We start from the raw sequence: 71,542 nt of genomic DNA on the forward strand, positions 1-71,542 counted from the left end.
ACAGGGGGATTAATGGTGGCGGAGGAGAAAGGGCAGGATCTGATAAAAGGGACGTATTGAAGGAAAGCAGAAGGAAAGGGTTTGGGGAAGGTGGATCAGCAGGATTTTGGTCTAAAGGAAGATGGACCATATCTGATAGAAGGTCCATGCTTGGCATTGGTGAAGACGTACAGTCAAGGTCACATGACATGGTCATGTTGAGGTCAAGTGGAAAGGGTATATTTAGATGAACTGGTGGGAGAATACTGGGGGAAGGGGGTGAGCCAGGGTAGATTGTTGGTGAACAAGGATTGTTCGAGATGGGGGGAGAAGCAGCACTTGCTGAAGCCACACTGGGGCAAAGAGGAGACGTTAGCGGTAGTTTAGGGCTTTCAGAGACCAGCGGGAAAGGAGGTGGGGGTGATGGAGGTTCACATTGCAGCTCCAACATCATGCTCCCCATTGATTGGTCGATGGCAGTGCTCATGCATGATTGGTTGTCTGCCACGTGAGCCGTGTAAAGCTGAGGTACTGCGTGCATAGACCTGCCACCTGGGTAGGAGAGAGAGTGGAGAGAGAGCAAGGCCAGGATATCAGGATTAGGTAAGCGTGCGAAGCGTTTGCCAACTGAACATAGGCAGCATTTCCTATAAAGAACACTGCATGGTAATGGAGAGAAAATCAAAGTGAAAAACAGTTATTTTAGTGCACAGCATGGGCTGATATATTTTAAACTTAAAAGAAAACTTACATCATTAGTTCTTCGGTATTAAAAAATCCCTTCCCTGCCATGTTACTGTGGTCAGAATCAATACTGTCTACTCCATTGAGAGGATCTTTTTTCATCTAAAATACTCAGAGATGGCTGCATTGTTTATCTATCAATTGCAATGCCCTAGACTGCAACCCTGTGAATACCATCCTGGTTGTTAGCGTGAGAGTGTGCATGCACAGAGTGACTGTCCATACGCGACGATTGGTGCTGGAACACGGGGCTTGTGTGGAATTCAGTACAAAGATGTAAGTACGCCTTCACAGAGAATGCTTGAGGAACTCACTTATTTGCCACATGCATCAAACTGTGCTGCACTGGGCCATGGGCTGGGATTGGGCTGAGTGCGGAGGGGCTGAGGGGGCTTTGCATGCAGGGAAGGTGGGAGGGGTATGCTACTTGGGAAGAGACAGGCAGAGAGATGGAAGAAAAAAAGGAGCATAACTGATGAACAGGGGTATGGGGTCAAATCCCGCAGCAGGTTTTTACAGTTTTTGCTCAAACTGCGCAAATGCTGCTTGCCTGTGACTCTTGACTCAGTATGTTGACCTTCACGTCATGACCAGTAAGGAGACTGGCTGTGGGCTCAGAGGCGGCTTCACACAAAACCTCATCTGGTTCCTTCAGAGGCATTATGCCAAGCACAGGCTCTATGCGAATCCACCCCCCCCCCCTCCCCACACCACATTCACACACACACACACACAGCCCACACACAACCTACTGCTGAACATAACAGATGCATATATCTGTGTTTTTGTATGAGTGCTTTTGCCTCTGCATACGTTCATATATTATATTTCATTATAAGCACAGATATATTTATAATATACCTTTTGTATTATATTCCCTTTTGTCCAATTCGACTATATTAGGGTAAGCGCTCCAGATGGCAAGTGCGGTATTGATTTTCAAAAGCAAAAACACAAATCCTAAAGTCCTCAAGTTATTAGTTACGCAAGGGGCGATCAGATGCAATTAATGCCAGAATTATGCCCAAAATATCCAGAAAAAGAGACAAATACATAAGAATCGTTAGCCGTACCTATTGCTCCGACTCAAGCAAACGCAGGGAAGTTTAAATGTCCAAACAGTTCATGAAATACCAAAAACACCAGTGGGATTCGTGTGCTAGAGAGGACGGCCGATGACGATTGTGTGTGGGTGAGAAGAAACATGCGAAGGTGTGATCCAGACGAAGCCTGCGTGCACCTGATAGATACTGATCACGTGACTCACACTACTACGTGTTTTGATAGCCTGTGTGGATTCGTTTTTGAGTGGGATCCTTATTGACCCTTAAGAAAATACTCCCCCATTTACCACGCTTTCTTTAAGACTTCCCATGTTCTGTCCAATGCTGGTTGGGCTTTTTTTTTCTTCTCCTTAGCGACTCATCTGTTCCCTGGCATATATCTGTCTTCCCGTCATTACTAATAACAGCACTTTTAGTCCCATCACCGATGTGTCAGTCCTGATCAGAATCTGTAACGTTTAAAAATTTCCGCTCAGCGTGACAGAAATTATCGCACATCGCGCATTCAGAGGCGAACTCCGAAGTGAATGAATTGTGTTCAGTAAGCCCGTAAATTGCAAACGTAAATATGCTCTGATCCGCTCTACCCCACCTGATAAGTACTTGCAGGGCTCTTTGAGAATTGTGCATATGAATATACACGCTTCAACTTGTATCTCGGTAAGAGAAAATATCCAGCACAAAGAAACGTTCCCGTCATTTCAGTCAATAGCAATATCGTCACAAATGCGTCAGTTTTGCCGAGATCGTGGCACATGTAATACAGAATGATCTTGCGAGTTAGTTACGTATTTGAGATATTGTGGCTATTAAATGAATATTATATTTATATTATATTACTTGTAGCTCACGTAACATTATATTATAATTTTAAAAAATCATTTTTACACGAGCCTGTAATCTAACAACATAAATGTGTTTATCATTAGTGCATTTTACACAGAAAATCTCACACTACAAGAAACTAATATACGGTCAATCGAAGCTATCAAAGGCGATATTTTTCTGATACTTTATTCATTCCTGTGAGGAAATTGTTTTTCTCATATCATACCTTGCTCTCCTTCAGGCTCAGAGACATACAGAATATATGGAGGTGGGAGTAAGTTTTACATGTAGAGCGCAACATCAGCCAGTGACCAGCGCCCCTGGAGCAATTGGGGCGTGCTTAGGGGCGTAAGAGCGAGCTCCTCTGTCGGCCTTCTGAACAGGTATTTTTTCTTAAAAAGGAGCGAAAGGTAATTTATTGTTAAATTAGACATTGTGGAAATAAAAGGTATTATATATATTGCATGCTGACTAATTTAGAGTTTTTATTGAAGCTTTTTTTTCTTTGTGGTGACATTGGAAGTTAAATGAACTCATCAAATATTCCTGACATTTATTTGTTTTTGTAAACTATATATGTCTATGCCACTCTAATTTGTCTGCCATACTGCTGTGGTTTGTCATCTTAATTTGTGCATTTTTCATTCTATCAAAACAATTTGTGTTTGCAGATGCTTTGACTTTCATATGTTCCCTCTCTAGACTTGGGGTCACTTCAGTTTAAGCCTTGGTGTTCTCGAGTGTGTGAATGCACGCTTTTACCTGATTTGGTCTTAGCTACCCGATCCATCCAGCACTCTCACATTCTCCAGAAGTACAAATGAGCATCCGTAACCTTTCATAACATCTTTCTGATGTTCTTTGTTACATATTTATTCCCAATTGGCCATTTAACAGGCTTTCCACCGTGTTAGAGTGTGTAAGGCAGGGGTCTCCAACTCCGGCCCAGGAGAGCTACCATCCAGTAAGTTTTCTATCCTACCTGGCTTCTGATGAGCCACACCTGTTCTCTGGTAAATATCAGGAACAGGTGTGGCTCATCAGAAGCCAAGTGGGACAGAAAATCTACTGGATAGTAGCTCTCCATAACTCCCATTTTCAAAAAAGGGGATAGAAGTAATTTGTCTAACTATAGGCCAATCAGTCTAACTTGTATAACTGGTAAAGTTATGGAGGCTATAATCAAAGAGAAAATGGTAGATTACCTGGACTCCAATAACATTTTGCGGGATAGCCAGCATGGATTTAGAAGAGGTAGATCCTGTTTAACAAATCTGTTGGAGTTTTTTGAGGAAGCTACTCAGGAAGTTGATGATAAGAAGGCCTATGATGTCATCTACTTAGATTTCCAAAAGGCTTTTGATGTTGTCCCCCACAAGAGGCTCCTACTTAAACTCAAAGCGACTGGTATTTTAGGTACCGTAGCGACCTGGATTGATAACTGGTTAACAGATAGGAAACAGCGAGTAGTTATAAGAGGCACAATGTCACAGTGGGCTTGCGTTCATAGTGGGGTACCGCAGGGTTCGATTTTAGGACCACTATTGTTCCTAATTTACATAAATGATATGGATACCAATATATACAGTAAACTGGTGAAATTTGCAGATGACACCAAGGTGGGTGGTGTAGCAGATACTGAATTAGTGGCTCAGCAGCTACAGCGGGATCTTGATTTAATTAGTGACTGGGCCGATACCTGGCAGATGAAATTTAACGTCGATAAATGTAAGGTACTCCATCTAGGGAGCAGAAATATAAAGTACAGGTATTTCATGGGTGTCACTGAAATAAAGGTAGCTGATCATGAGAAAGACCTTGGTGTGTATGTTGATGCTTCCATGTCCCATTCTCGCCAGTGTGGGGAAGCAATAAAAAAGGCCAATAGGATGTTGGGGTATATCTCCAGGTGTGTGGAGTTTAAGTCAAGGGAGGTAATGCTAAGATTATACAATTCCTTGGTGAGACCTCACCTAGAATATTGTGTGCAGGTTTGGTCACCATATCTTAAAAAGGACATTGTGGCCTTAGAAAAGGTGCAGCGTAGGGCCACAAAAATGATTCCTGGTCTTAGAGGAATGTCATACGAGGAACGGTTACTTGAGCTAAATCTGTTCAGTCTCAAGCAAAGGAGACTGAGGGGGGACATGATCCAGGTATATAAGATTCTAACAGGTTTGGATGCTGTTCAACCAAATAGTTACTTCAGCATTAGTTTAAATACACGAACTCGTGGCCATAGGTGGAAATTAGTGGGAGAACATTTCAAGCTGGATTTAAGGAAGCACTTCTTTACACAGCGTGTAGCCAGAGTATGGAATAGCCTTCCTGATAATGTAGTGCAAGCTGAATCCTTGGGTTCCTTTAAATCAGAGCTAGATAAGATTTTAACGACTCTGAGCTATTAGTTTAGTTCTCCCCAAGCGAGCTTGATGGGCCGAATGGCCTCCTCTCATTTGTATAGTTCTTATGTTCTTATGTACTTATGTTCCAGGAGCGGAGTTGGAGACCCCTGGTGTAAGGTATAGTGTTCGGGAAGCTCCACCCCTATCTGGGTCCCGTTGGTAATACTTCTGCAGGTATACTATACAGGTGTGTTGCTTTGTTTATACTAGAAGTTTGGTTAATATTGTTGGCTAAAAGTTGTTTTAAAATTACTTTTAGCGGGGCATCTGAATGGGTTTAGTGGCAGTAGTGCTGGTAACTGTCGCTTTTCATAGTTCTGGTATGTGGCATTTCGCTGACTGGTACGTTGTAGCATGTCAGCATTCATGTTGCCTAATTAGCTTTTAGTGGTGAATGCTGCAGTTTTAGTGAGACCTCAAACTACGGGATTATCATAGCTGCAAGCGGGGCGGAGGTGGCTTAGCTTTTCTTTAAGTTTTCAGTTGCCTTTTAGTACATTTAGTGTTGATGTCGATTTTCCTGGGAAATTGTAGTCCCTGTGAAGTGTTCTTGGAGTGGCTAGGGTTAGCGCAGCTGTTTTTGCCTCTGTTGGTGTGGATTTATCTTCTGCTCCAGACGCCTCTTCACTCTGAGATTTTGTCATTCATCCTGGAGAATTGCCGTGCTGTCCTACAGTCTTAATTTTGTTGTTGGATCGGACTGTAGAAGCGTTCGAGACTGTAATTTAATATAGTGTCTCCTTAAATTGCCTGTTAAAGCGATCTGTAACGGGTCCGTGGTTATCTGTATTGTAACTTTTTTGAATTGACCTGCGGCTTTCTCTCTTACCAGGTACTGGGGGACAAATCGTGGGGAATCTGGCATCCTGGTGGTGGGATTCCGCACCTGTATGGTTGGGATTGCCGTGTGTGTGTGTGTATTTGCACCATGGGCTTCACCGCTATGTCCCCCTCACATTTCATAATTATTCCTTTGGACTCCCCACATTTAACATAAAATATTAGTTCAGCCAGCGCTGTTTTCCAGTGTGTCCCCCCCTCCCCACCCACGTTCAAAATGTTTCTGACGCCTCTGATTTGCACACTGGTGGTGGTATTTTGTTTTATTTTCGTAAGTACTCCCGCTGGTTCCTCTCATAAGTAAATGGTAACCTGGGTAATGCGTGTTGGGGCAGAACCTGGGGTTCTTCATACTCGGTGTACTGCTTTTATTTTTAAAAGCAATACACCGAGTATGAAGAACCCCAGGTTCTGCCCCAACATGTATTTATTTTTAAATACATTTTTGTAGTGGAAGCACGTCTTTGCTCCTGCCTGTTAGGCGGGTTGAACCTGTGTGCCTCTAGCTGTGGCTACTGTATGAATATCCCTGGGTGACAGCCCCAGGGTGGGGTAGTTTGCTATTTTAGTGGTTTATTCTACCTCTCCGCTATATTTGTATAGATTTTACATGGAGAAGTACTATTTTATCATCTGACATTGTTTAGTCAACATGAATAATCTACTTTACTGTGTGGTCTATTTTGATTGGCAGTCAGCCAGTTGGTGTATTGGTTGGTTAACTCTTTGAAGTCATGTGTTCATTTACATCTCTGCTTAGAACATCCCTTTCTCTCTTTCTCTCTCTAAAGATTGTACTTGTTAAATGAGACAAGTTTGTAAACCAACGTTTTCAAATCAGTTTTTCAGTCAGATTTTATATACCAGCTAACATGGTGCTCTTAAGTCCTGTTTTTGTCTGAATAATGTTTGAAACATCCTTTTGGTGTGACAGCATTCTATGGATTTACAGATGTATTCCTGTACTCTTCTCTCACAACTGGCTATCCATGGAGTTCAGAGTAATATATAGCCTAATACTACTTCATACCTTTAATGCTTTAAACTGACTTCCTCCAGTGTATCTTAGGGATGTACCTTTACATTCAATACACTCCATCCTGAATAATTCATTCACAAGATGCTCGTTATCTTGTCTTGTACAGAACTTCCTAAAAGATGGCAGAACATTCTTGTTCCAGGAACTTTTATAGAATAATCTTTCCACTCGTGTAGGATTTTACCACAACCTGTTTTTTTTCTACAATAAAAACCTCTTGTTTTCCTGTGTAGTGGAAGGAGTTGTTTAGAGGATTGATCCAAAATATAGAGCCACACAGTCATTGCATATTATTAGGCCTATTAGTCCATGCTTTGCTTTAGTATTGACTTTCTCAGGTTTCTCATGGTTCCTCAAGGTTGTGTACCTGTGTATAACCTCAATGGCAACTCAATACTTTTTCAAAATCCTTTTCACTGCTTTCCAGTCTGGTTAGGTCAGAGCTGGGTGGAAGACAATCAGATGCACCCGGACAGCCATCTTGCAGTAGTGTCTGCAAAAATGATGATTGTGTATTTATGATCAAGAGCTCCAAACACAGCTCGGTTGAGCTACTTCCAGCTCGGTCACTTGCCCATGGTCATTTTCTCCATCTTCTATCATGTGCAGTTGTTGTTTTTGCATTTCGTAGACTCTACATATAATCATAAATTGTACATGTATATTGTCTTGTAATTGTTATTTTTATTCTCTTTGACAACTGACTGCAAATCACCGCAAAGCCCATTCTGATAAACTAAGCCTTTTGATTGATTGATTAATTGATTGACGGATCAACCAACTTGTAAATTGACATGAAGATCCACTGTGTATAAATATTATTTTTATCAGGGGGCTAATGGAGTAATTACAGCCCAAAGGGGATTGGGAGCAGAGTATCATGGCCTTCCTGATAATCAGCACCGTATGCCACCTGTGCAGGGATCTGGCGGCTGCTCCGTATGGCACATGACCTAGGCAAAGCTACCAACTACCACCAGAGCTATGGGGATCTGCCATAAGGTCCGTGGCTTTAATGGGCTTTGAGAGGTGGTTATGACTGGGGGGGGGGGGGGGTCGGGGGGTCTAATAGTGAATATAGCCATCTGCACCTCAGCCTTGCACCTTGATTGGGGTGATCTTCTTGCTGGGGGGGACTTCCAGCTCTGCATCATGTGACCACAGAATACCCCTAATGGTTGCCCTGGAAATGTCTGTCATAGCCACTGGGCGTGGGTCTGTGCTGACGCATGGCCTGCTGGACATGCTACGCCAATGGTATGGCCCCTTGCTCTGTCTATAAATAGCACGGTTAACGGGTCTCTGGCACAGGCTTAGCGATCGGATCAACGGTGCAGCTGGCACCACCAGCGACATGGGCCTGGTCCCCGGCCTTCCACCTCGCTCCTTAGCGCCAACAAAAAGGGCAGCTTGCCGTCACTGCCGTTTGTACACCCTAAGGACTTCTGGCAGAGCTTTTCCCTCGGCAGATGAGGCACTGCGTTGGGAGGCGGAGCCATCCTATTCACACGTGCACGCCCAGCAGCCCCACTACGGACGACGTCAGGTGCTGGCAACTAACGTTATATATAAAAATCCGATAACCGGTGTTTTTCAGTTGCTCTGATGAGCATTGGGACCATTACCAGTAAGTCATAATTTGCAGGTGTGGACCAATATCAGCAGCCATCATCTGCCTACCATGCACTCCACACACACCAGCTACCTCTGGAACACTTCTGTTCCAGTCACAGGCTAAAGTTGCATTTTACAGTGAATCCAAATGCCAGATTATTAACTCCCATGATCCTTTGCATGGCGGGGGTTATTCACGGCCACTTTACGTTACGTTTTTAGTTATAAGGACCTCGTGGATATGCTAATCTTTGCAACACATAAGATTAATAAACTAAGTGTACCCGATCATTTAACCAGATGTTCCCTGTTCTCATCGGGCAGTCGTGCTTTGTTTTTTAATGGCTTTCAGTACATAGCCCATATTGATGAAAGTGTTTTTTCTTTTAAAAAATGTAATTAGAAACAAAAGGCTGTTTTTAAAACACACCTTTACCATATACAATGATTACTTAACAGCTATATAAATGTTGCAAACCCCTGAATAAATGTATGTTGTAGATTTGTTGTAGATTAGTCTTTACGGCGGTAACATCTGTGACATCTCTAATTAGTTAAATAAAGGCTAATTTAGAAAAAGCTGTTTAGTTAGAAAGCATTAGGGTGAGAAGGTCCCTGGAATGAGCATTAGAGAATTTCAATCTGGAGTGGTTTCCCCATTTTATAACACTATGAATTCATGGGAAAGTAGAACTATCTCCTTGATGTAGGTACAATGCTATGAGAGAGACTGAGAAAGCTGAAAATGTTCATTTATGTCTGCAATCTGTACCAAACAAATACCAGAAAATGTAGCATGCATATAATTTCCAAATCCCCTGGCCTCTAATGTACTAATGTGAGAGCACCCTGTTGTTATGATTGGCATAAAGGTGAATTTTCAGTTCATTTGAGCCAGAGACATGATCTGAGTTTAATGCTGTGGATTTGGGTCAAGTAACCTGCCATTTGACCTCAATATCAAAACAGAGAACGCGTTTGTTCATGCAGACAGCATCCTTTCACTGCTTTTGAAAGACCTCAAAGCTCAATTGTGGGTAATTCCTGGGTCATATTTTGTTGATCTGTCTGAAATAGCAGCTTCCCACTTCTCAAAAACACAGACACAATTATTATGGAGCCAGTGACTCTGATTGGCAAGGATGAGACATTTATCTGTCTCTCTGCTTTTATAACACTTACAGCAGAGTATGTGTTCTGTGTAACTGAGGCATGTGTTTTACTTTTGTTGCATGTACCTATGTGTGTTTACTATCATTGTGAAGACAAATTTCCAGGAAACACCCCCCCCCCCCCAATAGAATATGAAAAGCCAACATTTTGGGGCCATAGGCAGAAATGAACACCTTTTATTAAATTAGCCTGTTGTTGAAAGACATTTTATGAGCCGACATATTTAGTCTGCAATTAGTTTTGCTGAGGTGGGGTGGCTTTCATTTCTTTAAAACGAACAGGAAGCCGACTCTCCGAGCTGCATAGATATACATAATAATGGTATGATTAAAACACACCTACTCCATCGAGTAAAAAAAAATGCTGGCACTCTGTCTACCTGCTATCACCACAGTCACTCAAGTATTATTCTGTCCCTTGGCAGCACTTAATATAATTTTCTTGTACATGTATCAGTAGGTGCCTTTAAGATTAGAATATCAATGATGTATCAGTATTTATAAAATTTCCATCTTACTGACTTGGTGGTTGGTTATAGCCTTGAGAACAGACACTGAGCCGCAAAGCCCAAACATTTTATTCAATTGACATTGTCTGTATAAGGACAGAAGCCAGCCTAGCAAACACTTCCACCCAAAAGGAAGTTACCCCTTTATTCTGGTAAAACATCTGTAAATGTCTGTAATCTTCAGTATCAATGAAAAATTCAGACATGTCTGCTTTTAATTCATGTCTCTATTTTAGCTGTTATTTACCTTATAGTAAAAGCTCTAGAGGGAATGAAGTAATAAATATCAAATATTGCAATGACCAAGAGATGTGTTGAACATATCAAATTTTATACTTTTTGGATTTGATAACAGCATTGCAGACTCTTGACATTCTTTCAACCAGGTTCCTGATGTAGCCACCTGGAATTCTTCTCCAACAACCCTGAAGGAATTTCCATAAGTTCTGTGCACAAATTGGCTACTTTGCTCTTACTCTTCAATCCAACTCATCCCAAAGCAGCTCTATAGGGTTTAGGTGTGGAGACTGGGAGCCAGATCATCTATCACAGCATTCCATCTCTTGCCTTGTTCATAAAATAACACTTACTATATAACCTTGAGGTGTGCTAAGAGTCACTATCTTGTGTTTCCAGATTTTGCCTGGTACTGTAGGTATGTGCTCAAGAGCAGCCATAAGAAAACGTGTCCATAACGTTACCCTCTAAGCCATCCTGTCACTACTGTAGAACTTAACAATTGCTTGTTCTTGGTCTTTCTACCCCTCTGACAGGACTTGGATGGTACTCGACTTGACCTTTTGAAAGGAATGAGATAAAACTATTAGTTATCCTACTTCCAGCTTCTAGAAAAGAATTCACCATGTTTGGCCAATTATAACATTCCCTGGGACTCAGCTTACTCATGTTCAGAACAGCTGCATCAGACCTGCCAAAGAAATTTCTGATCCCTTTTTCACTTTTTGCCTTCAATTGCTTACTTCACAGATAAAGTCCCATGGCAGTACAATATGTTGGCAGTGTTCCACAACACGCATCAAGGCCAATCATGATATATATATATATATATATATATATATATATATATATATATATATATATATATATATATATATATATATATATATATATATATAAAGAACCAAACACGGCTTAACTGATAAATCTTCTGATGGCAGAGCTATGGTGGTGCAGTTTTTGAATTCTGTTAACAAATGTGGCGACATTTATGTTCTGCATCATTTCCGATATTAAACTCAGCAGTAACAGGCTCCTTCAACATCGACTTTCAAATGTACATCCTATGGTCATGCTCATGACATGCTCTGTTTCTTATAGTTCATTTTGTGTCTTGAGACTTTTGCCCAGTAGTTCAGTATATTCTGTTCTGAATAAGCCACAAATTGCAGTGCATGTCATTCGTAAATAAATGTAACTGTCTCGTACAACAAAATCTCAAAGAAGCAGTACAAAGAAATGCACTGGAGATAAGCACAGATTGAGTGGAAAACGCAGCCCATTGACCAATGAGTCATGCTGAAAGCATGTGGAGGAGTCATAAAATAGACCCTTTGATGAACTTTAATTACTATGGTTAAGCAAGAAAGGGAATGATAAGTGAAGCACAGCAACAAAATAGCAATGAGCAGCAGAACTACCCTTCAAAGCTACAGTGTGTATGTGCACGGTGTACAAGCGAGTCTTTGCAAGGGTCATACAGGCCAAGTAGGAGGAAACACATATCCTGTTCAGGAACATCGACAGCAGAGTTTCAGAAGATCAGCGTTAATCACAAAATAACTTTATTATCTGACTCTGGTCACAGCAGTCATACTATTTCATAGATACAGTCGAAAAATGGGGATATGGCATGGTCATGCACATTATAGCTTTAGCCAAGAGCATCACAATACAGCATTGCACAGGAATCTTCAGTTTTTTGTATAATTTTCAGAAGGGGAGTGTTCTTGTTTTTAGCAGAGCTTGAACAGGCCATCATCTCTCCAAACCCCTTTCCATTCCATTAAGCTGATTTGTATAATATTAATGTTCAAAGCAGAGCCCAGAAACCTCAGCTGTGGACACGTGTCAGATATTTAGACTAAAATGTTACATAGCCACTTCCATCACATTCATTGTTGACTCTTTTAAAGTCCTGCTTGATGCCAGAGAATGCATGGTATTGTGTCTTGGGGAGGCCCTTGACATGGCCAGTATCTACTGCCCCTCTACTACAGATAACAAATTCTGATACTTTTCTTGACCTGCGTAGAACAGCTGGCATGATGTGGTTGGCATGGTTCAGGGAACCCAGTGGCAATTTCAGCTGCAGGTCACTTGTCAGACTAATGCATAAACACAAAGTCACATGGGTATTTTGCTGAGGATTTATTCTAAACACCACTGCCTGCCTTTCATATCTCTGCAGCGTTCCACACAAGAAACAGATTGATTGATATCTGGGTGTCAGAAAGGTGGAGGGAGGCAGAGCTGTCATCCATCTCTGGGGGAGGGGGGCAGATGACCATTTCTGTTTGTGATAATTCACTCCCACCATTTTTCATTCCGGTGTCTCTATAATTTAGTTTCTTCCGCTTTCTTTTTGACAGCGACCCTGAACCGCAGCCTCCCCTCACATCCGAGCTGTGAGCTGCTCATTCTGGCCTGCTTTTCTTCCTTCCCCACTAAAATGCCACTTTCACAATTGTTTATTTATGAGAATATTTGTTGTCTGGTTTCTTTCCTATCCCATCTGTCCCCGAAAGAGGAATCCCCAGATGAAGCCCCAGGCCGCACTCCAAACTCGCTGTGTCATGTGGTTCTGTTCACGGTGCTGCCAAGGTTTGGCAAGTAGTCCTCAGCCAGCTACTGGAAAAAACAAGGACTTTACACACCCAGCAAAGGAGGCCCATCCAGAAAACCCAGTGTACAGGGTATATTCACCGCAATTCGCTCATTTAGGCTCGAGTCATAGTGCCATGCTATATAACCTCATCAGGATCATGAGCTCTTCACTTCAATGATGCTTTACAGTGTTTCCTCAAAGATTTGGTCAAAACACACAAATAAACAGATCCCTCTCAATAAAGTGGATTCTCTGCACAGTATAACTTCAAACCATGATATGCCACAGTTGTACTTCCTTTGACAACCTGAACTTCAACACAAACATTTTGATTCATGACAGAGTGCATCCTGTCAAAGCATATTTAAATACATCATGTAAATGAAATGTGAATTTTCCTGCTGCTCAGTCTGTCAGGGTTAGCTTTCTAGTTTAGATCTCCAGAGGTTGCTACATTGCCATGGATTAAGCCATCAGTTCTCCACTTTGCTTAATAAATAAGACCTTCTATGAAAAAATGAGGGATTTCAACACAAATCAATCTAAATCTTTAGCAGCGATCAGGACTTTCAGCTTGTACCGGATTGTCAGCAGCTCACACTTGGAATTTCAGAGGCTTCCATACCCATGTATGCCCATATTAACAACTTGTGTTACATCTCAAACATATGCAATTCCACAGGACAACAGATACACGACAGTTATAATATTTTTTGACGAATCTTTGAATAACAACCTCAATTTCAGTCCTAGAATTAGGCATTTTAAACTCCCAACCAATTACCTACATTAGTCTCAGCAATACAGAAGTATCAAATGTGCATTGACAAATGCAATGAACCGATACTCATTTTTTTCTAGATCTGCTCTTCTAGGCCTCCTTAAGACCAATTGCCGCAGGAAAAAAAGAAGCTTGTTCTCTGAACAATGGGTGTAGACAGTCAGGATAAACCCAGTCAATAAATTAATTTGCTGCCCAACTATTCACTCCAAAACATCTCACCCCCAAACATCTCCAAGGCCAACAAAGGCATCGATCACTAGCAAATGTCCAGCTCAGTGTGATGGACGGATAGAGTGGTGGACCAAATTGCAATGTCCCAGAATACAGAGTGTAATGTTCCAGTTCACAGCCTGAAAATCCACTTTGGCTAAGTAAAAGGCATGATTAAAACTATTCCATCCAGAGAAGGAGCCTTACAATAATGAAATGGCTGAACGCTTGCTCACATAGCATTATGAAAACAATAATCATGCAAGCTTCATTGTTTAGCCTCTTTTAGACTTCTATTATATTGCTTTTTACTAAATAGAAAAATGATTTGACATGAATTAATTTTTATGCCCATACAATTTCAGAACAGTGGAAAAAAAAACAAAGTTCGTATTTATAGCAAAATTAATATGCTGCCTTTGGGCAGTCTTTCTGTTTTCAGAATTGACAGGTAGGTGCCAGCCCAACTGGCCATTTAAGTGTCACATGTGGCAGCAGATAAACCTAATCAGCTTGTGACTATACCACAAAGGGTGATAACTATCCATTATGCCCTGTACATAAAGCCAGAAGGGGTTAATGTGTTTAATGTTATGACACATATGGCCACGACATCACTGCTACCTCCAGATAAAGCGTGTTTTAATTTTCTCCATCCCTTACATTCAAATGTTCTCCAGGATATTAAGAAACTCCAGAAATGGCATATTGATGTGTTCTCAAGTCATGCATCATTTTTTAATAGCCACAGGATCTTAATTTTAAACCTTAAGAATGTATAATGAAGTCACTTAGGTGCTTCAGGAATATGTAAACAGCTTGTACTAATAACATTTAGTTTTATTTTTGTCTATGTGCTTATGGTGAATGCTGTTTAGCAAAGAGGACACCCCTTTGAAATGTGTTTTTTCTGCATGAGACCACCTCTATAATCATAAATTAATTTATGCCTGCCTCAGTGAGATGTTTAATATTAATAATAAACATTCTGACTTATGTGGTGTTTTTTTGAGGTAAGTAATACTGTGCTTCTAGTGAGTACCAATGTCCCGAGGGTACACCTGAAAAACACCTGTTAGATACACCCTGCATCCTCCTCTGTTGTCATAAGAAGATTACATATAGTATTCTCACAGCCTTGCTGTAATATGATGTAATGTGTTGGCCATGTCATTGGGCTGTAATGTGACATTGAGAGGGGGCGACCATCTGATAGAGAAGCCATTTTCTAACCACACATAAAAATACACTGAAGTAGGTTGGGAAGGTGTACATATTTAAGACAATCTATTAGCTAATGCAATATCCCAAAATAAACATAGATATGCTACAACTAAATAACTAGATTTAATACTCCTCTTGAATCCTAGCTTGAAATTGATCCCATTCTATCAGTGTCTGGACTGCTGTCTTTACAGTGTGCTTTACAATACCGTGCAAAACAACCGTAGCTCCCCTACCCCCATCCACCCTTACACAGTAAATGGGGATTAACCTGTGAGATTAAGAACCACATACAAAAAGTGCAGACATTTAAATCAAAGTACAACAGTTATGAAATAAAAAGAACATGTATGCAATCACAGTTACCATTTCCTGCTATTTTTATGTGTCGAATACAAATCATGGTCTGATGCAAAGAAAACACTCTCGGTTAAGACACCCCTAATATTACCCCTTACCTGGCCTAATTCCTATCCCAACCAGATTTTCAAAGCATGTCTTGTGACCCAGAATAGCTTGTTTTGGCATTAACAGCTCAGTTGGGCCAAACAAAGATGTGCCCTGGGTTCAAAGCAGCCTGTGTATGAACAAATGTGAGTTTGCCTCTGTCCAGAGTATCAAACCTACTGGAAGAGCCCTGTGACCTCATTCATTGGCCCTCAATCTAGGAGCTCTTATTGCTGTCTTGAGTTTGCTAGCAATATGTCTCAGTATAATCGATGTACTGGAGAAATGTTCACCATCAAACCTGCAAACCACTCTTAAACTACAGTCACAGACATACATCAAAGTGTAGTTCACAGAGAGCTTAAGATCAGGTGTTAAAGCTTCTCGTCTCTTTTGTGGTGCAGATATTCCATAAGGGTGAAGGACTTTCGCAGTGTTTGGTGGGAGGCTGTGTAGTTATTGAGATCTTCATGAAGCCCAGGTCTCCAGAACTACCGTTACACAAGGCATGATGTGGAACATCACAGAACGAGCATTTAAATCACCACATTGTAGTTTTTATAGACGGGAAGAGCATAAGAAAAGGAGGACTACAAGAGGAGGTGTTTTGTTTTTTTTCCAGCTGGGAGGAGGAAGGTGTGATTGACAGGCAATGGCGGGGATACTTTTGAAGATGGGACTACTGACTCAGAGGTAACAAACGTCTGACACTAGAGAGGGTGCTGTTTGGAGAAAGTGGCTGGGTAGAGATGGGAGGTGGAACAGGGAGCGTCTATATAACTACAACAAGGGAGCCATCACAGGGAGCAGCAGAACGCCGGGGGAGGCGCAGGGAGGGAGGGAGGTCTGAGCTCACTCACGGTAGAACACATATTCTGTGTAGCTTGTCCAGATCTTGTCATCCGTCTGTTCGTGGGCAAAGGCGCAGGTCCCAGTGGAGTTACAGGCCACCATATGGAAGCCAGCATCGGCAAGCTTGTCAAAGGCCTGCTCCAGGAAGGTAAACTTGAGGTAGTAGCGGGATGTGTAGCGCTCAGGGGGGCGGTCAGGATCCCGACTCTCGTTCAGGGTGTCCCCAAAAACTTCTTTGGCCAGGGAAGTCTTCCCACACACCATGATCCGTGCCACCCGCCGAAATTTGGCATCAGTCTGGCTGTCCCGGCCCAACGTGTAGGAGCCCCGGTAGCCGATGGTGATGAATCCTGAACGCTTACCATCCCCGGCTCCCCCCAGAACAGCACAGGCGGCCGCTGCCCCCAGCGTGGCCAAGTTGCGAGTGCTGTCGGTGTTGGGCGAGGACTCCTCTGGATCACTTTGACAGCCTTCGTCGCCCAGAGAGTTCTGCTTACTGAGCCTGGGAGTCAGCAATTTGACTAGCTCAGGCAGGTTGAAGAACTCAGCCTCCCGCTGTAGCCTACCGCGCTCCGGGAAGTGGTCAGGGAGCACCAACTGCTGGTCACGCATGTAATCCAGGATGTAGCGGAACAGGAAGCCATCGCGGTCCACGAAGAAGCGGCCCTTGTTGTCGCGCGCTAGCCCCTTTGCACTTTTCTGGCTGAACATCTCCCACAGGAGAGAGTCTGGTACACTAATGAGAGTGGTGTAGCGAGTGATGTATACTTGCCCACCCACATTCAACTCCACAATCTCTGGAAATGGCTGCTCTTCTCCAAGAATGCCACTAAGGTTATCCGGCAAAGCCATGGCACTCCACAGGGGCTGAAACTCTTAACCCGCTTTGACTTAATATCCCTGATGTGCTGAACACTTAATCTCTTTTAATGCACCTCACAGTTATGTTTATTGTCTGCATATATATATATGCAGTTCATTAATGCAGTTCTGATCTTGATTTGCCCTGTCGCGAGTCTGGACTGAAAAAATACTTAGGTGCAGAAAGACAATCAAAAAGTGTCAATGAAAGGTTATCACAAAAGTTACGCTTAAGTTACGTGCTTGCCTTCTCTTCTTCATCATCCGAGGGAGACCTCTGGTTTCATTTCTGCCCTTTAAACGTAATATTTCAGTGTAATGTGTGAAGAAAAGTAAAGAGCTAGTCTGTTAGTCGACGCAGGAAAAATATGCCTGAACGAGCAGTCCGACTCACCGCTGGTTCAGCCAAGCTTTTAAAATACTACAGCACCAGTTCGGTGGGAAAACGCTGAGGCGCACTGTATCCGCGCTGGTCGATCCCCACTATGCCAGTGACGACGGGGAAAAAAATAAATTTGTTAAGATTGTGCTAATAATACACGATTTGCTTTCTCGGTAAATTAAAATATAGGTAACAAGCCGCCTTGCACTTTGGTCACGAGTGGTTTTCGAAACGTCCGAAAACAAATGACATTTCCCGTTGTATTAGGATACTATAATAATCCCAAATAAGTGTTTTGGGAGAATACATGCATTGCCAAGCCAAAGAACCACGAGAAAATAATACAAGAAAAATTAACGGACAATGCGATGTAGTTAAAAAAAAAAAAACATCCGTTAACGAGAGAAACGTTTTCGCGAAACTGAAACTGATACCCTACCTCATTACATGGATCTCTCCCTTCCCCTCTTCTCTGAGCGGAGCCCGCACCAGTACTATAATATTCTCTTCATTAACCCCACCTACACTCCGGTGACGTTGCCTTGGCTTACATCCAACTAGTTGGCCCATGTACTGTAGCACTTACAAAACCCAAAGCAGCATCTCATGTAAATACCACTCGCCGGTCTAGAATGTGCTGAATTTTGTGATGGGAATCTTTTACCATTAGTAATATAAAACTCCTTATTGCGCGAAATAACTGATAACTTTGCTCATAAAAAGTGACGTTTTAAAACTGTCTTATACTGCAGATTGCATCCGTTTGTCTTTCTTTGTTGGTTCATTTTTTTCGATCGTTCATTGAGTTTTTAAACAGAATATTTTGGGAATTTTTAGTAGCGTCATCTTCATCATTACAATGCCACAGAAACTATTGATTATACTGGTGGAGAAGGAGTATAATTTGAAATACATACTTTTATTTCAATGCTGCATATTTTAAATTTATCATTTGTAATCGTAAAAGAAACGATTAAATAGTAATATACATTTTAAATAAACAGTCATTCTTTGTAATACAAGAAATAGCTTTAAAATAGTTCGGCTGCATTATGAATGGTTAATACGTTCGTATTTTCAGCAAGAGATTAATAAACACAAATGTGTGTGCCCATAAACAAAAATATGGTTTTTGTATATGACCAATTACAAAAATCCTTCGGTCATTTATAAACTGTAAAATATACATACAAATACCATGCCATTTTAGTGGGGGGTTATTTCTCGTGAAATACTGACATCTGGCGACCACAGAAAGCAGTTATACACTTCGGACGTTAAATCCATTGACAAGTTCTTTCGCAGGAATCGGTTGACGTACTGGTACTGAAATTCCGTTACTGTCTTATATGTGGCTTACGTACTAGCAATTCTGAAATAATTAATTCCTTGTTTTCATGGATGCTCCAATGCAACTAAAAAGAGGGAACATGTATGGCATTGCAAGTATGTTCATTTTTAATACAGGCGTGCGAGAGCTTTCAAAGTTTTCTTTTGTTTTGCTTTTTTGTTATACATTAGCAACACGAGAAAACAACTAAGCAGCAGAGCATCGTAGATACCAAAGACAGCTGATAAAAGTCACCCTACAGTACCCATAACATTCCTCGCAGTTAAACCATTTGACGCTCAATTTCCTAACTTTTAAAGACACAAGAAAGAACAGCACGACGCAAAACGATTCCTGTTTCTATATATCTCGCCTACATCCTCTTGATGAATGCAAAGAAACCAACCAGAAGTTCTAACCACATCCGGAGGTGCTTCGGCTTATTTTAGCAATCGTCTGTAAAAGTATCAGTAAGTGTGAGCAGTTGGAGAGCGCTGCCGGCCGGACTGTCCACCTGTCCGGTAAGGCGGAGAGCATAAAAATCCTGCTGGATATTATACAGCACGTAAGCCGGACATGCCGATAAGTACCTATAACACCGCATTTAACCTTTTTCTGTTTGAGCGATTCGGTTTTCTAAATGTGACGTTTCATCTTCCTGCCTATGTTTTTTGAAGATATAAGGGAAAGTTGGATGGCCGGTGGTATTGTTTCATGATTAAATGTATGTGTTTAATAGTGTATGAAGGCGAGGCATTCACTGTGAACTGTGTTGGCGTAATATTATCCAAAAAGAAAGCGAAACGGTGCCCTGAGAGCAGGCAGCTGCAGCTTTCGTCCCCAGAATGGCTGTGAGCCCCCTGCGACACACTCTGCAGAGAGAGATCTTCACACCTCGGGAGCAGAGGCTGCTGGCTGTATCCTTTGTGTGGAAGGCCAGCAGGAAAAGAAAAAGTGCCATTTTGTGTGCTGCAGGTAATAATAATCAGAGGTGGGACGTTCGGTTCCAAATAGTACAAATGCAGACCGAGATTTTTTTTCTCCAACCAACTAGTTTACTCCGTCACTGTGACTCATTATATTCAACTTGTTAGTTGAGACAAAATTTTGGTCTGAATTTGTACTTTCTAGACCTGATCTTACAACCTTTGAAAATAATAATATTAATTAAGAGACAAAATAACAAACAAAAGCCCAGGTGCGCATGCACATACACACACACACACACACACACACACACACACACACACACACACACACACACACACACACACACACACAAGCACCCACTTATTAAAAGTGTATCTGACCTAAACATACACTTTTATGACTCTTACAGCTAATAGCTTTGGTATTAAGTGATAAAAAATATCCCTTTTGTAGCTGATGCAGTGGTACTACAGCCTCCATTTGCTGTGGCTGTGCCAGGGTAATGAGCATTACACGTCTCAGTGCCCGTGTGGATTAGTGCTACCCTGGCCTGTTCATTTTATTAGGAGCAGCCCAAGAGGGGCGTCCAAAAGGCATAAACTTGGCACGTGGCACCTTTCCCTTAAGGTTTCCCTTGCTGTGTAGAAGCCGGCTGAATTCGCTTGTGCTAGGCCAGCCAACAAAATGGTGTTGTCATCTCACCAAGTGTGTGGGTGTCTGGCATGCATGATGTGATTGGGAGCCTGAAACAAGCTTTTTTCTTCTTGAAATGTTTACACAGACAGTATTTTCCATCACAACAGCTGTCCAGATTCTACGCTTTTTTTGTTACTTTTGCTGTAGTACGCAAACTGCAATAAAAGCAGAAAAATAGATTTTTGTTTTCCAAATAAGGAAAAAAAAATTGCATTTTTTGTGAAGTGTGGATCTCATTCAGCGGTTGCATACAATTCACAGTGAGCATATTTCAATAATTTAGACTGCTTCTGACATTTTTACAGCATTAAGTGAATGGTCAACTGTGTATCAGGATCCTGAAAAATGACTTTGGTGTCCCTTCATTTCTAATATAAACACAATATATATATTACATATCACAATATGGTAATATTGTTTTAAAACACAAATGGCATCACTGGATGAGACAGTCGGGTAGGTGGTGATTCTGAGATGAGAAAAATAGCCATGATTTTCTGGGCTCGTGTATTTTTCCCTCTACAGCCGTCTAACACAAAACGGGTGCAGGGATGCCTGATATTGACATCTAAGGGTGACATTTTTGAAGCTGGCTGTTCGTAGTGCAATTTCTTTGAGATGTTGAGGGCTCTATCTTTTGAGAAGTGGGGTCAGCATCTTGCTGCTTACCCACGAATCTCCCCTTCATTGAATCACCAGCAGAGCTTTTCTCTCTGCTTTGCGCAATTATGGGCTTGTCTGTCAGTGACACGCTTATTGCATGTAGATGTAAAGCGCGCATTACATGCGTCGTGTATCGTGTCCGATAACAGCATTGTGGCCGTGGAGATATGTGAAGGACTTTGTGACGCTGTAATTAAAAACCTGATTTGCACGGCATTTAAAATCGCAGCTCTTCAAATCACTATGTGTCATTAATTGCAACACAGCCACACAAATTTCCTGATCCAATCAACAGTTCACAAGCATAAATGCCCATTAGGGGCGACTTCCTGATTCTCAGACACAAGGAGCTATGTGAAGATGGTAACACATCTGACCTCCAGGGGAAACAGTGACATTTATAACCCTTCACATTAATATTAATTGAAAATGATTTCCATCTGTATTATTTTAGCAACACTTTTTTTGATTTTCTTTTCTGTCCTCTCACTCTCTCTCCTTTCTCTGTATCACTCTGCCCTTCCTCCTGTGTCTCTCCAAAGTGAGCTCAGAGCAGAAGGCATCTGGGGAGGTGGTGCTGATGACAGTGAAGGCCGCAAAGAGCCACTACAAGCTGAATGACTGCTGGCCAGCGAGTGAGCTCACACTCGTAGATGGAATAGACGCCGTCAAGGTCAGAGCGGCGCTAAATCAAAGAACATTTTTGACCACGTTCCAGAATAAAGGGGCTTTGTCTAACTAAAATAATCTGGGCATGAGTCTTTGAGACTAGCCTCATGTAATTTAAATTTAAATTCACACGAAGATGTTTTTAAGGCCATGGTGGTGCAGTGGTTAGTACTGTTGCCTCACACCTCTGGGACCCGGGTTTGAGTCTCCGCCTGGGTCACATGTGTGCGGAGTTTGCATGTTCTCCCCATGTCGTCGTGGGGTTTCCTCCGGGTACTCCGGTTTCCCCCCACTGTCCAAAAACATGCTGAGGCTAATTGGACTTGCTAAATTGCCCGTAGGAATGCATGTGAGAGTGAATGGTGTGTGAGTGTGCCCTGCGATGGGCTGGCCCCCCATCCTGGGTTGTTCCCTGCCTCGTGCCCATTGCTTCCGGGATAGGCTCCAGACCCCCGCGGCCCAGTAGGATAAGTGGTTTGGAAAATGGATGGATGGATGGAGGTTTTTAAGGCATGTTAAAATCACTCGAGGATTCAGGGATCTGTGTATGTTGCTTATGGTCTCCCTGCTCCACCCATAGCCACCTATTTACTTATTTTTTATGGTCCAGAAGGAGGATCAGCATCTAGCTTCTCCGACAGGTGTGATCCCTCTAGAAGACTCCTAGCCAAGAAGAGTAAGCGCCAAGCAATGCCCACACAACCACTTAATACTTGGTCTGATAATTTACTATCGACTCATGCAATCCAGTAGCTTAGCTAATATGTTTTTGAACATATTGGTAATTGGTGCTGTCCAAGTATTAGACTTTCTGGTTTTCCTTAATTTAAAAAATGTGTTTCGGTCACTACCCACAGCTCATGACCATAGGTGAGGGTAGGAACTTAGATCGACTGGTAAATCGAGAGCTTTGCCTTTTGGCTCAGCTCCTTCTTCACCATGACAGACCGATGCAGTGCACTGCTGATGCCACACCTATCCACCTGTTGATCTCCCGCTCCATCCTTCCCTCACTCATGAGCAAGATCCCAAGATACTTAAACTCCTCCGCCCGGAGAGAGCAATTCCATTTATTTATTTATTCAATTTTATTTATATAGCGCTTTTAACAACGGTCATTGTGACAAAGCACTTTACATTTAAACGCCAGAACCCCACCAAGCAAGTGGCAAGAAAAACTCCCTCTAGCAGGAAGAAACCTTGAGAGGAACCTAGACTTGGAAGGGGACCCCAGCCTCCTCTGGGCGACCGGGGAGCATGAAACTGCATTTATATTGACATTCATTAGAGTTCATATAGTTATAAAGCACTCCACCATTTTCTGGCTGAGGATCATGGTGTTGGATTTGGAGGTGCTGATTTTCATCCCAGCCGTTTCATGCTTGGCTGCGAACTGCGCCAGTGAGAGCCGAAGTTCACGGTTTGATGAGGCGAACAGAACCACATCATCTGCAAAGAGCAGCGATCTAATCCTGAGGTCACCAAACCGGACACCCTCAACCCTCTGGCTGTGCCTAGAAATTCTGTCCATAAAAGTTATGAACAGAATCGGTGAAAAAGGGCAGCCCTGGCGGAGTCCAACCCTTACCAGAAACCAGTCTGACTTATTGCTGACAATGCGGACCCAGCTCTGACACCGGTTGTACACGGTACCGAACAACCCTTATAAAGAAGCGGCACCCTATACTCCTGGAGCACTCCCCACAGGACTCCCAGAGGAACGCGGTCAAATGCCTTCTCCAAGTTCAAAAAGCACATGTCGACTGGTTGGGCAAACTCCCAGGATCCCCCAGGACTCTGCTGAGTATCAAGCTGTTCCACGGCCAGGGCGAAAACCACACTGCTCCTCCTAAATCCGAGGTTCAACTATCCAACGGATCCTCCTTTTCAGGACCCCTGAATAGACCTTACCAGGGAGGCTGAGGAGTGTGATCCCCAGTCACAGGAGTGTGATGCCAATCCAGAGGCACCGCCTCCAATGTCCACGCGATGCCGCAGATACGTGTCAACCAAGACAGCCCTGCAACATCCAGAGCCTTGAGGAACTCTGGGCAGATGTCATCCACCCCTGGAGCCCGGTCGCCAAGGAGCTTTTTAACCACCTCAGCGACCTCCGCCCCAGAGATAAGTGAGTCCACGCCCAAGTCCCCAGACTCTGCTTCCTTATTGGAAGGCATGTTGGTGGGATTGAGGAGGTCTTCAAAGTATTCCTTCCACCGACTCACAATGTCCTGAGCTGAGTTCAGCAGCGCCCCATCCCCAGCATAAACAGTGTTGATGCTACAACGCTTTCCCACTCGGAGCCGCCGGATAGTGGACCAGAATCTCTTCAAAGCCGTCCGGAAGTCATTCTCCATGGCCTTGCCAAACTCCTCCCATTTTCAAGTTTTTGCCTCAGTGACCGCTGAAGCCTGCATGGGCTGCTCTGCGAGCATCATGGAACACTGAGATCCAGAGAATAGACGGTGCTAGGTGGGCCCAGCAGATGATCTCTCTGGAGAATGCTCTTAAATCCCGTTTTCCTACAGTGGTTGACTGGTTCTGCCTGTATGCAGCTCGGCAAGGTGATAAAGAAGATGCGTATGACTGGAAGCTCTGGTTGCAGAGCCTAGTGGAGTAGCACTCAGGCGCAGGAGCAGAACAGCAGGGACCTCTGAGCCACTCTGAACTGCCGGATGGTGGACCAGAGACACTGGCTGGCGAGATGTCCCTGCTGTTGGCAAACATAACACATCACAGGCTTTGGTCTCACTTCTCCCCCTCCTCCTGCACAGCCTGAGGCAGAGGGCAGTCCCTGTGGCTGATGCTGAGAGGAGGAAAAAGCCTAATGCAGATCTCCTGTATCTGCATTACCTATCAGCTGCCTCCGGAGTCCCACAGACCAAAAAGGCCTGATAGGACTCCTTCAGCTTGACAGCATCCCTCACTGCTGGTGTCCACCAGCGGGTTCGTGGATTGCCACCGAAACAGGCACCGACCACCTTAAAGCCACAATTCCGGTCAGCCGCCTCCACAATGGAGGCGCGGAACATAGCCCATTCGGACTCAATGTCCCCCACGTTCCCAACAAGCCCGCACTATATGCTTGGGTCTGCAAGGTCTGACTGGCTTCCTCCCCCACCAGCGGAGCCAACCCACCACCAGGTGGTGATCAGTTGACAGCTCTGCCCCAATCCTCACCCAAGTGTCCAATACATGCGGTCTTAAGTCCGATGACACGACCACAAAGTCAATTATTGAACTGCAGCCTAGGGTGTCCTGGTGCCGAATGGACACCCTTATGCTTGAACACGATGTTCATTATGGACGATCCGTGACAATCACAGATGTCCAATAACAAAACACCTCTCGGGTTCAGATCAGGGGGGTCATTCCTCACAATCACACCCCTCCAGGTCTCACTGTCATTGCCCATGTGAGCATTGAAGTCCCCCAGCAGAACAAGAGAGTCCCCGGGAGGAGCGCTCTCCAACACCCGTTCCAAGGACTCCAAAAAGGGTGGGTATTTTGAACTGCCATTTGGCACATAAGCGCAAACAACAGTCAGGACCCATCTTCCCACCCGAAGGCGAAGGGGGGCTACCCTCTCATCCACCACGGTAAACCCCAATGTACAGGCACCCAGCCAGTGGGCAATAAGTATGCCCACCTCTGCTCGGCGCCTCTCCCCGTAAAGGGGGTCCAACCCCCCTCAAGGGGACTGGTTACAAAGCCCAAGCCGTGCATCGAGGTGAGCCCGACTATATCTAGTCAAAACCTCACAACCTTGCGCACTAGCTCAGGCTCCTTCCTCACCAGAGAGGTGACATTTCATGTCCTTAGAGCTAGCTTCTGCAGCCAAGGATCGGACCACTAAGGTCCCCACCTTCCACCAGTGCCCAACTCGCACTGCACCCGACCCCTTTGGCCCCTTGTACAGATGGTGAGCCCATTGGAGGGGGGACTTACATGCCTTTTTCAGGCTATGCCCAACCAGGCCCCATGGGTGCAGGCGCTCCTGGGATCATTGGAACATGCAAACCCCTCCACCACAATAAAATGTCAGCTCCAGGAGATGAGCATACGCCTGTTCAGCAAAATCATTGATGAATATACCTTGCACAGCATTCAAGGAAGGAGAAGATTATTATACAATGCAATGCAATATAGTAGAGTATAGTACAATATAGTATCATGTAGTGCAGTGTATGTATAGTATAGTACAGTAATATAATAATCTCATAAACCGGCCTACATATATCCATCCATCCATTTTCCAAACTGCTTATCCTACTGGGTCGCGGGGGGTCCGGAGCCTATCCCGGAAACAATGGGCACGAGGCAGGGAATAACCCAGGATGGGGGGACAGCCCATCGCAGGGCAGCCTACATATATACTAAAGGTAATTTTATTAGCTTTTTTATGCGTGCAACAGCTTTGCTTTCCTTGGTTTATGCATTTCCTTTTGCTCGTCATTCCAAAGGTGGCTTTACGAAGATCTGTTGCTGTGAGAATTCAGCATTAAGCATTCTCAGTACATTTGGGTGGGCAGTGGCCAGTGCCCCCCCTCCCCCCTCGCAAAAGCAGCACCTGGTACATCTAAGCCACAGCAACACCCACACAGCAGAGGGCGCAATCATAACTGAAAAGCCTAGCTTTGTAACAGTAAAGTGCACAGTCAATGCTCCACCACAGAATACTGTATATACAAAGTGTAGGCAGGTCAGGTACACTGAAGAAGCCAAAGGTTCATTATTACTTTATTATTACTATTGATTTTTTTCTGCACATAATTTATTGTATTAATTGTCTTTATCATTCTTAATTGTTTTGCGTGACACTACAAAGTATGAGTTAATGCTACATTTATATAGCGATTTTGAAGACCTTCAAAGAACTTTACAGAACCAATTCATTTCAGTTCATGCAGCCATTTCAACCACCACCACTGTGTAGCCCCCACCTGAATAATGCAAAGGCAGCCATTATGCACCAGTATGTTCACCACAGGGTAGCTAAGGTGGTGAAAGAGCAGAAGAGAATTCACCATTTAGATATAGAGGGATGATTAGGAGGTCAGATTTGAAAATGCCTTGTATGATTCTATTGTTATAATTAAAACAAGGTGTAACTTTCTGTACCTGCTTATGTGAAATGGCCTTGTTATGGCGTTTAAACAGATCTGCTTGACCAGCGCTGTTACCTGGCATCACATATGCTCACACATGCACTTCTCTGGCCATACAGGAAACTGCAGAGTTTCATCTGCACCTGGACAAGGTGTACAAGTGGGTTTCCAGCAGCTCTGCAGAAAAGAAAGCCTTCGTTACCTGTCTTTGGAAGATAAACCAGCGATACCTCCAAGACAAAGTGCAATTCCTTAACATCAGCCCTGCTATCTTGGAAGGTACGCTTACTGTCCTATGAGTTTGTGTGCTTAGCCAATGAAATTTTCTTCAAGGTAAATTTGGCAAATATTACATTGTGTAATAATCAACAACACTCACTGAAGACTTACTACAACAGTGCTTGGTTCTGGGGGATGACAGTGAGTAATGTTTCAGTTATATACGTCTATTTGCCTACTATGGTGTTATTTTCTGTTATTTATTTATTTTTTTGTTATTTACTATTGACTAAACTATACATGTCTGCTGTCTATTTGGTTCTGAAAACAGGTAAGAATTTTTATGCAGTGTGTATAAAAAAAGCCCTTGAAATTAATTGATTTTCATCTGAGTACTCTTTAAAAAGAAAAATCACAATTTTGGTCTTGGTGCCTATTTTGAGTTTACATGGATTTACAGTACAGGACCAGTCAAAAGTCTGAATGCACCTACTGAAACTCATTTGTTTTTCAACAAGATAACAACCCGAAACACACCTTGAGGTTATGTGGTAAGTATTATCCAGTGAACAAGGAAAGAGGGACTGCTGTGACAGATGACCTGGCCCCCACAATTCCCACCTAAATATTATAGAGCTGCTTTGGGATGAGTTGGTTGAATAAGAGCAAGGAGGCCAACTTTTGCTCAAAACTTGTGGAAATTGCTTCAAGACTGTTGGAGAAGCATTCCAGGTGGCTACATGTAGAGGGTGGTTGGAAAAATGCCAAGAGTCTGAAATGCTGTCATTGAAGCAATAAGGGGCTATTTTGAAGTGTCTACAATTTGAGATGTTGAACACTTCTGTTAATCGTTGCAGTATTTAAAATATATTACTTCATTGCCTCGAGGCCATTTACTATAAGGTGAATAACAACTAAAATGCATTACAAGCAGCTGTGTCCAGACTTTTGACTGGTACTGTACATAACAACCAGACAGCATCACACAGCTTTGAGAGATTTGCCTGCATTCTTCATTTTTTGTAACTCAGTCTGAAATCTGTTGATAATAATGGGAGTGATAGAGGGTTACAGGGGCAGGTACAACACAAAGCTGTAGAGATGGCATGATTTGGAGCCGTCCCCAGTGGTGTAGTTTTATTCACTGAGCCCATATGAGCCCATCCTCCATGAGAATGTCACCCCAGATATTGCTTGTGGGAGTTTTACTTAGGGGGTGGGACCAATCATTTTTCATTCTGCCCTCAGTCCTTTTTTGTGTAAGTAAAACTCCCACAAGCCCTAATTCCAGCCAAATTTAATTAGTTTTATAGCAAGTTAATGCTATACCTTCACCAGGTATTAAATTCCAGGTCAGGTCTATTAGGTCTAACCTGTTGCCATAGCAATCACATCTAACTTGCTGTCATGTATTGCAGGTTTAACCTGTTGCTCTGGCTATTGGTTCTATTCTTTACCATGGCTGTCCGGTCTAATCTGTTACCTGGGTTGTTGTTACTATTCTGTTACCATGGTTATCAGGTCTATCCTTTTGCTCTGGCTATCGGTTCTATTCTGTTACCATGGTTATCCAGTTTAACCTGTTGCTCAGGCTATTGGTTCTATTCTGTTACCATGGTTATCAGGTCTAACCAGTTGCCTTGTTTGTCAGTACAATTTTATTACCTTGGCTATCAGGTTTAACCCGTTGCCTGTCACCTGTCACTTCCACCATCAATAACACTCTACAAAGAAGCAAAATTTAGCATCTGGGTTTAACGGCTCTCAGTATTGTATGCTGTAAAGATGCAGGTTTCTGTTCTCTGCCTTGCCCTTAGGCGTAGCTCATACATAAACAAACAGGGTACAGCACTGCACTCATTACCATTTTCAAGCATTTGTGGTCCTTCAATACTGACCTTCGTTGCCATTTCAGCGTCATCCCATGAACAGATGTTTTAAATGGCAGCTTTATTGGCCTGGTGCGGCTAAAACTGACAGGGAGAAATGTTGCAAATCAGAAAATGTGTCAGCTTACCAGTGCCAAGTCCCTCATTTACAGCAGCACGAGGAGACTGAAAACCTGCACTGAATTTAAAAAAAAAAGACCAAAGAACTGGATCGTGTTTATGGGTGAGGTTCATCAAAAAATATTGGCGTAAATGCCCGAAACTGAAGGGTTTTCCTCTTGTGTGGTGTCAGTTTTACAAGTTGTACACTGACTGGCAGAAGACTGTTCATTGAGCAGGTCCTGCGGGATTCAAGTAGGAATTTAGACAGGACATTGCCTTTCGTTTTGAAAGCTTTGCTACTGACGTTCAACTGTGCTGCCAGCTGGGAATACTTTGCTAAAAAAGGCTTAGAGAAAGTACTTTACTTTGCAAGTGCAGGCGGGTGTTTGTAATGGAGGGTGAGAGAAATCCTTTCTGTATTTCAGTTCAAAGAGATATGGTCACACTGTGTGGACACACATTTACATTTGAGCTGTAACATGTATCTGCTTCTTAACACCTCCAGATGGTCGTGATCATCAAAACTGAGTAAATCAGTGTCTCCTCCTCACCATCTGCTAATCTTTCATATTAAATTATCCGACATTCATTCTTATATATGTACAGTGTAGAGTATACACTTGTGTAACCTTGTCTTTCAGGCATATGGACTGTACAGGGCAAGTATGGGGGAAATAAGATTAGGAGTAAGTATAGGGAAAATAAGCCCATAAAACTGTACATCAGTTACCCTGGTGATTATTCTTCTCAATATTATTATTATTATTATTATTATTATTATTAATAATAATAATAATAATAATAATATTGTTGGTGCAGTGGTTAGCACTGTTGCCTCACACCTCTGGGGCCCAGGTTCGAGTCTCCGCCTGGGTCACATGTGTGCGGAGTTTGCATGTTCTCCCCATGTCGTCGTGGGGTTTCCTCCGGGTACTCCGGTTTCCCCCCACCAGTCCAAAAAACATGCCGAGGCTAATTATCTTACTAAAGCAAGCTGAAGTGTGGTTTCCCATCCTATGAGGGCCCAGAACTATCATGAAAATGCCTGAAAATGTCATACTTTTCTAACCCTAACCCTAGACTCAGTTTGTTAACTAATTTGAGGCCTTAGGGTGAAACAACAGGGTGTTGGAAAGTTTGAAATATGCCATTAATTCAAAATAAACTGTGGTTTCCCATTATACAAAAGCACTGCCTGAGGATAAAACACATTTTAATCCCTGAAAATGCTACATTGTGTCTAACTGTAAGCCTAATTCCTAATTATTCTTCTTCTTATTGTTTGTGTTATTATTGTCATTGTTATTATCATTAGTATTTATATGAAAGAAACAATGATAAATGTATAACCTAATACCTGTTTATCAGTGTGACAGTGTCCCTGCAGCTTCATTGTTTTAGGAAAGCATTGCACCTTGCATAATAGAAACCCCTTCAAATTAGCATAATAATGATGATTAGCAAAATAAAATAGATACAAGATGATGTTGATTTTTTGTTCATATCTATTACTCCCACAAATAACTGCTTGCAGAGGTATTACCATGGCAGCATGGGAGGGAAGCAGCAACGCCAGAGTCAAAAGGGGCGGAAGAGGAGGTGGAAGAGGAGGACTTCCAGGAGCTGACGCTACGGGAGGCGGCCGACGTGCAGAGGCTCATGGAGGAGAGCGACGGAGCCATGCAGGACGCCCAGGCCTTTGCCCAGACCCTGCACGCCAATCTGGCCAGCATGGATCAGGTGACCACCAAATACTCTTAGGCTCCATTAACCTCTATTCACAGTTACACATACTAATGGAGATGGAAGACCTCCAAAAGCAGAAACCAGGAAGCATTTTATTCGAAGGCTTTTGCTTTATGCTGGGTACAGATTTAGACTAGATTAGTCCTCAGCATTATTAAGAAGTAAATCCAGAACTTAGTCTAATGCATCTGTGGTAGATCACCTTGGTTTGACTTCTGGGACTGGCAGACTGATGTAACTGTTGTGCCCCTGCACAAGGGTCAAGCCTACAGGGGTGTTGCATGCTGGCTGACCCTGTGCTTTGACCCCAAAACTTGCTCTAACCTATATATCTTTCTGTGTACCTCATGGAGATCTATAGAGTAGTGCTGGGGAACTAAATGCGTGAATTTTTGTGATAATTTGGACATTTTGACCCGTAAAAAAATTGACGTGACTGACGCATTATCCTGTGACGTGCCAAGAATTTGTTCACTTATCCAATTTTGCTAGCATTTGCTTTCACTAGTTTGGAGGCAAGGAAACTTTTAGTTAAAATGTTACCAGATGGCATTTTAGAAAAAACGAAAGTAGTATGTTCAATTTGCAAAGCTGAATTTAGTAATTCATCACTGGCCTATCTTCTGAGAGCGAAACACCCGAGTAACGTTTCCGAGATATCAGGTACTCTTCATCAGTCCACTTTGTTTGAGTGTGCTACTCGAAGCGGACCTTTGGCAAAAGAAACTAATGATAAAGTCACAGGGGCTTTAGCTAAATGAATAGCTAGAAACTGTCATTCTGTTAACACAGTAGGACAAGGGACTGAAAGAAGTCATTTGAGTTGCATCAGAAGATTCATTTTTATAATCTGCTACCCAGAAGAACTATTAGAGTAAAATCTTGTTATAGTGGACTCGTTTATAATGGAATATCGTCTATAACGGACGAGGTCCGCTGGTCCTGGCCATACACCTTTAAGAACATGCAGAAAAAGCATTGTATATAGCAGACTCTCATATAATGGAATTTCGCTTATAATGGACAAACAATTTGGTCCCCAGGGCTGCATTTAGCTATAGTTTTGTTCGGCTATAACGGACATGCAGGCTCCACCTACAAGGCGTGTGGCGTGCCGGTGATATCCAGCACAGATACCTAGTCGGGATTATTAACAGTCACGCAGGTAAAGCTGGATTACTACATGTACAGCATAATAATCTATACCACAAGTGTGTCTGCTGGGATGTGGCATGAGTAAATGGTGTCCTGTAGTTCTGGGCACAGAGCAACTCTGGATATAACAGATGTTGGATATAAAGGACTGTTTTGCCAGGTCCCTTGAAGTCCGTTATAACTGGATTTTACTGTATGTCTAGAATAGTCACTCTAAATGTGCACTGAAAATGAGTGGGGATTATTGCACATCTGTAAGTAATGACAACTACCTTGGTGTCACCATATTGATGAACAGTGGAATCTATTCTCATTTGCATTGTGAGCAACTGTGAGCAAAACTACAGAACGTAAAAGTAAAATGGTGACTGTTCAGAATTTCAATAGCTGATCTGATAAGAGATGAGTAGTTTTAAGTTTCAGCTGCTTTGTTTATGGAAACTAATTTAATTGTGTGTTTTGATGGGTAATACAATGGCATCTCTTCTCAGTGAAGTCTGTTTATCTAGTTATAACTCAGCTTGATACTTGTTTGCAAGAAGTGTAAGTAAAGAATTTTAGTTTTTTCACAGGTTAATTCATTAAAATGTAAAATCTAAAATATTATGCTCCTGGGTTTATGTTACAGAAAATGTATATATTATTCAATTGTTATTGTGTAAGTTTACATTTTTAAATGTTAAGAATTTCATGCGATTAATCACAATTAAATACGGAAAACTCTGTGATTAATTAGTTAAAAATTTTTAATTGACGCACAGCCCTACTATACAGTATAACTACTCTATTCTATATAAGGCCTGCTGGGGTCTGTGCTTCTGAGAATACCTGGGTTGTCCCTGTTAGATCTGTGCTGGTGAAATGAATACAAAGGCAGCATGATCAGCCTACTGGGAAGATGGCATCTCCATCCTCCAGCAGCAGTGCATCCAGTCATACCTCAGACTGGGAATCAGTGCCGTAGCCTGTCATTCCAGCAGAAGGCTGCCTTTGGGCTGAAACTGCTCTCCATCTGGAGTCCCTTCAAGACCACTGGGTTTTGAATGCTTCCCTTGTTTTGGAGCTTGTTCCCTCTTTCAGGATCTGTGCATGCTCTACACAGGGGAAATTGCATGCTTTCTCATTACTTTGCAATAATAAGGTACAATAATTCAATCCATGTCCCCAGTTAATAATATTATCCATATTCAATATATTAGCAAAAGCATTCAGATTACAATAAACTCATATTTGGAAATATTCTCACTTTATTAAACCATTTACCAAAATTATGACTGATGTACACAATTAAATTGCTCAACACAATTATTCTTATTGCCACTAATACACATAATATAAATAACTAAATTACATTGAACCTTTCCTTCTAATCCTATTGCTGAGTTAGGGTAAAAACAGTTTGAATATGACTGAGGCTGTCATCATGCTAAATTACAGTGATGGACTAAAGGATACTGCATGCACCTTATAGACTAAAGGATGCTTTATGTATTTTTTCACCCCACCAGTGCTCTCTGTTCAAAAATGGACACAAAGCATGCCCCAGAGCAAACCAAGAGCACCATCTAGTGGCGTAAAAAAAATACAGCATGGTTCATAAGGCATCATTTTGTTCATCACTACTAAATTCCATCTTGATGAACTGGCACTCTCAGTGGGTAGCATTTTGCATGCAGGGCATATCTTCTCCTGTATTTGTTCTGGGAGTGCCAGTTTCCTCCTGCTGTACAAGGACATGCCATTTACTTGTACTGGAATCTCTAAGCTGACAGTATAATGTACTTGTGTGCTTGTCCTGTGATGGACTGGCATCCCATCCAAGGTGCTCCATGCTTACTGGGAGAAGCTTCCTGCTTCCTCTGTATTAGATCAGCAGTTATGGAAGGCGGAATGACATTTGAATGCAGTGAAACTAATGTTGTCCAATCACCAAACACTGTGTCATCTTTACTCACCCCCAGGAAAACTTCCAATCCCTGATGGAGACCGAGCGTCAGGGAGAGCAGCTGCTTAGCCTGCTCGACGAGGCCCTGCTGGAGGTGACACACATCGAGGAGGTGTTGTCCCATTATGACGAGCTACTGCATGGCGTCCAAAAGCAGATAAACATCCTCCACACCAGCAGTGCTTGGCTACAGCGCATCGACCGTAACCACAGCCAGCTTTGTTCGGAGCTCTGCCAACTAGTGGTAAGGAGGACATATGCAGTAACAGTGAAAAGTTTGGACACACCTGTTTTTAAATCTCTATTTTACTCATCTTATACTCTTATAGTAAAAGGCCTTGAGGCAATTAAGTAATATATACCAAGTACTGCAACAACCAACAGAAGTGTTCAATATCTAAATTTTTTCTCAAATTTTACATGCCCGTTTTGCTTTGATGACAGCATTGAAGATTCTTGACATTCTTTCAACGAACTTCCAGTTGTAGCCTCCTGGAATGCTTCTCCAATCATCCTCAAGGAGTTTCCACAAGTTCTGGGCACAAGTTTGCTACCATATTCTTACTCCTCAATCCAACTCACCCCGAAGCAGCTCTGTAGAGTTTTGGTGGGGGGATTGTGAGGGCCAGGTCATCTGTCACAGCACTCCATCTCTTTCCTTATTCACAATACTAACTAGATACATAACCTTGAGGTGTGCTTAAGGTCAGTATCATGTTGAAAAACAAATGATTTTCAGTAGGTGTGCCCAGACTTTTGACTGTACTGCAGATTTTGTATAACTCTCGCTCTGCTCATACCTGTACCGGCGCATTCATTGGAAGTATAGTCTAGTCACACTTTTGCTAGTCAACTCTTCAGCATACGTACATTTGTAATGTGCTGTTTGCCTTACTTGTTTGTTGCTTTGAAAAACAGTATCTACTAAAAACAGTAAAGTAAATAATGTTTAAGTAGTTAGTCAGTATGAATTAACATTTATTATGGCAAATCCAGTCAACTTATATGATTAGTAATATTTTTATAATGCATGTAATATTACAGAAGCTGAGAATGGTTGTGCTTGCAATTATTTTTTTAATGCCGTTATCGCAAGATAAAAAACCTTGATTTCTCATGATAACGAGTGCTTAATTGCCCTGCTAAACACAAAACACCTGTACACAATGTCACTTTTCAGTACCAAAGGATGAAAGATAATGATAGCATCCATGCTGTACCCCTTTACAGCACTGTTTAGTGGACTAAGTATAGCTTTAATCGGAGTTTTATGATACAGGCTTTCACTATAACACGCATGGGAGAATATTGTATTTTGATAATTAGATTCAATTGACATTGACTTTCAAATGGAATCGATAAAATGTGGCTTTATACGACTTACCAAAAAGTTAATGAGGCAAAATAAAGCTATTAGAGTAAATCAGTTGCTACAGTTGTCAAGATACCTGTAGATTTTCTCGAGAAAATGAGCTTCGTTATCTCAGGATAACGAGATAATTATCTCGAGATAACGATAAAAAAAAAAATTATTGCAAGCACAGCAGTTCTCAGCTTCTGTATAATATAATATAATATAAAGTAATATAATATAATACCTACTGTATGGTTTGTTCAGGAAAGAGCTGGTAGTTAGTAGCTGGTAAGCAGGTTTCTGTGTGAAGTAGACAGGCAGCACTAGCTCAGCTCCCTTCCTGTCAGTGCTCTCCACTTTCATCTCTGTGGAAGCAGATGTCACCCTGCAGTCTGTGTGTTGTCAGGACTGGCTGTCAGTGCGCGAGGAACACTTGCAGGTCTTGACCAAAGGGGACCTGGAGAATGAGGAGCAGATGAAGGGCTGTGTCGAGGCGGTCTGGGCGCTGTCCCAGGGCCTCTACCCGCCACTCAGCACAGGTGCCTTACGCTCTAACGCTCTGGCTGCTGATCTTACCACCAGCGAATCGTAGAATGTGCAGTGTGTCATTTTTTGTCCAGTTTCTGTCACAAACATGAATGAAGGTAAAAGGATGAATCCAGAGTCATTTGATTTTTCTGTTGATCATAATATATTTATCCATCAGGTAAAACCATTAGATAAATAAGTTGAATGTATCATTGATACAAGGTACAACAGCCCAACAAAGGACCCAACACACATGTACTAGGGTCGGTTATTGAATTGCTAACATGGGGAAGAATTCTAAATATGAAAAGTAAAAATGAATTCAAAATAGGATTTCTAAAAACATACTGTAGTGGGAATTTTGCAGTGTCTTGGAATACAGTGAAAGGCCATTATGTTGATGTTAGGCATTATTGGTTGTGTGTCAGGACAGCGCAGACTGCAGGGGGTAGCGGAGCAGCTTATCCGGTTCGAGAGTGTCCGTCAGACCTTTGAGCTCCGTCTCTGCCGACACATCACGAACGCCGTGATCCTGCAGGTGGGTGGGGTCACCGCAGCTGCTTCGAATTGATGCAGAAGGCCAAGACAGGCAGCGGAGGCAGGAGCATAGGGTCCAGGCCCTGAGAGTGTGACGAGTTTCATGGCCCCCATTGACAGGGCCTGAGAGAGGGAGAGAATGGGGCCAGCACCGAGCCCTGGAAGCCCAACGTCTTCCACGTGTCACTAATGCGCTATAAGCCCTTGATGGAGTGGCTGAAGGAGAGTAACCCAGTCATCTTGCAGCAGCTAAGCAAGGTTAGAACGAAGTGACTGACACTCAAAGGCATGTGGAGCTGGGCTGTAGGCATTCGGGATTCATGCCGTGGCAAAGGCAATTCTATATATAGCTTCTCTGTTGTGTGCTCTAATGATAGCATCCCAGCCATTAGCCAGAGACATACTGCACAAATTACCAAAGTTGGGAAAATGTAATGCAATCTGCAGCTGCAAAATTATAATTAGCATATCTCAGTTCTTATTGGCATGTTTCCGAGAGGCATTTTTGTGTTTACCTTGTCGATTGGGGCTGTTAAATTTAAACCTGTGTAATAAATGTCTCTCTTGTAGCTAAAAAGGTCAATAAAATTCTCTCTAATTTATTTGTATTGACACAAGAAAATATCCACTAGACACATTTAGCTATAAAATACTAATACTGATAAACAACACCAACAGGGAATACAATGCAGAGTAGCTTCCCTGGAGCTACAAATTCCATTATTATATTTTCCATTCATGTAGCATTCAGGCATCTTCACTCATGGAAAGTATCAAATGCATTGTGTTATCAAAACTGTGTTTTGTTCTGTTGGATTGGCTTCAATTGAATACTGACACTGGAATCAATATGAAGGTAAGTAGCATTTTATTTCTTGAATGGAAAGCATTGGTAGCTCATTAACCATGCTCAGTAAAGACTATGTCAGGGGTGGTATGAAAATTAATTTGTTGACTTGTACAGTGAAATTGAAGGGAATTTGAAATGCATTTCTGAGAATGGAATGGAATCAATTTGACTGATGTTTACTTTTAGTGCACGGTTTCTCCTTGATCTCATGGGCTACAGCCATATTGTGGAAGTCTCTGATTGCCATCTAGTGGCTGATTGGGCTTGCTTCATTCAAATCAGTTTAACTAGATCCATTTAAGAGTAAATTCTTAGAAAGTATGTCTTGGTGTCATGCAGGTTTATGCTGAAAACATTTGCAAGCTTTACGAGAGACAAATGAAAGACCTTTTCGATGCAGCCAGACTCCAGTTCTGTGTACCGAAAGATTCAAAAAAAATTGGTGAGTTTCCGGTTATTGGTCGCAGTCCTATCAGAATGATAGCCAGAAGCTCAGAGTGGAAACTGTATTCCCCTAACCCTCTTTTAGTTTGTGGTGTCACACTGACATGGCTGAAATGGGCCTGTGGAGAGCTCTGGTTGTTCCTTGGTATCATCGTTATTCAGCCTGACCATGTGGCATTGGTGTAGGTGTGATCTCAGCGCTCCCGGACTCGGTGACCAGTGCCGCCGGCTGTATGGCCAGCGTGTCCAGGAGCACGCCAGTGTCATCATACTCGGAGGGGCAAGCCAGCATGGTAAGCCACATGGCGCCAGCTCAGTAAGCCTTTTGGTGAGGCGTTTTAGACAGTCGATAATTCATGCAACCTTTCCCTTTCCCCTAGCTATGAGCTTATTTAAACAGTGCGGATTGAGTATTGTGTAATGACATTCCCTCAATAACCAAGAACCAAGTTCTGGAAATAAACTTCTGCTGAAGCAACTTTTTGTAGAGTTCCAAAGAACACAGCAGGCAAACCTGGAGGAGTGATTATAGGTTAGATTTGATTAGGTCAGCGTATCGCTTCGGTCTGTGTGTAGCTGCATGCTCCTTGTTTGCTCCAGGTGATCCAGCAGGTCCTGAACCAGCTAGGAGCAGTGTGCATCAAGGAGCAAGAGTTCCTCACATCCTTCTTTGGCCTGAACAGCAGCTCCAGTACCGTGGCGGTGAGCAGATGATCTTTCAACATCTTTTCTGCCACCTCATTTCCACAACTATTTAAAAAAAAGTCCCAATTTTCCGGCTCTTGTCTTTTTCTTTTCTTTGCTTTTCCTGGAAGATCCTTCATAAAAAAGAAAAAAAAACAGGGGGCACCAAAGTCAATAAATGGCAAAGTAGCAGCGATCCAGCCCACTGGTAGTTGTCCTTGTTTATGGGAAGCAGTTTTAAATGTGATTTCAAGGTGCAAATAAACTCCTCAGTCATCCTACGGAACCTGCACAACTGTAAACTAAAAACTCTGTTGATTGAATTTGCTCAAACCTATGTGTGTGCTGCCTATAATTATATCTTTGTGCACCCCCCCCCGCCTCCAGTTCCATGCTGGTAGGAGAAGCAGTGTTGTTGACCAGACCCAGAACTCAGTGTGAGTGCCCTGCTGCGGAGTAGCGTGAGAGATGTGGCACCTGAAAAGCACTCAGCCCATTTGTGTCTCATTCTGACTGTAGTGGCCGCTGAGTTTACGTGTTACATGTCCTGCTACAGTACCCGGGAGCAGAAAAAGAGGCCTCACAGCTGGATCCGAATGTCAGCCAGCTTCGAGCCCCTAGAGCCCTGCATGGAAGGCTGGGACTGCATCCAGGCCGTGCTGGGGTCAGCGGAGCCCCGCCTCTGTGCCCTGCTCAGCTCATGCGAAAAGGTTGATCCCCTGAGCTGCCTGGTGGTGCTGAGGTGTGTGGGACGCGGCCTGTCCCAGTACCAGCTGCAGCTGACGGCCTCCTTCTACTGCTCTCTGTTGCAGTGCGCCCAGCAGCACAGCCAGCACAGCCTGTGCACTTATGCGGTGAGTTATGTGAACGCAGCCTGTCCCCTTATGTGGTGAGGCATGCGAGCACAGACTGTCCACCTGTATTTAATGTTACAGGTGGACAGCACGGCGCCCCTACTGCACTCTACACTGTCAGGGAAAAGGGTACAGCCCTGGTACAGTTTGTACCTCAAGGTACAAACAACAATAAAGTACCCGCAGTGTTACAAAAATATTCCTCAGATTCTATTTCTGTACTTTAAAGGGTACATTTACCTAAGATTGATTTGGCAGACCCATGAGGGTACAACCCTAGTGACATGTTATTGTACCCTGAAAGGTACAGATTGGTACTTTTTTCTGACATTGTATGGCACCTATGAGTCATGAGTTGAACAGAAAATAAAAATTGTCCTTGCTGAGCAAACATCTGCCGGTGGGGCCCCTGCTTACGTTTTGTCTGCTATTGTCTGCATAGGAATCTCTGTGCAGGGAGGTGGAGAGTCCGCAGGTTTTGAAACGGACCCGTGGGGGCATTCTGCCCTTCATTTCCCGCCTGGAGGACTTTATGTACCACGGCAAGGCCATATTAATGGGGGAAGAAGAGCGATGGGGCCTGGACAGCTTATACGCCAAGCTGCTCAAGGCGGCCGTCCACACCTGTGAGTGCGGGAGAGCGTCTCCGAAACAAAGCTGCCACTCATTATAGCTGTAAAAGGAGTTTCTCATTCTGAGTCTAGCAGCACCTGATCTAATTTCCATAAAAATGCACAGGTGCAGACAGAATTTTGCTTGGAGTTACGGATGCATCCATCCATTTTCCAGCTTGTTCTAGACAGGGTCACAAGAGGGCCTCTTGCCCCTCCTGTGTAGGAGTACACTCTGGATGGGATGCCAGCCCATTACAGGGCACAAACACTCATACCCAGCTGGCAGGGTAGAGATGCCAGTTGGCCTAACTTGGCACAGAAACAGTGCAAGTGAATAAAACCATAATAAATAACCGATTATGTGACTATATGTATGGATGAACGCAATCTTCATATGATTTATTTGTTTATGTTATCTTCCCACAGTGGAAAAGCTTTCTGGGTCAAATGCACGCTCAGGCCCCCTGGTGGTGAGGCTGCTGAATTACCACCGGCTGGTAGACTTTCTGGAGCAGCTTGGGCTGTCAGGACTCGACAAGGTGCATGAGGAGGCCAAAGAGAGGATGATGCTGCACCTCCGGCACTACATGGCCATGCAGATGGGCCAGCCACTTGGCTTGCTGAGTGTGAGTCATGTGCCCGCGAAATGCAATGAAATTCAGTGGCTTTGATTTGGGGAGCTACAGTTTGTTTATATATTACTGTATTTTGCAATATGGATGCAACTGATAATGATAATATTGTACCAGAATTTTGACCGCTTATATTTTTTATATTTAAGCAGTGCTTCTCAGTATCCCTAAATTGAATGAAGTTATTAATAAATACCCTTTTCATATAAAGATTCTCAGTTTTAATATTTTCCTTTTTTCCTACTCATTATTTTTTAGTTTTGGTCATAATATATTACTTTAAAAGTTGGGAGATGCTATAGAGGATAGATATTATACAGTACGTTAGGGAAAGTGGGTACAGAAGAATGCTGACTCTCTGAACAATGACAGACACAATATAAAAATAATATGACATAGTCCATCCTTCCATTCATCATTCTTAACCGCTATGAGCCTGCAAGCTATGAAATAGAAATAAAACAAATATTCGTAAGGCAAGGGAGAGAGACAGACAGACAATAAAACCAGGACTAGATTTTGAGCCTGATGAGACTCCTCACATGTAGACTAATATGGTTAGAGAAGGTAATCTGGCTCCTTTGTTGCTGAACTGTGATTTCCACCCATGATCCAGTGCCGTCAGGCTGTTCATTTTTGCCCATGATCAAGTGCTGTCACGCTGTCCATTTTCCACCCATGATTGAGTGGCAAATGGACTGCATTTATATAGCGCTTTTCTACTCCTACGAGTACTCAAAGCGCTTTACATTTCATGCCTCACATTCACCCATCCACACACTCATTCACACACCGGTGGCGGAGGCTGCCATGCAAGGTGCCAACCTGCTCACCGGGAGCAATTTGGGGTTCAGTGTCTTGCTCAAGGACACTTTGATGGGGTTAGAAGGAACCAGGGCTCGAACCTGCAACCCTCCAGTTGCCGAACGAGAGCACTACCTCCTGTGCCACCATCTTCCCCAGGACTTCCTGGACGGGGTGCAGGGCCACCTGGCACATGGCGTGCAGGAGGAGGAGGTGGGCTTCCAGCTGGCCTACAGCAAGCAGGAGCTGCGCCGTGTCGCAGAGCGCTACACCAGTCGAGAGGTGCAGCGCACCCTGGAGGCCTCACATAGACGGCTGAATCGCGAGCTGGCGGACTGCCCCCGCCTGCTGCAGGTAACTCACTGGCACTGACCGTGCCAGGAATGGGGGAATTGTTTTACCTGCTGTGCCATTCAAATGATATGTGGTATATAGAGTAATATACCACTCAGCCCAGTCCTTGGGACCCACCAGACAGTCCACATTTTTGCTCCCACAGATCTCAGCACACTTGAAACAATCAATCAAGAATATGAATACATGGTAGAGGTGTACTGGGATGGGGCAAAAATGTGGACTGACTGGCAGTCCCTGAGGACCAGATTGAGAAACACTGCTATATACCAGTAAGCCATGGATAGATAGAAAGACAGACAAACTTTATTATCAAGGGGAAATTACTTCTAGACATTTCTTCTATAACTTGCATTTTTCAGTTGAGAGTGAGAGTCTTTATGTATTGGTTACACTTGAAATAATTAATCACCTAAGAAAAGCAGCTTCATTCTCTCAGTACCACTGCAGAAACACAGTGACAATGTAGCTTCTCTTCTTAAAATATGAATGTGAATAATGGACACAGATGTGGCAGATCCTATATTCTCCTTGTGCTTTAAGTGGTTTCAGTAAAACTGAAGCCTTTTGCAAAAGCTTCACAATCAGTCACCCCACTTGTTCTAATAAAATAACTCATTATTTGGTGGCCCCTTCTGATAGATTCTGGTGGGGGGCAGGTTCGTTAAATTTTAAGGAGCCGGCGTCATGTGCAGGAACATGAATGATTCTGTAAGGACTGCTGTTTGCTTGGCTAACCTCAGGAGGTGTGGAATGCCATGAAGACAGCTTTCCTGGAGCAGTACCGGGAGGCAGAGAACCTCATAAAGAAGTGCTACCCTGGAGCAGGCATCTCACTGGACTTTACTGAGCAGGACTTGCTGGAGTACTTCAGCACAATCAGCAAGGACTCCCCAGCATGAATGTCATGTTGTCATTGGAGATGAAAGTTACTAGTGTATCAGAGCTCATTGGAATCTTTTTGAAAGTTATTTTTCAACAAAAAAAATCTCCCAGATAAGTAGCTTGCTTTTTATGGATCAGTGCTTATTAATTATGGTTATAACATTTAAAAAATATGCCATAATTAAAATATTTCACCATTGCTTTTATGTTTTTGATTATGTACTTCACAAAGCTGTGCACTGTGACAGTTCTTTCATGTATATTAATTGGATCTTTGAACATACTGCATTTTCGTGAACCTTCAAGTCAGTGCAGGTCAAAGCTGGAACTGTGTAATCCAAAATGTATGCTGGAAAGGTTTCGCAATCAGCAAAACACCGGTATGATCTTCAATTTTCTCTTTAACAGGTGGCTATGATGGTGTTTTGGTTATGTATCATAGAGCAGTGCAAAAAATATAAATATAAATGGCAAATATAAAGAGAATTATAAGCATTGGCCTCATAACATTCTTGAGGGTACAAAAAAATAACAAGGCATCAAATTATTTTTATAAACTGTGAGACTTTTGAAAAATGCAATAAAATACAAAGCATTATGGGTTTTCTATTTATCAGATGTGTGTCTGAATGTCATGAGAAATTATGAAAAGGTATCGAGAAGTATAAAAGGCATGTCATATTTCCTGAGAAGAAAATATGGGTGAACATACACTTGCAGCTGAGTAAATACTGAGGTACTGATGTGCATTTGAGCTGCTGGAAATACAGTATACTGACTTCACTCTGCATTAGCAGCAACATAGTGCTGGTATCTTAATGATCACAACAGAATACAAAATGATTTAAGACAATACTTCTTATCCTGGGACATGGCTCTTCAAATGTGTTATCCTCCCAGATCTGGAGAATTTGTATTGCTCTCATCAATCACTGCTTTTGTGTTTTCTTATTACTGAAATACTTTACCTGTCACTTCACTTTTTCATTGGCACAAGCTGTTGCTGTCACCTTAGTGTTTGCTTTGCTTAGTGTATTTGCTTTTGAAAAAGATCATGCCATTTTGAGAAATTACACATTCTCTTGGAAACTTCCACGGCTCATTATACGGATGATATGATTGGGGCAATGACACCTGACCAAATGCGTGAAGCAGTAGTATTACTCTCTATCCTATATTACACTGCAACAATGCTAGACAGCTATAAAACCAAAGGCTCACGCATTAATGCGATCTTTACTTTAACAATGGGCATTTGTAGGCCTGTCGCGATAAACGATAAATCAATTAATTGCACGATAATTAAAATGAGGTTGATAATTTTTCCGGCTGCGATAATTTTCATTTGCATGCTTGTTTGTTTTCCTCATGTCTCTCTCTACCAAATGGGAATATCGGCTCTTTTTAGCAAACCGGCTCATTTGGCTCAGCTCACCAAGAAGAGCCGGTGTTATGTCCTTGTTGGGGAAAGCGCCCGGCGTTTCCACCCCAACTCCACCTTTTATTGAGACAACACACTTTATAGTTGTTACTTGCACGGGTACCCACACTCTCTGCAATGCAAACTACAGCAGAATGTGTTACAAAGGGTGGTTCCCCTTGACTCCTTTATTTATAGTCAGTGGGAGGCGCAAGAGTCATGCAGAATAGGGAGGTGAGAGAAAGTTCTGGTTTTTCTAAGGTGGGAATGCTATTATTAATATAATCTAAAGTATGAGGCTAGGGAAAAACAAAATAATGTATATACATATTTACATTCATTGCTGATCATACTGGAGTGATAACAAAATGATTAATAACAGTTTCTTCAACCTAACAGTCCTATACTGTCCCCTGCCACAGATTGCCTCCCCTGACATCATCGCTCCATTTAAATGCAAAGTCACTTCTCCAGCACAGCAGAAGTGAACGCTCACTGTAAATTCATTTTCTTGCCCTAAGCCGACTGAAAAAACTCAAAGTAGTTGTTTATTATGCCTTTTTACATTCAAACCTTAAGCTATCATTCACAACCTCCTATAATTCGTCACAAATGTGACGGTAAATTTTTCATTAAAACGCTACAGTAATGCCTTTCTTCTCGACAAGGCTCGTCTGTGCAAATACAGTCGCAAGAAGGGACTGATGTAGTTGAAAGATATACTTGATACTTTGTTGAATCCATTCTGCTGAATATTTTCTTCTATTCTGTCGTCATATAATATTATATGGCGTTTAACTTCATACTCAGCACCGTCACGCTTGGAAATGATCTGACATCGAAGCACAGACCAAAACTCACCAACATTTCACCACTCACTCTAAACCCTGTGTGTGCAGTACAGCTAACAAGTCGTATTGCAAGTTGTCCAGCCATAAGGAAAAGACTCTGGGGGGGTGGGGGCATTTTATAGCAGGCCAGCCTGCCACAGAATCCCCCCCTGTCTAACTCTGGCTGGGAAAATCCCACATGCACCAAACTTGGACCAGTCACTGATATTTATCTGATATTTTCCTTATTTATGCTAGAGAAATTACTTTGGGCTGAGATGTAAAGAAAGAATGATAGGTGTGGGGGGAGGGTGCTGTCACGATCGTGGATTGCGGGTAAGGTGCACGGACAGGCAGGCAGGCAAGGATAAGGCAAACAGCCAGAATACGGGGCAGAACTAGGGGTTTATTCAGGGTACGAAGCACGAACATCGACTCACATCAATGACGGACATGGAACTGAGGTAAGACACGGACTGAAATAGACAGGACTGATCAAAATAACTAGACACAGCTGGGTACGATCAGGGAAGCACACGTGGGTAATCAGGGGGCGTGGCACACACGAGGAGCGGACGAGTCGGGCATCACAGGTGCAAATTCAACTTCAAACTTTTTGGGAATGTAAGATATTATCTAAAAATAGAAAAAAATACAGAATTTCATAAACTTTATAAATAACTCTGTTTTTAATCAATAAGAATAAAATTAACTGTGACGACAAATAAAGTAATAAAGAAATACAACATCTGTAATAAAATTATATGGAGCAATTATTAAATTAACACTCAACAAATACACAAAAAAATCAACATAGTTACACACTTCAAACAATATTTTTATCAATAACAATAAAAGGGCTACAGGAGTTGAAGCTGGTTATGCGGCACCCTTCCTCAATCGCTCCAGAGAGATGCAGTTTCCTGTGGTGACCTGGCATTTAAGTTTTGTATGTTTTTTCATTTTAAGAATGTTGAATAACAACTCAGTTGTAAACATAAATCTTAAATTTTTTTTTGTTATTCTGGATATAGCTACCACCCTCCTCCAGGAATCTGGTGTGTATTTTTGATGGTCCTAGATAATCCCTTTCTGTTTAAATCATACATGAATTAAAAATAACTAATGTAATAAAATGTAACATTTTAAGATCATATGTAGAAATAATATTTAAGAAATATTTATTATTATACAATGTTTGTAAAATACTTCTAGGTTAATATTTAACCTCTTTTTGTTTTTTCAGACAATCTCAGTGGTGTGTGTTACTAATGTGGTAGTGAGGAAGGAGACACACTATGGGTAACTTTAAACTAGTGGGATGCTTGTTGCATGTCATCTAACCCCTCTCTCCTCTTTCTTCCTACCATTTCTTGTCACTCCACTTTCCTTTGTGTGATAATGTAATTAAAACACACACAAATATATATGCTTGTGTGTGTATGTGAGTGAGAGAAAGAGAGAGAGAGAGAGAGAGAAAGAGAGAGAGAGAATGAATGAATATAAAAACAGTTTTGATAAATCAGATTACACTCTGCAATGCAGTCTTGGTGTTAACATTAGTCTAGTGTAAACATCAATTTTGCTCTAGTTAGAGTAGGCATAGATTTTAAAACGTGTCAGAAAAACACTTCAAGAATTTATTTCCATCAGCCCAGGAGAAGAGAAGCCCACAAGAAGCCCTCCTGAAGCCTGCCAATGAAGGCCCAGCTGGACAGAGAACTACAACCCAGACAAAGCTTCACAAGGAGAGAGAATCAGAGGGGCTCCACTCCAACTGCTGCAAACGCCACGCCTCCCTGAGTGCCATCACCCGTCAGCTCACTAGCCTCTGAAACCAACTGCCAAGACCCCCCCCCCCCCTACAACCAAGTAAACCAACCTCCTTTCATTTCTAACAACCTAAGCTGTTCTGTTAACCTGCTATTTGACTTTAGGGTCGTGTTTCCACAAACAGTTTTACTGTTTTACTGTGCTTTGCAGAACAGTATTTCCCTTTTAAGGTTACTCATTTAAATCCGGTCATTGCATTTCCATAATTACATTGTTTGTGTCTATTCCGTTATTTTGTGTTTATTGTTTGTGTTAGGTGTAATGTCTGTCTTTTGTTAGTTGTAGGACTAAATGCATGTCTTTTACACAATTTCAGCCTCCGTTCATTGAGTGCTCACAATAGTCCCTGCTTCTGTGCGATATGGCTACTACACTCTGAAACCTCAAACTCGCCTGAAATATCGCGAGACTCTTTCTCATCGGCCGTGAGGAGAGCTTTGCTACCAATCCTTTACATTACCTGGTGATGCAGCTCGCTGGACGAGCCGTCTAACCCAGGTTACTAACCGATACTGGTTATTAGTGAATCCCATTTAAGTCTCACATTACAGACTCACGGGAATTCGCAATTGAGTTTGGAAGAGCCGACCATCCAGCGTAACATCCATCCATCCATCCATTTTCCAAACCACTTATCCTACTGGGTCGCAGGGGGTCCGGAGCCTATCCCGGAAGCAATGGGCACGAGGCAGGGAACAACCCAGGATGGGGGGCCAGCCCATCGCAGGGCACACTCACACACCATCCACTCACACATGCACTCCTACAGGAAATTTAGCAGATACAATTAGCCTCAGCATGTCTTTGGACTGTGGGAGGAAACCGGAGTACCTGGAGGAAACGCCACGATGACATGGGGAGAACATGCAAACTCCACACACATGTAACCCAGGCGGAGACTCAAGCCTGGGACCCAGAGGTGTGAGGCAACAGTGCTAACCACTGCACCACCCTGCCACCCCTCCGGCATAACAATTGGTTAATAATCAGCATTAAATAATAATTAAAGTTTAATTAATTTTACATCATATTGGTGGAGATATTAAAATTTACCTGAGGTAATAATTCCTACATATGCAATAAATTATATTTCCTGCTCGGAATTTGCCAGACTAAAGTAGCTACGGATTTGCATATGGCCTGTTGAGGCACCTGCTTTTATTCATATGGAGTGTTTTGTTGTTAGTTAGCACTTTTTGTTTACAAAGGTCCTAACTGGCAGTTTTGCCTGTTTTCCCTGTCTAAGCCTAATGTTTTATATTTTAAGGGAAATTTTGTTTACAGAGACTTCATAATCTATTTTATTTATTGTTTTTGGTTGTGTTTGGTTTTTATTCAACTGCATTTTTTGTTAACAGAAGCAGTCCATTTTATTTATTGTTTTTGGTTGTTTTGTTTATTTATTTTGAATTTTAAAAATGTCTTCCAGTCCCAGTGTTAAATGTTCTTTAGTAATGGAAGTTCATTGATCGTTGAAAGGGTGCTCTTGCATTAATTTGTCATTATTATTACATCAGCTGAAATAAGAATAGCAATAAAGGTGGGATAGAGAAAACAAAGTGTAGGGGAACACAGAATACAAACAACCATATTAAACATAACACTCATTACAAGGACATCGAACAACAAAAATTATATCAACAATACAACAATAACAACAATATCAACAACAATACTAATAATTGATGCCTGAAAATTACATACTTTTTCTAACACTAACCCTAGCCTCAGTTTGCTAACCCTAATTTGGGACCTTAGCGTGAAAATGTAGTAGCCTCCTTTTTCTAAACCTAACCCTATCCTAGGTTTCCTAACACTAATTGGGGGCCTTAGGGTGATACTACAGGCTGTTGGCAAGCAGGAAATATGCCACTAAAGCATGCAAAACTGTGGTTTTCTATCCTATGATGGAGCAGACCTGTCATAAAAACACATATTACTGCCTGAAAATGCCATACTTTTTCTAACCCTGACCCTAGCCTGTTTGCTAAGTCATTATTTCGTGATAGCAAGCCATGGCTTCACAAAATTAAGTCAGGATTTCATGATATTAAGAAATCTTCATTTCGAGAACATTTTATAATGATGATGTGAGGTTAAGTCATTTTATTGTGATATTTAGACATTATTTTATGATAGTAAGCCATGGTTTCACGAAATTGTCAGGATTTCATTCTTCATTTCGTGAAAGTATGTCATGATTATGTGAAGGAAGTCATTCTATTCAAGTCATTTCATATAAGTAAGCCATGGTTTCATGAAATTAAGTCAAGATTTCGTGACATTAACAAGTCTTCAGTTCGTGAAAGTATGTCATTCTAACGTGATATTAAGGGTTAGGTTATGAAAGTATCCCTGGCCTTGGTGACACCAAGGACCATGTTGTGCACTGTCCTTCCTACACTCCATCCTCAGCATTCAGGGGCCACCAAAAAGGACTGGATAGGTTATATATGGACTGCAGGGGGTACTAAGGATGCAGGAATTGGAGACAGGATTGTGGTTTAGGGACAGGATTAGGATTAGAGGTAAGGAAGGTGAAGGGGGGTAAGTTAGGGTTAGGTTAAGGGTTAGGTTTATGACTATGGTCAAGACCCTCACCTGCGCCCCAGCGTCCCAGGGCAACAACACGGACCAATCATGGGTTTATAGGTGCATCAACTCGCTTGACCACAGACATTGTCCCTTTAGTCAGGGCTTAAATATTTATAATTACCCCATAGTAAAAAAATCTATTTTTACCTTATGGTCTCCAGGGGACGGCGGTGATGGCATCATGGAAGATCCAGGAGAGCTCCAGCACCAGGCAGCCAACGCAGGAAAAAGCCACACATGGAGCAGCGACAAAGCCAACAGGGAAGTATCTGCCCTTCCATGGAACTAATGTGCCCTCTCCGTCAGGGTCTATACTAAATTGGCACCCCCTCAAATCTGACTTTCTGCATTGTGGTTCAACAGTGTGGCCCTCCATAAACTATGCTGGTCTTGACTTTCAACAGATCTGACTTCCTGTGGCATCAACAATAGCTCTCAGGGCCTCCCAGAGGCACTTCCCAGTGCCCGAGTCACCCCCCAGAGTCAATCCATTGCCATCCAGTACCAAGCACAATCCCAATAGAGCCAATTCATCTCACAATGTGTCCCACATCCTTCCACTGTAGAGGTTTAAAGGTAATTAGGGTAACACAGTAAGGAATAATTTTATAAATGGGGGTTATTTTAATCCTCCATAAAATTATGTGTGGGAGTTATTTAAACCCTCCACAATCTTATATTTGGGGGGTATTTTAATCCTCCCAAATTTTAATTTTAGGCTATCCAGTACCAAGCACCCTCCCAGTTAGATAAGTTAAATAGATTCACACAGCACTATGTCCCACATCCATCCTCTGTAGAGGCTTAAGGAAAACGAGGGTAACACAGTGAGGAACATTTTTAAATATGTGGGTATTTATACTCTCCATAAGTTTATATGTGGGGGGGGGGTTATATTAACCCTCCGCAATTACAGATGCAGCCACCTCAATTTTCCCCTCAAAGCCGGCTGCCAGCCAAAAGCAAGCCAAAGGGAGTAATCCCCCTGTTTCTGGGGGTGTGCCTAAATTCTCGTCTAAACCCGCCCATTTATTTACTGGCAGGGTGTTGCAGTGAGATGGCGCTTTCTTTACAAAAACAAATTTTAGTTATGGTCACAAGTTTACACACACAAGTAAAACAGGTATCAACCAGAATTTTTTTGGTAGCCATTAGCAAGCCTCTTGCATAATTCTGGCTGAATATTTGACCACTCTTCTTTGCAGAATTTCTAGTTCATTTAAACTAGTTCGGTTCCTGCCAAGGACCCGGCTTTTAAGCATAACCCACAAATTTTCAATAGGGTTAAGATCAGGGCTGTTTCAAAAAGGATGATTTCTTGCTTAGCCAAATAACTTGTTGAAGTTAAGGTAAACTGAAGACACAGCCGAACACCAGAGACAAACAGGGCTAGGTACTTAGCTAGTGAGCATGCCGGTACATACTAATCCAGCACAATGATATTATACAGTACATACAAAAACCCCTCGGAAGTGCAAAGCATGTGCTTTCTATCTCTGCCTTCAACTAAACAGGATGCTTGGCATCTTGACCAGGAGTGACAATTTGTTGTTCTAATATTCATTTATTGTTTTGTATTATTCCTGTAATATAATGTGATTGCACATTTTGTTCATCAATGTTTAATCCGTTGCATGTTATAAACTATAAAAAGGCTAGTATTGTGTCTTTTCTTACAGTTTTTTTTTTCAATTGCTAAGACAGGGTAGTATCTAGAGTAGTATCTTTTCACATGCCTGATCCATCCTTGGCATTGCTCTGGAGAAATATCTTGGCATCCAGCATTCATTGTTTGATCTTGTGTCAATTTGTTTATATTATGTGCTTTTTACTATCTATTTTAGAAAGGGTCTTGATAGTAATTTAACAAAATGACATATTTCAGTTTTGACTGTATTATTAGCAATTTTAGGGTCAGTATGTTTGTATGTGCAAAATTGCCTCTGAAAATGTTATGTTGTGAGTGAGACAGGAATCCATGACTTTTAGTCATGATTGTATTTAGTCATTGATTGCATTTTGTATGAAAGCAAAGCAAAATGTTTAATAGTTTAGCAACATAAGCTAATGTTGTGGTGACTGTATGAAGAGTTTTGAGAAAGAAACTTCAGTATTGAAGTATCTGTCTTAGAAATTGAAAAAAACTGTAAAATTCACATTGCCTTTCCAAACTGATTAGTGTGAGGAGCAGTGACAGACATTCCAGACTGATGGGCCATTGACAGTATGCAAAGGTGTGGTGACTCCAAAGTCACTTCAAAGTTGTAACACTTTAGTAATCAAACCTCATACAATTCTTTGAATGTCTCATTCACCTTTGTGTAGCCAACCCCTATGTCTATTAACTTCAGAGCTCAAAAGTCTTCGCTATAAATGTTTATAATGTGCTTTTTTTATAATTTGTCAGCACCACTGAAAATAGGTTTTTGAAAAGTGTATGTTTTAACAAAGAAATACAATAATCACATTCTAAATGATCTCAGATTATTGGTGCTGACACCAAAGCATTGGTAGCACTTTGGGATAAATGTTTTCCTAGATAAATGAAAAATTTTACAGTGTTTCTGAATTGCTGAAATATTAAAAATCATTTGGGAACAAAACTGCCAATTGCCAAAAAACATTTATTGAATCAGTCACTTGACAAAACTTTAAACCATATTCACCTAGTTAGACACAATTTTCAGATCCCAGTAACCCTTTTTGCAAAACTCGAAACACATTCTCATTCATCAAAACACATTTTACGTTATGGTGAACTTAGATTCATAGTAGAAAACACAGCCTGCAGAAGTTACGCGCAAGCCAGCACACAGTAGTCATTTAAACACAATGACTCAAAATTGTTCACACACATTTCTAAACATTTGAAGAAGTCTCAAAGAGTGACTAGAAAAAAGTGTGATATGTGAAAGGAGGAGGTGGACCCTGAGATGTGGTGGGAAATAGGGTTATTCAAATAGCTGGGTGCAAACAAAACCAAGAGGGGAATCCAAAATTGTGCTCAAGTCACAGGCAAGCGTCGAGAGCCGGGAAGATCAATCCTACATAGACTGACGAGATGGGATTCCGATGGGAAGGGAGGAAAAGGACTGGTGAGGAAATGAGGCAGGATGGGGAAGGCAGGCAGGTGCAGGCAGGTGGAATAAACAACCTGGCACTGAATGTCAACAAAACAAAAGAGATCACTCTTGACTTCAGAAGAAAGCACATGCCACACCAGCCAGTGTAGGGTCAGTGAGAAGCACCAGGTTTCTGGGAGTGCACATTACGGATGACCTGACATGGCCCACAAATACCACTTCTCATTTGAAGAGGGCACAACTTCATTTTCTCTGAAGGCTGAAAAGAGCAAACCTCCCCTTTCCTGTCCTTACAACCATTATAGAAAGCATACTGACCAGTAGAAGTGCAGGTATCGTACCAGACTGAGATGCTGCTGGTCAGAAGACACTTCAGGGAGTGGTGAGGATGGCGGAGAAAATTATTGGCACCTCTCTCCCATCGGTTCAAGAACTACACTACTCACATTGTTAAAAGCAGATCCAATAAGATCATAAAAGCTACCATGTACATGAGCTGTTTGAACTTCTGCGCTCTGGTAAACTTTGCACTATGCACTGCAGAACAACTAGATTTACAGTTTTTTACGATTGTTTACACTGTAAAATAAAAATTTCCACACAATTTGCAAAAGTCTACTCCAAGGAGCAAAACACCGCCACAGATTTGCACAACATTACACACAATGTCTGCTTCACTCTTTTTGCAAAACATTACACACAGTGATTTGTAAAACTCTACACACATTTCGACAGCTTAGACACAGATAAGGATTGTGAGGTTACTTCCTTGTCATTACAAAGCCCCAGATTGCCAATGACCACACTAATGAACTAATTGGATAAGCACATCCACAAGGTGTGGAAGCACACATGTGCTAATTAGAAAACGCAGCACTCAGGTGTGCTATAAAAGGCAGCAGGTGAGTTCACCTGTATTCATCAAAAATGGAAGGAGCTAGAAGAAGAGTGAGAATGAGAGGGGGAGCTCAAAGAGGAGAAGAAGAAGGTAGAGGAAGAGGCCTAGGTAGAGGAAGAGGAGAAGGAGGAGATAGAGGAAGAGGCCTAGGTAGAGGAAGAGGAGAAGAAGAAGGTAGAGGAAGAGGCCTAGGTAGAGGAAGAGGAGAAGGAGGAGATAGAGGAAGAGGCCTAGGTAGAGGAAGAGGAGAAGGAGGAGATAGAGGAAGAGGCCTAGGTAGAGGAAGAGGAGAAGAAGAAGGTAGAGGAAGAGGCCTAGGTAGAGGAAGAGGAGAAGGAGGAGATAGAGGAAGAGGCCTAGGTAGAGGAAGAGGAGAAGGAGGAGATAGAGGAAGAGGCCTAGGTAGAGGAAGAGGAGAAGAAGAAGGTAGAGGAAGAGGCCTAGGTAGAGGAAGAGGAGAAGGAGGAGATAGAGGAAGAGGCCTAGGTAGAGGAAGAGGTAGAGAAGAACTTGAAGAGTTGACAGAACCTGAACAAAGAAGACGAGGACCAAATTTGACTCAAGAAATCCGTGCAACACTTATTGACCATGTTCTCAACCATGGACTGACACTGATGGAAGCTGGACAAAGAGTTCAACCAAATCTCAGCAGAAATACTGTTGCGTCAGTAATTCGGACATTTCATCGAGAAAACAGGTAAGCTAACCACACAGTACATTGAAACTTAAGCTTGCTGTACTTGTCATCAATATTGTTTACTGTGACATTTGAGGCTGCATGTGTATTTTTTTATATATACAGTATATTTTTCACATAGGATTGAGGGTCGAGGACACCAAGGTGGAAGGGGCCCTATGTTCACCCGTGCACAAGAGGCCGCCATAGTGAACATGGTTGTGGCCAATAATTGTATCAGGCTGCGAGAAATCCAAGCCAATATCATCAACGATGACCGTATTTTCAATAACATCCACCGAGTCTCTCTGTCAACATTAGCTCGAATCCTCAAGAAAAAGCAAGTACACATGAAGCAACTATATCGGGTACCATTTGACAGAAATTCAGAGAGAGTGAAACATCTGCGCTCTGAATATGTGGAGGTATGTATTGTTCATTTTACTGCTATGGTGTGGTATTGTGCACTGCTCATAATGTTCTGGCACAAAAAAAATGTGCAATAGATATTGAATAGCATCCTATTGTCTTTTACTGTGTTTCAGAGAGTCTTGCAAATGGATGCAGAACAAATTCAGCATGAATTTATATATGTGGATGAGGCTGGATTTAACCTTGCAAAAACACGAAGACGAGGGAGAAATGTAATTGGACACAGGGCAATCACCAATGTGCCAGGGCAGCGAGGGGGTAACATCACCCTCTGCGCTGCTATCACACAAAATGGGGTCCTCCACCACCATGCAAATCTGGGACCCTATAATGCAAATCTAATACTTGCATTTCTTGACAGATTGCACGAGATTGTCACAGCATTACACAAAGTGGACCAGATGCGGTACATTGTCGTTTGGGACAATGTCTCATTCCATCGGGCTGCTCTGGTCCAGAATTGGTTCCATGGTCACCCTGATTTTGAAGTGTTATACCTTCCCCCATACTCCCCCTTCCTGAATCCAATCGAAGAGTTTTTTTCAGCGTGGCGGTGGAAGGTATACGACCTGCGGCCCTATGACCGTTTGCCCCTCATTCAGGCCATGGAGCAGGCATGTGATCAAATCGACGCAGCTTCTGTGCAGGGGTGGATTCGTCACTCAAGGCGATTCTTCCAACAGTGCCTTGCAAATGAAGACATAGCCTGTGATGTGGATGAAATCTTATGGCCTGATCCAGCCAGACGGAGAGATGAGGAATAGTTACAGTATTTGTGTTGCTTTTTTTTCCAGAGTCAAACTGTATGTACTTCAGGCAGTAATTTTTATTTGTCTACAGATTTTATTTGTTTCATTGATTTCATTGTTGGTTGATTACTGTAACTGATTATGGTAAGAAATACTGTATTTCTTGAATTGAAATAAATACCGGTACTTGAAATATTCAGTCTGCAGCATCAGTGTTGTGCAGTGCTTGGTAAGTTTATAGTAGGCCTATTTGTGTACATTCTCCCTATATCTCAAACTAATCATGAAGAATGTTGTGGGTTTGTCACTATTTTTTGTCATCGAAATGATCCCTTACATAACATCTGCCCAAAAATCTAGCACATGCTATTTCCTAAAATTAGTTTTTCTACACATGTGTTTTTTATTTATCACAGCAGTGTGAAACTGTCTGCAATAGTGTCTGATCATTGAGGACTGTGTTGGTTAAATGAAAACTAATAGCATTTTCACAAATATGTGTATATGTTTTGACTGATATGTGTATGTTTTGACTGAAGTGTGTCATTTTGCAAACAATCTAGGAATTCTGCAAATTGAGTGTGGTGTTTGGATAATTGTGATTAGATTTTGACAAAAAGAACCTGCTTTTCAAAATTGTGTGTAAACAATCGTAAAAAACTGTAATAAGAGCTTCTTCCCTCAGGCCATCAGAATACTAAACGCTAATGAACATAAGTTCATGTGAAACCCTAACTCCCTCTTTACTCACTGTACACTATATTACCACAATAAGTATTAAGTTTACATTTTATGTATATAGTGCAATAGTACAATCACTGTGATGTTCAATATTTTTCTTTTCATCATATTCATCACTGACTGGTTTTACATTCCTGTATATGTATATTGTTTTGTATATTTAGTGTCTGTCCCCTGGAGCCAGGCCTTCGGGTGGGGCTCGATGGCGAGCGCCTGGTGGCCAGGCCTACACCCATGGGGCCTGGTCGGGCACAGCCCGAACAAGGTACGTGGGTTCCCCCTCCAATAGGCTCATCACCTATAGGAGAGGCCATAGGGGTTGGGTGCAATGTGAGTTGGGCAGCAGCCAAAGGCGGGGACCTTGATGGTCCGATCCTCGGCTGCAGAAGCTAGCTCTAGGGACATGGAATGTCACCTCTCTGATGGGGAAGGAGCCTGAGCTGGTGCACGAGGTTGTGAAGTTCTGGCTAGATATAGTCGGGCTCACCTCGACGCACAGCTTAGGCTCTGGAACCAGTCTCCTTGAGGGGGGTTGGACTGTTTTCCAGTCTAGAGTTGCCCACGGGGAGAGGCGCCAAGCATGGGTGGGCATACTTATTTCCCCCTGGCTGGGCGCCTGTACATTGGGGTTTACTGCAGTGGACGAGAGGGTAGCCTCCCTTCGCCTTCGGGTGGGGAGACGGGTTCAGACTGTTGGTTGCGCTTATGCTCCAAACAGCAGTTCAGAATACCCACCCTTTTTGGAGTCCTTAGAAGGGGTGTTGGAGAGCGCTCCTCCTGGGGACTCTCTTGTTCTGCTGGGGGACTTCAATGCTCACGTGGGCAATGACAGTGAGACCTGGAGTGGCATGATCAGGAGGAACGCCCCCCCCCCGATCTGAACCCGAGCGGTGCTTTATTATTGGACTTCTGTACTTGTCACGGATTGTCCATAATGAACACCATGTTCAAGCATAAGGGTGTCCATATGTGCACTTGGCACCAGCACACCCTAGGCCGCAGTTCGATGATCGACTTTGTAGTCGTGTCATTGGACTTGCGGCCGCATGTCTTGGACACTCGGGTGAAGAGAGGGGCGGAGCTGTCAACTGATTACTACCTGTTGGTGGGTTGGCTCCGCTGGTGGGGGAGGAAGCCGGCAAGGCCTGGCAGGCCCAAGCATATAGTGAGGGTCTGCTGGGAACATCTGGCGGAATCCTCTGTCAAGAGGGGGAGGCGGGGGACATTGAGTCCTAATGGGCCATGGTCCGCGCCTCCATTTGTGGAGGCAGCTGACCGGAGCTTTGGCCGTAAGGTGGTAAGTGCCTTTCGTGGCGGCAATCCCCAAACCCGCTGGTGGACACCGGTGGTGAGGGATGCCGTCAAGCTGAAGAAGGAGTCCTATCGGGCCTTTTTGGCCTGTGGGACTCCGGAGGCAGCTGATAGGTACCGCCGGACCAAGCGGGATGCGGCTTCGGCGGTTGCTGAGGCAAAAACTCGGGAGTGGGAGGAGTTTGGCGAGGCCATGGAAAACAACTTCCAGACGGCTTCGAGGAGATTCTGGTCCACCATCCGGTGGCTCAGGGCAGGAAAGCGGTGCAACATCAACACTGTTTATGGTGGGGATGGTGCGCTGCTGTCCTCAACTCGAGACGTCTTGGGTCGGTGGAAGGAATACTTCGAAGACCTCCTCAATCCCACTGACACGCCTTCCGATATGGAAGCAGAGTGTGGGGACTTGGGGGTGGACTCGCCTGTCTCTGAGGCGGAGGTTGCTGAGGTGGTTAAAAAGCTCTTCGGTGGCCGAGCCCCAGGGGTGGTTACAATTCGCCCGGAGTTCCTCAAGGCTCTGGATGTTGCGGGGCTGTCTTGGTTGACACACATCTGCGGCATCGTGTGGACATCGGGGGCAGTGCCTCTGGACTGGCAGACCAGGATGGTGGTCCCCCTCTTTAAGAGAGGGGACCGGAGGGTGTGCTCCAACTATAGGGGGAGCACACTCCTCAGCCTCCCTGGTTAGGTCTATTCGGCAGTTCTGGAGAGGAGGGTCCGCCGGATTGTCGAACCTCAGATTCAGGAGGAGCAGTGTAGTTTTCGCCCTGGCCGTGGAACAGTGGACCAGCTCTATACTCTCCGCAGGGTTTTGGAGGGTTCATGGGAGTTTGCCCAACCAGTCTACATGTGTTTTGTGGACTTGGAGAGGGCATTCGACCATGTCCCTCGGGGAGTCCTGTGGGGAGTGCTCCGGGAGTATGGGGTGCCGGGCTTCCTTTTAAGGGCAGTTCGGTCCCTGTATGACCGGTGCCAGAGCCTGGTCCACATAGGCGGCAATAAGTTGGACTCATTTCCAGTGAGGGTTGGACTCCATCAGGGCTGCCCTTTGTCATCGATTCTGTTCATAGTTTTTTTGGATAGATTTTCTAGGCGCAGCCAGGGCATTGAGGGTGTCCAGTTTGGTGACCTCAGGATTAGGTCTCTGCTTTTTGCAGATGATGTGGTTCTGTTGACCTCATCGGACCGTGACCTTTGGCTCTCACTGGGACAGTTGTGTGAAGCGGCTGGGAGTTTAAGTATATTGGGGTCTTGTTCACGAGAGAGGGAACGATGGAACGGGAGATCGACAGGCAGATCGGTGCGGCGTCAGCAGTGATGCGGGCGCTGCATCGGTCTGTCATGGTGAAGAAAGAGCTGAGCCAAAAGGCAAAGCTCTCGATTTACCAGTCGATCTACGTTCCTACCCTCACCTATGGTCACGAGCTATGGGCTATGAGCTGGATGAAGTTGCCGGGGAGAGGGAAGTCTGGGCCTCCCTGCTGAGACAACCCCCCGCGACCCGACCTCGGATTAAGCGGGAGATGATGGAAGGAGGGATGGATATTTAGTGTCTGTCCTGTGCTGCCTTATGCTGTCTTACAAAAAGTGGAATTTTGTTGTAATATCTATATGTTGTCTATATACACTTGTCTTTTAATGTCTGCACATTGAGCCTGGAGTTACGCAATTTCGTTCAGTTATGCATCTGTTGTTGTATGGTGTGAATAACAATAAAGTTCACTTACAATGGGCACGCGCTTTCCACGTACGAGTATAATGGGATTCATAAATTTAAGAACACATTTACAAACAATTGAGTGGTTTAAGAATGCGTCGTGAATATGATGTACTGTAGATTTCTATTAGGACAGTACTTAAGAGCAAATTCAAGAAAATATATCGGAAAACATTGGTGAATGAAACCCACTAATCCGTAAGCTAACCCAAACGTCCTGACACCAGAGGTAAGCTTTCGTACACCCAGACACCTTGATCCCAGAGATAAGTTGCTATCCAACCAAATGTCTTGACACCAGAAGTAAAGTTCTGTCCATCTAAGTGCCCTGACCACACATGTAAGCTTCCACCCAACAAAATTTCCTAACCCTAGAGGAAAGCTGTCATCCACCTAAGCTGTTATCCATCCATTTGATACAACACAGGTTAAATTTCACATTAACAATAGCCCTAACCCTCACCTTTTCACATCTGCAGTGTTGTCTTTAAGAAGTTGTCATAGAAACAACGCAGTTCAAAACTTTCTGGAAATACATCTAGTTGATATGAAATGTGTTGAATGGACAGTCTCCCAGAGGCAATCTCTGTTGGCTTAAATGGTTTTACTAGTGCTGTGAAGGACCAAATGCAAATATACCATATGGTTAATTTTATAGACAAAACATAGAGACAGTTTACACTAAATTCAATTAAATTATTTTTTATGTAGTGCCTTTCACAACATGGATGTGTTGTGATGCATTACAACATCATTGGAGTAATACAAAATGGGAAAAAGGAAGGAAAGAAATTGAAAGCCTGGTGACAATGGAGGAGAGGAACTAAAAACTCCCAAGTAAGGAGAAATACAACCTCTGACGGTCCAAGCTCAACTGGCTGCCCAATAATGATAACATTATTGAAACAGAAAAGAGTAGACTTGCTTGTTAAAAGCAAGGCATAAGCTGTAAATATGTCAGATTTATGTGAAGTTTGTAATTTTACATCAAAGTATAGACATTGCAAAATGCAGTTTGGAACACTTGCAGAAACATTAGAAAAGTACATAGTAAGCAATGGTGGCAGTTTGTTTTGATCCCAGATATCTGATCACCAAATTATTGGCTACATTAAGATGACTAAATAGCATAGTTGCAACATTCAGTCAAATAAATTAGAAGAACCTAACTCGTCACTACTTCTGGGCTCCTTGAATATGTACCTACTTTCATGTGGATGCATGAGCCATTCATACCTGGGACTTTTGTGGCGCTGATGAAGATGTATCTGGATCGTGTTTCACCATTGCGTTGTTCATCAAATTACCATGTGAATGCGATTTTAATACACGGAAATGTGGTTATTTAGAATGCAAATAGCGATCTTCAGGTGAAGGCGACACTACTAGTCCCCGATACAGGCAAAACAAAAAAAGGTGACATGGATTATTTTTTGCCGATCTAGCCTAATTTTAAAAGCTTTATTGCTTCTGACAATGGACGTTTCAAAATGAAGACAGATTATGGATTTAGTCAGCATTGTTTTCATGATTCTACACACAGATTTCAGTGAGATACAGTATAAACAGAAATGAACACAAAAATGAACGCCGACGATGCACTCGACCCCAGAGAGGATGTTAAATCATTCTATTGTCATATAGTCATTATTTTATGATCATAAACCATGATTTCAGAACATTAGGTCAAGATTTCATTATATTAAGAAGTCTTCATTTCCTGAAGGTCTGTCTTGATTATGTGATGTTAAGTCATTCAATCGTGTTATGAAGTTATTATTTCATGATAGCCATGGTTTCACAAAATGAAGTCAGAATTTCATACTGTTAAGTCTTCATTTCATGTAAGTATGTCATGATTATGTGATCATAGGTCATTCTATTGTGATATAAAGTCATTCTGTGATAAAAGGCATGGTTTCACAAAATAAATTCAGGATTTTGTGATATTATGAAGTCTTCAGTTCGTGAAAGTATGTCATGAGTTCTTCATGTTAAGTCATTCTATTGTGATAATATTGATATTGCCATTATTTCATGATAGTAAGCCATTTTTAGCTAAATTTTCAGGATTTCATAATATTAATAAGTCTTCATTTCGTGAATGTCTGTCATGTTTATGTGATGGTGTCATTGTTTGTGATATAAAGTCATTATTTCATGCTAGTAAGCCATGGTTTCACGAAATTAAGTGGGGATTTCATGATATTAAGAAGTATTCATTTCATGAATGTCTGTCATGTTTATGTGATGGTAAGTCATTTTCCTGTGATATAAACTCATTTTGTGATAGTACGCCATGGTTTCAAGAAATAAAGACAGGACTTCATGATATTAAGATTTCTTCATTTTGTGATAGTAAACCATGGTTTCACGAAATTAAGTAAGGATTTCATGATATTAAGGAGTCTTCAGTTCGTGGAAGTATGTCATGTTTATGTGATGGTTTGTTATTCTATTGTGATACTAAGTCATCATTTCATGATAGTAAGCTATGGTTTCACAAAATTAAGTGAGGATTTCATGATATTAAGAAGGCTTCAATTTGTGCAAGTATCTCATGTTTATGTAATGGTTAGTTATTCTATTGTCGTACTAAGTCATTATTTCATGATAAACCATGGTTTCACAAAATTAAGGGAAGATTTCATGATATTAAGAAGTCTTCAATTCGTGCAAGTATCTCATGTTTATGTGATGGTTAGTTATTCTTTTGTGATACTAAGTCATTCTTTCATGATAGTAAACCATAGGGTTAGGGTTAGGTTACGGGGTGAAAAACCCCCTATGGGACCCTCATCCCATCCGATTTTGGGCCATGGCCGGGGCATGCCCTCGCTCAATGCATACACGCGTGCAAAGGAAGTCTTTATCTCTCTCTGTTTCCAAGATATTGAAAAAAAACTTTATAACTTTTTTATATATAGGCGCATTTGATTCAAGTTTTATTGGTTGACTTTACTCATCAAGACGGATAAGAGGAACTTTGTTTCAAGTCTCTATGACATTCTTAGGTAGAGATACGGCCACTTCCGGTTTCAATGCTAAAATGCTAACTTCCGAGATAACAGCAGATTCTGCATCTAGGAGGCGCAGTATGCGTAGACCCAAAGTTTCAGCTAGATCTGAGCATGCTAAGGTATTTGACATACTAACATGTTAACTTTTGAGATAACCGCAGATTCTGCATCTAGGAGGCGCATCTAGGGGTTGGGGTTCAATGTGGGGAGAAAGTGAGCAATGGTCACAGGCATACCTGTGGCTAACGTTTGGCACGGGCCTACCTCGGGTCACTCAAAAGACACCCTCCCTGTCCTACTTCTCATTGAGGCTCCATGGCTGTCTGGAATCCAATTTAAGGATCCAATCTCTTTTGGCCCTTCTCCGGGCCATATCAGTCCAGGTCCCATTATGCTGAAGTCCCTTAACATTTAGTGCCTCCATAACGTGCTTCAGAAAATGCTTAAAGACCAGAGTGTGAGTCTCTTTTTGATTTTTTATGTTGTAGCCGCTTGAATTTTCCCCAGTTTCCATGATGGGACCTTGACTGGTCCTTGGCTGGCCCCTGCTGGGTTCTGGCTGGGACCTTGACTGTAATGAGATCTCCCATTATGATGTAATGAACAAGTGGGCCGGCATGATCCGCCCTTTACCTCTCTGTGTGTAAAGTACTTGCAATGATTTATCCATCCACCAGGAGGAGCAGTGATTATGAAAGCTGAAGTGACTTACCTGAAATCAGGTAGAACACCTGATTTCAGGTATCTTAACTTCACTACAAAAAAAATGAAAATCTAAGCAAGTATAATTTAGATAAAATTCCAATTTCATTAATAAACTGACTACACTGCAATAAATGGCCTTTGAAATTTAAGAAATTGTTTCTGTTGTGAGGCAAAGATGGCCTAAAACTAGCAAAATGTGTTTTAGTCAGTTTATTGATGAAATTAGAATTTTGTATTTTATTTCAACTTTTGGAGATGAGGCGGACTCACGATGTGTGCAGTATAATAATTACAAACCTAAACAAAGTAATAAGATTGATATTGTCAAGCAATGAGGGACAGTGTGGTATATGAAAATTAAACAGATTTTAAGCTTGTTTGGCACATGATGAAATACTTCATCTGCAAGGAGGCTAAGCCAGATACAAAGCAGCAGCGTGTCCAAGCAAGAGTTATGTTGGGAGAGGAGAGTGACCCAAGATGTGTGTAACAGACTAATTACAGGCCTAAACAAAGTAATACGGTTGATTGTGGAGAATAAAGGTGGACAGAGTGGAAAATGAAAAATAAAAAAAAACATATGGTTCTGTACTGTGCTTGAATAAAACACACATTCCTTAGTGTGTTCTGTCTGGCTAACAGTCTGAAAGGCTGCTGATGGCTGCATATTCACGGGGTGGGGATGGGGGCAGTCACAATGACGTGTGAATGTGTCACTAACTTCTCTGCTTGGCCACAATGAAAAGAGATATGTTTGCAGGGGATCAAGGTGAGGTTGCTTTCTTAACCTAAGAAGACTGAACCAATGGTCAAGCAGGGTGGTGGTAGTATCATGCTGTTTTGCTGACAGCACTTTACATCACTACATTGCACAAAGAGGATGGAATGATAAAGTAGCACTGGATAGATAGATTGGGATTTTTTTGTCATAGTACCAAATGGAACATAAAAGAAACATAGCATAATAAGTATTTACTGTAACTCTTTGGAGTCTGACCCCTCTCACCCACTTTCAAAGTAGTCTGACATGCCTTAACATTTTACAGTTTTTCTGAATTGCTAAAACATTTCCTAAAATCTCCTCTCCTTTAATAAATCCACTAAGCACAAACCCTAAAATTCTAGCTAAGCTCTAAAACACTACCACTTAAAATAGTTGTTGGCATGCAAAGTAGAAACTGTAAGACTATAATAAAAAAAAAAGTATGGTCGTCTACCAAAAATATTTGTATACTGTACAGTTGTTACATATTAGTTATCAGTCATGTTTGCCGTATTCAGTACTCCAGAAAAGTTGCTGTAAAGAACGAAGCCAAAAAATAAACAAATGAGAGGCATATTACAGTAAAATGTTGTACAACTGCTAATCCAGATTCACGGAAAGAAAGAATCCTCTTTGTGACCCATTTGTACCTTGACGTCGAAATTCAGCTCCTATTCACCTGGTGAAATCAGGTATTGTAACTCCACTGCACAAAATGAAAATCTAAGCAAGAATAGCTTGCACATTGCACTTCATATTGCACTCACCTAGCTTTTAGCACTGCCAATAGCCTCCTCTAATTTCCCTAATTGTACATTTTATTTCCCCTACTCCTCCTGGGGGGTGATGCCTGGAGACCTCAATCTATCAAGATATCCAGCACACCCGGCCACATGTGACGTCGCCACCACCAGTGACGTCCCTGCATCTAGCTCACCGTTCTGATCTTCCATGTATGACCCGCTGCCTTACCTCTGGTTGCCTGGCGATTGGAAGAAGACTCGGCATCGGCATTGGCTTGTCATCTTCCTTGCTCTCCAGTTATTTCCCAAATCTTATGATTGGGACAATGTGACTTGGCCCATCTCTGGCACTCAACCATCTCTCTATTTGACTATCCCTGCCGGCCCCTGGAGGATGGGCTCCCCCTTTGAGTCTGGTCCCTCCCAAGGTTTCTTCCTTCTAGGGAGTTTTTCCTTGCCACTGTCGCCTATGGCTTACTCACTGTGGGCTTTGGGTGAGGATGCTGTAAAGCGCTTTGAGACCATGTAATGTTGTGATAATGTGCTATATAAAAATAAATTTGTTGTTGTTGAATAATTTTCTTATATTTAGACAAAATCCCAAAGATGGCTTAAAACTAGGAAAATAATCTGCCAGTGCAATAAGATAATTATACTTGGTAAGATTTTCTAAAGGAAGACAATATGCCTACATGCAAGAAAATTATTCTTACTCATCAGATGTTTTTTAGTCAGTGTGAATTTTGTATTTTACTTCCCTTTTTGGAGATGAGGCAGACCCAAGATGCATGCAATACAATAATTACAGGCCTATATCAGTAATAAGACTGATATTGTCGAGCAATGAGGGACAGTGTGGTATATGAAAATTAAAGTTATCAATCTGTATTTTTCAGTACTTTTAAAAATAAAATAATCTCTGTGTAGTTTTTATTTCTGCCTTTTTTTTTGTTTCGAAAGTACATATTACTCTTCTGCTTCATTTGTAGCCATTTATTTAAATACACCGTGTGCTTGGGAATTAACACAATCTATTAAAACTTAGTCTTTATATTTTTGTTACAAACACACAGCAACCATTTAAAATACTGTTTTGTCCTGTGAAACGGCCTCGGGACAGTGTGAAAGACATCAGCTTTACATATTCACAGCAGGAGGGAAGAGTTAAAAAAACCACACGTGAGTGTGAGAGTGAAATCTGAGCTCCAGCATGCAGGGGGAATACTGGCCATTGTTTTGTGTGTTTGGGTGTTGGGTAACTAACCTACGTTTATCAATTTGCCCATAATGTATATAACAGAGTGAGGTGACCAGGTTGATTGTTTTCGTTGAATCCCATTGGCTAATGGAGGTGGAGCTCACAGCACCTTGACCAATCACGAATGCTTGTGAGAACTTGCCCTTTCTCTCACACACAATATATACACATAGATATCTTACTGTGTCTCTTAAACAACAATAAAAAAATCACATTATAAACATTTCTAGCCAAGACTTTTGAGCTCTGAAGCTAATAGACATAGGGGCTGGCTACACAAAGGTGAATGAGACATTCAAAGAATTGTATGAGGTTTGATTACTAAAGTGTTACAACTTTGAAGTGACTTTGGAGTCACCAGACCTTTGCATACTGTCAATGGCCCATCAGTCTGGAATGTTTGTCACTGCTCCTCACACTAATCAGTTTGGAAAGGCAGTGTGAATTTTACAGTTTTTTTCAATTGCTAAGACAGATACTGCAATACTGAAGTTGCTTTCTCAAAACTTTTCATACAGTCACCACAACATTAGCTTATGTGGGCTAAACTGTTAAGCATTTTGCTTTGCTTTCATACAAAATGCAATCAATAACTAAATTCTTCATAATTTATTCTTCAATTAATTTATCAAAGGCCATTTTGCACATAAGTACATACTGACCCTAAAACTGCTAATAAAACAGTCAAAACTGAAATATATCATTTTACTAAATTACTATCAAGACCCTTTATAAAATAGATTGTAAAAAACACATAAAATAAACAAATTATGTTAATTGACACAAGATCAAACAATGAATGCTGTATGCCAAGATATTTCTCCAGAGCAATGCCAAGGATGGATCATGTATGTGAAGAGTGTTGGAGTTAGACTCCACCGAGTCCGTTGATGAGGGAAGGATGCAGTCTGAGGCGAAGGTTGGTTGCAAGTCAGCTCTCTTTAATGACGTCACAGATTGCAATCCGGGAGCACACTTAGATGCACAAAACAGTACATACCAAGAGTAGCTCAATATCTCTTGTCAGGGTCTGGTTTTTATAACCCAAACAGGGCGTTTACTGTTCTTGTTGGTATTTTTCCAGTTGGCGTAACATACAAGTGTTGTTTTGAAATTACTGGCGTTAGTCCCCACACCCGTTCCCTTTTACCTTGTCTTGTTATGTTGCAATTTAGCAGCGTCAGCGACCCCCTCCCTTGTTATGTCCCCGCATGTCAAGCGTAAGCTTAATGTTACCGCGACACTGTCAATGTACCTTCTGCTTTTCTAAATTTACTTGCACTTCGAGGAGGGCCGGAGCCCCCCTTTTTGTCCTGCCTATGTTCCAGTTCCAGTTAGTTCCCCATTCTCAGTGTGACAGAGGTTAGCACGCGGCCTAGCCCCCCTTCAATTCCCCCTTTTGATCTCTACTAAGAGATCATTACTGGTCTTAATGATTAAATTGCTTTGCGCGAAAATTTGCGGTATCCCCCTTTTGATCTCCGCAAGGAGATCACCACTTACAGCGGGCGCTCCAGACTAACCAGAGACAGGCCGATGACCCCCTCCTCAAACTCCCCCACCTCTTTAATCGGCAGCAGAGGCATCATGGACACATACGTGTCAGGGGGTTCCCCAGCCTTTTTCTCTATGGCGGTGGTGATCAGTCTGACAGCGAGAGCCCGCAGGCAGGGAATACAACAACATCCACAGGTAACGGTTATTGCGAGAAACGTAGCGATTGATATAAGTAGCGAAGCGATTAGTCCCTTCCACTGCCGAACTTAGAGGCGATCCAGTCCTCCCACACGTGCACGATACCAGACTGCTCATGTAGGGTGTAAGAGAGGGTGTGGAGACCTTCTAGCGCCTTAGTGACAGAACCGTACATTTCCACCATCGGCATGTTAGTCACGTTATACGTCATACACATTACTTGCGTTCCCCCAAAGTCCCCCTTTTTATCTGGATCATCGTCATCCTGGTCCCGATCTTTCTCTGGTGGATGAGGTGTAGTCGTCTTCTTTCAGTCAGGGGTGGACTACCCTGCTGGTTGCCTCAGGTCAGGGGATCATTCTGCCCCTCTGCTGGGACCTGAGCTGCTGCCGGTTCGCCCGAACCAGGTTGGTCCGCGCTGTCGGCGAGGTCCTCCTGGATCTCGGCAAGGGATCTGCTGGGCTCTGCTACCGCTGCGCACTGGCTCCAATGGTACCAGGTTTCACCTTTGCCTTTCAGCCGCACTGTGTGAGACGCAAGGCCCCACTTTGCCGTATGTGGTTCGGCTGGTCAAACCTCTGGTCTCGCCTCCTGGACCTGCTTGGAGAAACCTGTACAAGAACTTGTAATCCATCATAATATGCCTTGGCCGTTCGTACCCCTTCTTGTGCCGATTTCCACTTAAGTTCTCTGTGGGGCCCCGAAAATTGTTGTCCTGTCTGCAACTCGAACGGAGTGAACCCGGTTCCCCGATTTATGGAGCACCTGATTGACATTAGTGCCAGGGGTAATGCCTCAACCCAATTCAATTTAGTCTGTGCACAGATTTTTGCCAATTTTTGTTTGACCGTCTGGTTCATGCGTTCCACCTTCCCCTGGGACTGGGGATGATACACTGTCCCGAACGCATGTTTAAGTCCCAACGCCCTTTCTGCCTTCTGCAGATCCTTGCTTTTGAAATGTGAACCATTGTCTGACCTCACCCTCTCGGGGAACCCATGCCTGGGTATATAATGGTTTACTAGGAACTTCACCACCGAGGCCCCGTCTTCTCTCCTAGTGGGCCAGGCTTCTGGCCACCCTGAGAATGCATCCACACACATCAGCACATATCGCATCCCACGCACCGGTATTATCATGTCGGTGTAGTCTAGGACTATTTCCTCTCCAGTCCTATGACATGCTGGAAACTGACCCTTTTCTGGTTTTACCGTGGGTCTTGGGTTGTGCAGCGCACAGATCTCACAGCTTCTCACAAACTCCTTTACCATATCCTTCAGGAACGGATGCCACCATGCTCTCAAATTGTGAAGCATCTGTCCTGTCCCCACATGCCCCACACCGTGTGCCTCCTCTATGACCTGTTGCCTAATTCCCATAGGGAGGCCCTCTGTTTCTATGCCCCCCTTTTCTGCCCACATGTTCTTCTCCTCTGGGGAGGCTTGCGCCTGCATGACTCGGATCCTGCTTGAGGTCAGCCTGCCCTGTCCCTCCAGTTCCTCTTCTACTGTAACCATCTGTCTGCTTACCTCATACCCCGCTGCCACTTTTGCTTCCGCATCTGCTGCTTGATTGCCTTGTGCTATCACTGTCCCTGACCCCTCATGTCCTTTGCACTTTACCACAGCTATTTTTTCCGGAAGCATCAATGCCTCCGCTAACTCTCTCATATCTGCCTCATGCTTAATCGGTTTGTTTCCTGCCGTTAAGAACCCAGCCCTCAGCCACTGGCTGAGTTCCACATGCACAGCCCCCACCGCATACGCTGAGTCTGAATAGAGGGTGACTGCTTTACCTTCGGCCAATTTTAAAGCTTCAATGACTGCCCTGATCTCCGCTCTCTGGGCCGATTGGGCCCCCTCCAGTCTCTCTGCTTTCAGTGTCCTGAATCCCAGGCCTTCTCTCGCTACCACTGCAAAACCTGCTTGCAAACTTCCACTCTCTGTTCGAAAACAACATCCATCGGTAAACCACTCCTCCGTACCTTCTATCTGTTCGGCTGCTAGGTCCTCCCTGACCTTTTCCTCTTTCCTAACCCTGGCCTCACATTCGTGGGGTGCCCCGCCCCCCATTCGATCAGCCATGTTGATGCCCTCATGGACAAAAGTTAAATGTGGCGCCTCTAAAATTTTGCTGAGCCTCTGCTGTCTTAGAGACGTCATTGTGAACGTTTGTGAGTTCACATAGGCCACCACACTGTGCGTGGTCAGGATGTGTAGGGCATGGCCCATCACAATGTGTGCTGTTTTCTGCACGGCTTTTGCCACTCCTGCCACATGTCTGGTGCATGACGGATGTCGCTGTTCTGTGGTGTCGAGTTTGGTGCTAATATACATCAATACCTTCCTCTCTCCCCCCTTTTTCTGAAACAAGACGGCGTTCACGACGTCTCCAGTTTCAGAAACATCTAAATGAAACGGGAGAGAATAATCAGGTAACGCCAAATCAGCTGCTTGGGCCAACCTCTGCTTGAGAGTGATGAAAGCCTCCTCTGCAGGTTGATCCCACGTCAGAGTGGCGCTGAGGCTCCGCAGGCCATGTGGCCGCACCAGAGCCCTCAGTGGTTGCGTCAGACCTGTGTAATCTGCAATGTAAGTTCGGCTGTATCCGGTCAGTCCCAAAAAGGACAACATGTCCTTCACAATAATTGGTTTAGGGTGACTCAGGATGGCTGACCGATGGGCCGGAGAGAGCCCTGTTCCCTTACCTGACAGGACCCTCCCCAGGAAGGACACCACCGTCCGGGCCACCTGTATCTTATCCTTACTGACCTTAACTCCTTTTTCTGCCAGCCAGAGGAGCACTGACCGCGTTGCCTCGAGTGCCGCCTCCGCTGTCGGGGCCGCGATAAGCAAGTCATCGACGTACTGGACGAGGGTGACCCCATCCGGGAGATGGCAGCCCTGCAACGACTGCTTCAACACCTGGTTGAAAATCCCAGGAGACAGAGCAAATCCCTGTGGGAGTCGCGTGTACCTGAACTGGCATCCCCTGTACGTGAACGAGAATACGTCCCTGCAGTGGGGTGCTAGTGGTACAGAAAAGAAAGCATTAGCCAGATCAATGCAAGTGAACCATGTTTGGGACGGCGTAAGATTGGTGAGAGCGACGTAGGGATTAGGAACCGGAACAGTGGGAGTCAGCAGCAGCTCATTGATAGCGCGCAAGTCGTGCGCCATACGATACTTGCCTGTTCCTGCCTTCTCTACTGGGAGTATAGGAGTATTCCACTGAGAAGTGGACCCTTCGAATACACCCGCCCGTAAGAGACCGGCTACAGTCTCTGCTATCCCTTCCTCTGCAGCTGGTTTGTGTTGATATTGCTTGACCCAGAGGGGTCCAGCACTAGGGTGCAGTAGGAAGTCGACGGGCGTGCAGTCCACCAAACCAACATCAGTGGGGCTGGTGGACCACAGTGAGTTTGGCAGAGAAGCCAGTAGTGCTGCTGCACCAGGATGATCCATCTTTTCCCTACCATGGTCCCTAGACAATTGTTCATGCTGTAACATGGCTGTGTCTGTCACCTTAGTTTGAATACAGTAGGAACTGCAGGAGGGGGAGTACGAGATTTGAGGGATCTGGGTGAGAACCCAGTCCGTAGCTGAAGTGGCTCTTTTCACCATTGGGCCTAAATCTTTAGCCTGATGCTTAGGATGTAGGGCGAGAGAGACGTGTGGCACCGCCTCCTCTCCCATCCTGTACCAGGGCAGTTGCTCAGGAGACAGGTGGACTGCTGAGGCCACCCCCTCGGGACCTACATAAATGTTTTGGGAAGCAACTTGCCACTCGTGGCCTTCCAGTTGCTCAGAAAACAGGTCCCCATACCATTCTATGGAATTTCGGTCATAAAACAGTGTCACATGTGGGGGGTCGAGCGGAGGAACGTAGGGTTCCAGGAGGGAGATCCAGGAGCGCCACGCGGAGTACACCGCCAGGATACCCGCCGGGCTAGGCTGCAGGAGGCCCCAGTAGATGTCAGCCACCGGGTGTTGTGACACAGGTTGCATCAGCCACTGCCCGGTGCCGCCTGTCGCTCCATCACATGGCAGGCGGGTCCCTTCGGGGAGGGTGACAACCAAACCATCAGCATTACACAGAATTGAAGCCCCCAGCTTCACCAGCATGTCCCGCCCCAGAAGGTTCACAGGCACTGCAGCGGAGACCACGAACGGGTGTAGAAAGGTCTGTCCCCTCAACCGCACTCTCACAGGCTTAGTCACTGGCAGTTTCTGCTCCTCCCCAGAGAAGCCCACAACGGTCACTGTAGTGGTGGAAAGATGTT

At 43.0% G+C, this 71,542-nt stretch overlaps 4 protein-coding genes and 1 long non-coding RNA gene across 12 annotated transcripts in view; 2 read left to right on the forward strand and 3 right to left on the reverse strand.

Moving 5' to 3' along the window:
* Positions 1-11,979: 11,979 nt before the first annotated feature.
* LOC125751158 (BTB/POZ domain-containing protein KCTD12-like) lies at positions 11,980-17,829 on the reverse strand. The gene has a single exon (XM_049029740.1). It carries the CDS (start codon positions 17,406-17,408, stop codon positions 16,557-16,559), a length of 852 nt encoding a protein of 283 aa, XP_048885697.1. The 5' UTR covers positions 17,409-17,829; the 3' UTR covers positions 11,980-16,556.
* LOC125751170 (uncharacterized) lies at positions 11,980-17,897 on the reverse strand. Its single transcript, XR_007400542.1, has 2 exons — positions 17,812-17,897; positions 11,980-13,062 (listed from the first exon to the last, which is right to left on the reverse strand). It is a non-coding gene; the product is annotated as an uncharacterized LOC125751170 (long non-coding RNA).
* Positions 17,898-19,106: 1,209 nt separating this feature from the next.
* Positions 19,107-43,389, forward strand: LOC125751144 (exocyst complex component 1-like). 8 transcript variants are annotated; one of them, XM_049029721.1, is made up of 18 exons: positions 19,107-20,104; positions 21,961-22,091; positions 27,315-27,474; positions 30,940-31,145; positions 34,268-34,495; positions 36,012-36,144; positions 36,562-36,671; positions 36,791-36,928; positions 37,860-37,962; positions 38,151-38,257; positions 38,565-38,666; positions 39,036-39,085; positions 39,205-39,358; positions 39,461-39,502; positions 39,945-40,128; positions 40,543-40,742; positions 41,712-41,906; positions 42,650-43,389. In XM_049029721.1, the coding sequence occupies exons 1-18, from the start codon at positions 19,975-19,977 to the stop codon at positions 42,806-42,808; spliced, it is 2,532 nt and encodes an 843-aa protein (XP_048885678.1). In that variant the 5' UTR covers positions 19,107-19,974; the 3' UTR covers positions 42,809-43,389. The 8 variants fall into 8 exon arrangements, with proteins under 8 accessions (XP_048885678.1, XP_048885671.1, XP_048885672.1 ...); XM_049029714.1 differs by having other exon boundaries at positions 19,107-19,694; positions 19,869-20,104; positions 39,205-39,502; XM_049029715.1 differs by having other exon boundaries at positions 19,107-19,694; positions 19,925-20,104; positions 39,205-39,502.
* Positions 43,390-53,635: 10,246 nt separating this feature from the next.
* LOC125750131 (uncharacterized) lies at positions 53,636-55,322 on the forward strand. Its single transcript, XM_049027523.1, has 4 exons — positions 53,636-53,726; positions 53,769-54,147; positions 54,269-54,551; positions 54,672-55,322. The coding sequence occupies exons 2-4, from the start codon at positions 54,065-54,067 to the stop codon at positions 55,320-55,322; spliced, it is 1,017 nt and encodes a 338-aa protein (XP_048883480.1). The 5' UTR covers positions 53,636-53,726; positions 53,769-54,064.
* An 11,163-nt stretch (positions 55,323-66,485) lies between these two features.
* The window catches only part of LOC125750132 (uncharacterized), a 6,701-nt gene continuing 1,644 nt past the window's right edge, over positions 66,486-71,542 (reverse strand). The window contains exon 3 of the mRNA XM_049027524.1: positions 66,486-71,542. This exon is cut by the window's right edge and continues 96 nt beyond it. Within this exon, the coding sequence (XP_048883481.1) occupies positions 67,776-71,542 (3,767 nt within the window). The 3' untranslated portion in view covers positions 66,486-67,775.

Source organism: Brienomyrus brachyistius, chromosome 10 (assembly GCF_023856365.1).
Source record: "Brienomyrus brachyistius isolate T26 chromosome 10, BBRACH_0.4, whole genome shotgun sequence".
NCBI classification, from domain to species: Eukaryota; Metazoa; Chordata; class Actinopteri; order Osteoglossiformes; family Mormyridae; genus Brienomyrus; species Brienomyrus brachyistius.

Bases quoted from the DNA above. Each gene is read 5' to 3' on its own strand.
- LOC125751144 (XM_049029714.1), top strand. From the start codon at position 19,975: ATGGCTGTGAGCCCCCTGCGACACACTCTGCAGAGAGAGATCTTCACA. The intron at 39,086-39,204 runs GTGAGTGCCCTG...GTCCTGCTACAG, and splicing joins GACCAGACCCAGAACTCAGT to TACCCGGGAGCAGAAAAAGA. The intron at 40,129-40,542 runs GTGAGTGCGGGA...ATCTTCCCACAG, and splicing joins CAAGGCGGCCGTCCACACCT to TGGAAAAGCTTTCTGGGTCA.
- LOC125751158 (XM_049029740.1), bottom strand. From the start codon at position 17,408: ATGGCTTTGCCGGATAACCTTAGTGGCATTCTTGGAGAAGAGCAGCCA.
- LOC125750131 (XM_049027523.1), top strand. From the start codon at position 54,065: ATGGAAGCTGGACAAAGAGTTCAACCAAATCTCAGCAGAAATACTGTT. The intron at 54,148-54,268 runs GTAAGCTAACCA...TTTTTCACATAG, and splicing joins ACATTTCATCGAGAAAACAG to GATTGAGGGTCGAGGACACC. The intron at 54,552-54,671 runs GTATGTATTGTT...ACTGTGTTTCAG, and splicing joins TGCGCTCTGAATATGTGGAG to AGAGTCTTGCAAATGGATGC.